At 37.9% G+C, this 72,089-nt stretch overlaps 1 long non-coding RNA gene across 1 annotated transcript; it reads right to left on the reverse strand.

Moving 5' to 3' along the window:
* Positions 1-35,986: 35,986 nt before the first annotated feature.
* LOC125150795 (uncharacterized) lies at positions 35,987-58,529 on the reverse strand. The gene is made up of 4 exons (XR_007146485.1): positions 58,452-58,529; positions 57,714-57,845; positions 47,725-47,767; positions 35,987-36,186 (listed from the first exon to the last, which is right to left on the reverse strand). It is a non-coding gene; the product is annotated as an uncharacterized LOC125150795 (long non-coding RNA).
* Between the last annotated feature and the right edge of the window lie 13,560 nt (positions 58,530-72,089).

Consider the following 72,089-nt stretch of genomic DNA (forward strand, 5'->3'; position numbering starts at 1 on the left):
GGTAATCCATAGCCTGGATGCATCAGAATTTCTGCAGCCACTTTCCCCAGTCAAATAATTTCCAGTTTTTCTTTATTTCAATTTCCAGCAGTTTTTTAATACATACTGTTATACATGAATCCTCATGTGCTGGTGCATTTATTTCAACAAGCTAGAGCCCCAAAGTGGGGTTTCTGGATTAAATGAAATGTGAGGTGGCCCACTTCCCTACACCCTCACCAGGGCTCCTATCATTGCTCCTTTTAATTTTTCAGTCTCATGGATGAAAACGGTCTCACCCTAATTTTCATTATCTTCACTACTAGTAAGGTTAGGCATTTCTTCAGACATTTCTTGGCCATTTGGGCATTGTACCCTCTCTCTAGCCTTTGTACACACTGGCTGTTTTTCTGTTGTGTTTTCTTTTTCATGTAAAACAAGTTATAGTATCTCATTACTAATTAGAGGTCTTTACTCTTTGTCAGGCATATATGTTGCAAATATTCTTTGGCGGTTTACCATTTCTGGTTGGCCCCAAGCTGTATTACGTATTTTAAAAATTTTTATGTCATCAAGTATGTCTATCTTTTACTCTTTTGTTTAGGAAGCTATCCCTCACCCTGAGATTATAAAGTCTCCTAAATTTTCTTCTAATGATATTAGTGTTAAGTTATTTTTATTTACTTTTTTGTCTTATTGAGGTATAATTTACATAGGACAAAATTCACTCATTTTAAGCATATAGCTTGATGAATTTTTATAATGGTATATAGTCACATAACCTTCACCAAAATCAAGCTTTGGGGCACCAGGGTGGTTCAGTGAGTTAAATGTCTGACTCTTGATTTGGGCTCAGGTCATGATCTCACGGTTCCATGAGATCGAGCCTTGCATCTTGGGATTTTCCCTCTCTCCCTCTCTCTCTGCCCCTCCCCCACTTGCACTGTCTCTGTCTCTCTCAAAATAAATAAATAAACTTAAAAAAATTTTTTAAATCAAGCTGTTGAGCAGATCCACCATCCTACAATGTTTTTTCATACCACTTCGCAGCTGATGCCCTCTCTTGATCTTTGGCCACAGGCAACTACTAGTCTGCCTCCTCTTTCTATAGCTTTACCTTTCTAGAATATTGTGCTAATCGACTCATGAAGTATGTAGTCCTTTATGTTTGTCTTCTCTCACTTATATGTTTGAGATGCATCCTTATTTTCACGTATATTAAAGTTTAATTCATTTTTATTGCTGAGTAATATTCCATACTGTGGATAGTTCACAACTTGGTTATCTATCTACCAATTAATGGATATTTGACATTACTACTAATTTGGGGTTATTATGCATAATGTTGTTACTACATTAGTATAGTATTATTATAGACTGTATGATTATTGTTTACTCAAATGTAAAAGTCTTTGAGTAAAAAACTTTGTATGGACATAACCTATTGAATTTCTTTTGTGTAAATATCTAGATGTGAGATTTGTGGGTTATATGGTAAGTGTATGTTTTACTTTATAAAATACTGCCTTAAGGGTCTTCCAAAGTAGCTGTGCCATTTTGCATTCACAACAGAAATGTAGGTTTTGGATTTTCCACATTCTCCCCAGCACTTGGTGTTGTCACACTTTTTAATTTTAGCTATTCAAATGGTGTACAGTGATCTTTCAATGTGGTTTTAATCGAATTTCATGGTAACTAGTGATGCTGAGCATCTGTTTATGTGCTTTTTTATCATTTATAGATGAAGTGTCTAAGTCACTTCCCCTTTTTGAAGAAACTGGGTTATTTTCTTATTAAGTTGTACCTGTTCCTTACATATTCTGGATGCAAGTCCTCTGTCAGAAATATGTTTTACAAATATTTTCTTTCAATCTATGGCCAATCTTTTCATTTTCTTAACTGCACCTTTCAAAAAACAAAAGGTTTTATTTTTTTTTAATTTTTTTTAATGTTTATTTATTTTTCAGAGAGACAGAGACAGAATGGGAGTGGGTTAGGGGCAGAGAGAGAGGGAGACACAGAATCAGAATCAGTCTCCAGGCTCTGAGCCATCAGCACAGAGCCCGATGTGGGACTTGAACTCACAGAACCGTGAGATCATGACCTGAGCCGAAGTCAGACGCTCAACCGACTGAGCCACCCAGGCGCCCCAGATTTTTATTTTTATCAAAACATTTTATCAGTTTTTACACTTTGGCCTTTTGTGACATGTTTAAGAAATATTTTCCTAGTCCAGTGTCATAAAGATTTTATGTTTTCTTCTAAATATTTAATAGTTTAAGATCTCATGGTTAGATCTCTGATCCATTCTGAGTTAATTAGTGTGTATGGCATGAGATAAGAGTTAAAGTTTATTTTTTCTATACAGATAAATTTGGTTGTCCAAGCACTATTTTTTAAACTCTTGATTCATTTGGAATTAATTTTTATGTAATATGAGGCAATACTCTAGCTTAATTTTTTTTTCTACTATATAGCCAATCATATCAAAATTTTGCATTCCCTAAGTCACCCTCTACTTACAGTACGGAAATATTATATTTGTAACTTTTAAATTCCCTATTCATAATTATAATTATTCTGAGACTTTATTCTCTTCCACTGATTTATGATAATAGTCCAAAACAGAATTCTTGGTTATCAACACCTCAACTTGTTTCTCTTTTCATTTTTCCTTATTTCAATAAATGGCACTACCATCTACCCAGTTGGTCAAGCCAATACTGTAAGTACTAGCCTTTATTTCCTTCCTTTCCTCACCCTTGTAACCAATCCATCACTTTTCCCTTTATATTGTAAATGTATCCACTTCATTCCATCTCCATTGCTAACAGATTCATCCAGGTTACCACACCCTTATCTCATACCAGGTTTTTCCTTACTCCCTAACTCTGTCCACATCAACCAGCTTTCCCGTTCTTTGACCATCCAGGTTTGTACCTATTTGACCTTGCCATTTCCTCTGCCTACAATAATCTTCCTTCATCACTACTATCTCGGGTCTTGGGTTAAATGATAACAACTCGGATCTTTTTAAATATCTTACATGCAAGTTCCCCCTGACTATAATTCCCCTATGCTAGTTTGAGTTTCAGGTGGGTACTCACCCAGAAATTTGCATACTTAATAAGATGCATATCTGTAGCATCTCCTGAGATCACTAGATCTTTCCTTTCTTAAATGATTTCTCCCCATCTTTGTAGTCTGAGCCAGAAGCCAGCCCAGGGTTATTGCTTAGGGACAAAGAAGAGCAAAGGATTAGCTTTGGTCAAACTGAATGCTATCCAATATGGTGCTCATAAAAATGTGGTGCCCTGTGCCTTCCAGAATGTCACAAATTTCCAGTAAGAGAACAGCTTTGGGCTCACCCTCAGATGAGGAGTAGAAGGTTCTGGGACCACATGGCATATTTCTAAATAGCAGTCGATTCTAGAGGGACAGTCACTTGGGTCTTGGAAAGCATACCTGGAGAAGTGAATGCTGCTGACAAATAGGACCTTCGCACTTGGAAGGGTCTCTTCTACGGACCTTGAGCATCATCCAAAGAGAAAGATTACACTCGTCTGGCTTGCCCATTCTACAGGTGTGTGTGTATGTGTGTCTGTGTGTGTGTGTGTGTGTGTGTGTGTGTGTGTGTGTGTGTCTTTACTCATTCTGGCTCTACTTCTCCAGGTCCTGTGTATTCAATATATTCAGTGCCACAGCTGCAGCTGCCACTGCTCTTGTTGCTGTGACAACTCACAGCAATTGTTGTTGTTCAATGTGAGATTGAGCCCTGGGGTACACCTTGCCCACCAAACCACTCCCTCAAGCTCCAAACACCATTTGACTCATTTTCCATTACAATCATCAGAGGACCTTTAACAATTCTAAGGGAGTTATCACTTTCTTTCACATCCTTTCCCAAATATCTGATTTTGCAATTCAGCTCTCCAGAGGAAATTCAAGCTGCCTCTTTAATCCTTATGAAGAGAAAGTGTGAATTTTATCCTAGATTCATCATTTTAAAGCTGATGGGGATCTTGAATACAATCTAATTATATCTTCACATTTTACACATGAAAATTAAAGTGTCTGATGTGCCTAGAACAGGATCTGGCATGTGTGGTAATCATTCAAAAGCTTGTTCAAAGAATGAATGAAGTTCAGGGAATCATGACTTCTCCAGCATCACAAAAGTCCGTAGGAGAACAGAGATTAGAATATAGATTTTTCTCATTCCAAAATTGAGTCCATTTATAAAAATAAATTGATCCTATCTATTTATTGAAGTAATCTAAATAAAATACTTTTATATTTTAAAGATTTGCCATAAAGCTGTAAGTCTTATAGTAATACCATTATTGAAAGCTACAAGTAGCCTTGAAAACAAAGTTGTCTATTTCTCAGCCTAGTAAAAATAAAGGCACATGCAATAAGTAAAGTACATGCAATGTGCTTTAAATATCTTTATTAAGGTATAATTGATATTCAAAATACTGAACATATTTCATATATACAATTTGATAAGTTTGGAGATATGCACATACCTGTGAAACCATCACCACAGTCAAGGTAATAAACGTATCCATCACCTCCAAAGTTTTCCTCCTGAGTTGTTTTTGTTTGGTTGTTTGCTTGTTTTGTTTTAAGAATACAACATCAACTCCACTGTCTTGGCAAATGTTTGGTTATACAATACAGTGTTAACTATAGGCACTATATTATACATTAGATCTTTAGGATATATTCATCTTGTATAACTTAAACTTTGTAGCCTTTGACTAATACTTCCCCCATGTCCAGCTGCTGGAAACCACCATTCTAGTCTATGCTTCTATGAGTTTGACTATTTTAGAATCCTCCTACAAGTGATGTCAGGTAGTATTTGTCTTTTGTCTGGTTCATTTCACTTAGCACAACATCCTTGGTGTTTGTCCATGCTATTGTGTTTGGCAGGATTTCATTCATTTTTAAGGCTGAATGATATTTCATTGTATGTTTATACCACATTATCTTCATCCATTCATCTGTTGATGAACATTTATTTAGGTTGCTTCTACAACTTGGCTATTGTGAAAAATACTGCAATGAACATGGAAGTGCAGCGATTTCCTCTCAATCCTGATTTCAATTCTGTTGGATATAATTTTAATTTTTTGAGGAACCTCTACACTGTTTTCCGTGACAGCTACACCATTTTACATTCCCACCAACAGTATACAAAGGTTCCCTTTTCTCCACATTCTTGCTAACACTTACGTTTTTGTTGTTGTTGTGATACCATCCTAATAGATATGAGTTGATATCTCATTGTGGTTTTGATTTGCATTCCCTGATGAGTGACATTGAGCATCTTTTCATATATCCATTGACCATTTGTAGGTCTCCTTTTGTGAACGGACTATTCAAGTCCTTTGTCCATTTTCCTAAGTCAGTTTTGATTAAGTGTTTTCTTCATGACTTATTATTTTAAATGCACATTTCCTGCCTTTCCAATCTCATTAACTTTAATTGGCTAAAACCAGGATAAAATCTTCAAGTTTGACAGATTTTTTAAAAGCCACAACAGAAACAATAATTGAAATGCACATCACACTGATGTTTAAATCAAGTAGTTTCAATAGTAGCATATGTCTAATACCATGTGATGCAAGGAGTGGAAGGAACCACTTTCATCCAAACCGAGCTATCTTTCTTAGTCCATGTAATTGTGAAATGGTTTGCATGAAAGAATTGGAAAGAAGTGGCTAGAAAAGAAATACAGTGACTTTAGAGCCAGAGTCTTGGAAAAAATTTTTAATTTGATAAGGAGTATAAAAGCACCCATCCCCAAAATCAATTCAAAGTTCAAACTAAGAAATTCTCTACTTTGTAAAAGAAAGAGCTTTAAGTTCAGTTTTTTTGCAGCCCAATCATTTGTACTAAGAAAATCCCCAAGAAGTGTCATCAGAAATGGTATGTTTGTGAAGCTGGCTCTGTAGGACAATGTGAAAGACCATCAACTTAGTGTTTGCCAAACTTGACTTGCTTTAGAACCACCTGTGGCCTTTTAAAAAATATGCATATTCTTGAGCTTCAAAGAAAACCCACCAAACCAGACTCTCTATGAGACCCAGAAATTTGTTTCACTGAGCTTTTCTGTGCTCTTCTGCAGCCCAGCAACCTGGGCCACTGTCTATTAACCTATCTTTGGCAAAATAGTTATGTCTTTACTTTATGTTGTGCCTGCAGACAGTTGAATTTTCTCATGAAAATGTAAATTTCCCACACATATGTGGACTATAGACCTGGAATACTGCAGGAAAAACTGTTAGGTCTTACCTCAACCTGTCCCTGAGAAAGAACCATAAAAATGGTGTGCTTGCTTTTAATCTAATAACTCAACATTTGGGTAATATTTTAATAGTTATATTATTGTTTTGCACTGGAATAGTTCTGTGGAGAGGCCACAAATTATTATCATTCCCCATCAGCAGGAAGATAATTTTTCTAAATGTAGTGAATATTCCAAGTATCACCCTAGGGAACAGAAGATCCAAGATCAGAAGATAAGGACTTAGACTGGTAGCAAGATGGGAACCCATCATTCTGCATCTTGTGGTTGATAGAATCTAGATGATAAGGAGTAGCAGCCCTCTCCCAAGGAGCCACTTGGGTTTAAAGAAAAAAAAAAGCAGGCTACTACCACTCATGGGCAGGTTAGGAATTCCGCAGGGATGGATTGTGTGCTTAAAAACAGCTGTGGTGATCCGCAATTACAAAAAACTTAGAATGCCATTTGTAGAATGGGCCATGTCTCTAGACCCATAAATTCATCCTCTCTATGGTGGTTCAGAGAGTGAACTTCTTATCTTGACCCCAAATTTTAAGAGGACTTGTTGATTGAACTTACACTGCCCCTACACTGATTTTGAGGCTGAAACGCTACAATGTATCTTACTCCCTGATTTGAACTGCAGTAAAACCCAATGGCCAGGGCTAGAACCAGTTTACATCGATCCATATCCTGACTCCAGACATAAAACAACTTGAAATAATATAATTTTATACACTGTGTATTGTGGCAAGTCCAGACTATGAATAGATTTCTAATATAATGAAAAGTGATAGGACTTTGTGAAACAAGCAACCTTGTAGTATCAATTACATTTTTTTTTTGGCATTGATTTCAAAAATCCAATTAATGGTCAAAGATGTTTATCATTCATATTTGTCCAGCAAGAAGGCCTACTTTCATCCTGAAAGGATTGCTGGCTTGATTACAAAAATATTGTCCTTTTATTACCTAGGACCAAAGGCTTTTGTACTTGGCATAAATGCCTGACTATAAAAACTACTATCGCATTAAAAAGGTGCCCATTGTCAGAGTATCTTATATATTCACTTTTTTTATTAACATAGCAACAAAACAGCATGATGTACTGTACTCATGTACCTAAAATTACAGTGAAAACAAGCTTCACATTTTCTCCTTTAAATATGTCCTTTAAGATAAATCTATATAAGTCACTTGACAATGACAATTGTATTGCCTCTTAGAAATAGTGTCTTCCAATTTCAGATAGCCTTCAGTTTGTGTTTAGAAATAAAGTAATAAGGACTCAGAAGTTCCTCTTCAATTGTTTCTTGATAGTTAAAAAGTAGGATTTAATAACAAAGTAGCTATTGACCTTGTCAAAGTGTGATGATACAGATGCCCTGATTTTGTGGTGCTCTGAGATCTTATTCAGGGGTTGCTTGTAAAGGTTTGGGTTCATCTGGTTAACTAATGAGATTAATTAATTACCCAGCAAGGGTATGATTCCACTCATGATGCATATGCTATTCAGAAATGTCCTGGAAAGATCACCTCTATTTTGCTTCCAGGATAAAAGAGAGCTAAAGATTGCTAAACAGAAAGAGGTCCCTTTAAATACCCAGGCCGGATGGGAATTCAGGCATCATCCAGAGTCAGTCAGATACAAATAGGACATTGGCAACTTACCAAAAGATATTTAGGATCACCACATTGGCCTTTGTTATCACATCTGTTAGTTAAATTTATGGAAAGACTGCAGTGTGCGATCCTCTTTATTTTAGCTTCTTTCTCATTTCTTTCTTACACCTGAGTGGACAAATTAGATCTGAGTGGTTTGAAGAAGTGTTCATTAAACAACATTATTTCAAAATATATTTTTAATAAATTCTTACAATGGATCACACTTTCAGAAACATTTGTATATATTATCTCATTAATGCTCTTAATAATTCTGCACGTTGTATATGATCATTATTTGCATTTTATAGCTGAAAAAACTGAGTTTCTAATCCAGTTAAGAGAATATCATTTGTACATGTCAGAAACTATGATTTCAAACCAAATGTTCTAGCCACATTTTTTTTGTATTTTTACTGTAATACAAACTTAAAAAAGTTGTTTAAAAAAATGATTATCTAAATCTATTTTTCCCTTGTAAGTCACATGCTCTTTTTTTTTAGGTGGTCCCAAAGCATATTCTCTCTTCTTTTATTATTTTTTTTAAGGTTCAACAATTTTATTAGAATATGCTTTGGTGCTGATCATTAAAAGTCAATATTCCCAGGCACACACACGTATTTTTCTCATTATATAGTTAAATTTTTTTTGTTGTTTAATCTTTGGGATGTTTTACGCCACAGGTTTTAGTATGTATTCTATTTTCTTACTTTGGTTTTCTTCTGTGATTTTGTTTATCTATATTTTTAATTTCTTGTGTCTATTCTCAGCATCTTGACTATTTTCCTCTTAAATCTTTTTTTAAATAAATTTTTATTCATTTTTGAGAGAGTGAGCGAGCTGTGGAGAGGCAGAGAGAGAATGGGACAGAGGATCCCAAGAGGACTCTACACTGATAACAGGAAGCCTGATGCAGGGCTCAAACTCACGAACTGTGAGGTCATGACCTGCACCAAAGTCTGCCGCTCAACCAACTGAGCCACCCAACGCCCCTCCTCTTAAACCTTTTTACCTCTCCCTTCAATTTTTATGGGTATTTTAAATTTTCCTGTGTTTACTTTTTATTTGTCTGAAGGCATTAATTTGTTGTTGCTGTTGTTTTTGTGTTCTCTCAACTTTAGTATTCATTTCTGAAATATTTTTCTATTGTTTCTAATTCTTTCTTGAGTTCTGTGATCTCATTCCTCAGTCTAGTTCCAATTTATGTCATTCTTCCGTGTTTATATTATTTTATTAATGTCTTAGTTCATTTTAACATGGTAGGTTATAGTTTCAATCTATTTTGTGGGCATGTCTTTCTGGCATGCTCTCCTTGTCTGTAGGGATATTATTCTGTACTTTATTCTTTTATTCTTGTAATAACTTTGCATAGGATTTGATATCTATGCCTTTCCTTTTTTTCATTTTTAGGTGAAACTAGTATTTCTGAACTCTATAATAAAGCTAAGTTCAGGAAATCTTTTTTATCTTTCCAGAAGTTCTGCTTCTGATGTTTTTGTACAGTGTTCAGCAATATGATGGCTGGCTTTTCTGTGACATCCTGGTTCTTTCCCTCCCCAACTTTGATCTGGATCTTCTCTCTTGTTCATCTCTGTCCTGCTCAATTTTGGCTTCACTTTGCATCACTGCTCCCCAGAGTGGGACCTTGTCCCAGAAGGAAGCCTTTGCAGATCATTTTTGCGAGTGACTGGCATCTGGATGCTCTGTGTCCTCCAGGTCTTCTTACTGGGTCCCTCCACTGACTACATACTGGAGAGGGCCAACCGCCAGTGTTCGCTGCTGTCTCCAGTCATCTGTGGTGTTCACTGTATGCATGTTGGCTCTTTTGAGGTCTGCTTATCTTTTATCAAACACTGTTGTCATGCCCCCCCCACCCTCCCACCCCCGCCCACGGGACTGTAACCAACTGCTTGAATATGGGGATTGATGGGGATGCCTTTTCACCTAGTTTGGTTGTAAATGTCATCTATAGATATTGTGTTTTGCTATCTATTTGCCCTGTCAGTTTTTCTGGAGAGGTGGAAAAGACATACTATCTTTGTCATTGCCATCTTCCCAGAATCTCTTTATTTAACAAAAATTATAGTATCTAGAGAGAAAAAAATGCACATAATGTATAGCTTTATGCATATATTTACAAAGTGTGTTATCAGTACCCAGATAAAGAAATACGTCATCAGCTGAGGATTGTTAGCGTATTCTCCCATTTTTTTTCTTCTAAATCTTAATTTTTAACAATCTGAAAGCCATATACTGAGAAAACAATATGGATTGAGGCAATTATGGTAAAGTTACATAGTCAATAAATGTATATTTTTATGTTACTATTCCTTTATTTAAAAACGCATATGTATTTGTACTCCTCTGTCCCCAACTATATCACACTTACACATGGAAATACTTGTGCTTGAGCTTATACAAGATGTTGTAAATTAAATTTCAGGCCCCAATTCTTCATCCTCCCATTATTCACATCCTCAACACATAACTTTGCAGTCCATCCTGCTTCATATGTGAAGGACACATATCTCTTCACCTTGACTTTAGCCTTAGCTATTTGACTTACTTTGACCAAAGAGGATGTTAGTTCACAGGCCACAAGCAAGAGTTTAAAATGTCCTCTCACACTTACTTGTATGTTCCTTCTTACACTCTGCCATTGCCCTCTTACTAGTCCACTGGGCTCAGGAGGAGTGTCAAAGACATGTGGAGCAAAACCATCCCCAACGACCTCCAGTGTGAAACAGGCCATACCAGCTGACCTGCAAACTCAGGAGGAGAAAGAAGTGCTTAATGTAGATTACACTGAAGATTTGAGATGATCAGTACTGCAGCATTATTGTAGGAAACACACAATTCACATGCCAATGTGTTGGAGTTCTCAAAGACAGTTTATGGTGGTTGCATGATAGGATTGGTTGTTTTTTAAAAAATTATCGAAATAGGTGCTGCTGTTTATACCCTTATGGTTTCTTCCTAGTTGCTTTAGTTGTTTTCCATTTTTGCTTTAGTTGGATGTTATTTAACTAAGTTCTTTTCTTTTCTTTTTTTCTAATACGTGTTTTAAAGGCCATACATTTCATTCTGAATATTTTGGGGATTGCGTATCACATTTGTACATTCAGCTTTTATTTTTCTCATTTCTAAGTAGTCTGTAACTTTTTAACTTTCCTTTTTAACGTGGAGATTAAGTAGAAAAGTTTGTGTTTAATTTGCAAGTGCTATTTTGCCTTCTTCTTTTATTTTTTTTCTGATTTTTGCCTTTAATGAATTCTTGTCAGATAAGAATGAATGAATGAATGAATGAATGAATGAATATCTAGTTCTAAATGAGAAAACAGCACTGTTCTAGTAGCTCCAACCTCAGTTAAATGTTATTATTCTCTGACTCTGAATCCATGACTCTGAATTCTCAGACACTGATAAAGTAGAACTCTCTTATACTACCCAGTTAGAGTTAGTTAAACAGTCATTTTAAATCATTTTAAAATGCTGTACTCATATTTTAGCTTAACATAAACTACATAAATATTCATCTGTTCCCCTTGATGTTTTTCTAGCTTTATTGAGATATAATTGGCATATAACACTGTGTAAATTTAAGGTGTGAAATGTTTGTCTGATACACTTATATATTGCAAAATGATTAGTACTTCCATCATGTCACACAATTACCTTTTCTTTTTCTGGTGAGAACATTTACGATCTACTGTCCTAGCAGCTTTCAAGTATATGAAGCAGAATTATTAGCTATCATCACCATGCTGTGCATTAGATCCCCAGAATTTATTTGTCTTATAACTGGAGGTTTGTACCTTTTGATCAACCTCTCACCATTTCCCTGAACGCCTAGCTCCTGGTTACTACCATTCTACTCTCTGTTTGTATGAGTTCAGCATTTTTGGACTCCACCTATAAGTAGAACCACACGGTATTTGTCTTTCTCTGACTTATTTCACTTAGTGTAATGCCCTCAAGATCCATTCATATTGTTGCCAATAATAGGATTTCCTTCTTTTTATGGCTGAATAACATTCCATTGTATGTATATACCACATCCTCTATATTCATTCATCTGTAGACAGACACTTAGGTTGTTTCCATGTCTTGGCTGTTATGAACATTGGAGGACAGATATCTCTTCAAAATAATAATTTAATGTCCTTCAGATATACACCCAGACGTGGGGTTGCTGGATCATATTGAAGTTCTATTTTTCATTTTTTGAGAGACCACCATACTGTTTTCTGTAGCAGCTATACCAATGTATATTCCCACCACAGTGCACAGGGGTTCTCTTTTCTCTACATTCTCACCAAATACTTGTGATCACTTGTCTTTTTGATGATAGTCATTCTGACAGGTACAAGGTGATAGTGTGGTTTTGATATGCATTTCCTTGATGATTAGTGATGTTGAGTTCCTTTTCATATATCTGTTGGTCATTTGTATGTCTTCTTTTTTTATTTTTTTTTTTAATTTTTTTTTCAACGTTTATTTATTTTTGGGACAGCGAGAGACAGAGCATGAACAGAGGAGGGGCAGAGAGAGAGGGAGACACAGAATCGGAAACAGGCTCCAGGCTCTGAGCCATCAGCCCAGAGCCTGACGCGGGGCTCAAACTCACGGACCGCAAGATCGTGACCTGGCTGAAGTCGGACGCTTAACCGACTGTGCCACCCAGGCGCCCCTGTATGTCTTCTTTTTTTAAATCAGATTGGGGTTTTTTGCTGTTGAGTTCTAGGAGCTCTTTATATATTCTAGATATTAACCCCTTATCAGACATATGATTTGCAAGTATTTTCTTCTATTCTGTGATTTGCCTTTTCATTTTGTTGTTTATTTTTCGGTGCATAAGCTTTTTAGCTTGATGTAATCACACTTACTAATTTTGCTTTTGCTGCTTGTGTTTTTGGTGTCATATCCAAAATATCATTGCCAAGACTAATGTCAAGGAGACTTTTTGCTATGTTTTACAGTTTCAAGACCATAGTTTTGTTTAAAGTCTGTTTGGTCCAGTGATGAAGTTCCATTGCCATATTTTGCTGAATTGCACAAACAATGCATCATTTACAATTTCTACATTCTTTAAAGTGAACGAAGAACTTAATGATACTTTTGAACTAAAGAAAAGTTTTCTGTAATTTTCCAATATTTACACCCGTATTGTCCACACCCGATTTTTTAGGCAGCTGACTTTATTGAATCTTTCCAAATCTTTAATTTATTTTTTTAAATATTTTAAGGATTTTTAACCTTTATTGAGGTATACTTAACATACCAAAAATTGCTCATATGTTATGTGTACATTTTGATGAGTTTGGACATATGCATATACCCATGATGCCATTACCGTGATAATTTGTTTTTAATAAAACCTGTATTTTCCTTGTGCATTCATATATTGTCCATTAATTATGTTATGGAATTAAAATAAAAAAACAACCAGAGTAAATAGGTTTGTGAACAAACACAATTTATCATGATCAGTCGACAGCCTAAATGGTGGGGGTGGTAGTGGTGAGCATACAGCCTGCTATCTGGAGCATCCATCAGTGCATATTACAGGTGGATGGGATAGTCTAGGTTAATCTAGAAATTCGATTGAGTGGAAGTCAGTTAAGACATCTAGAGGCAGGGATATTTGTCTGCCTTCCCCGCAATTCAGTGCATTTGACCAAGTGGGTCCTTTAGAGAGACGGACATCCATACTAAGAAGTTAAGAAGATTTTCTAAGGAGCTGATATGGAAAAGGAAGACTCTTATTTAGGGCACCTGCTATCAACCAGGCTATTCCTTTGTTTTGTTTTGACCTTTTCGTTTTCCCCATAAGCCTCCAATAAAATGTAAAGCAAATGAAAAAAAAAAACTTAAGAGATAAAATATTAAATATTAAAATGCTCACATAATGAATGTTTCATTGAAGGTCAAGAAAAGCTAGACTTCTAAACTGAAAGCATGAAAAACTTCAAGATAAATGGAACCAGAGAGTGCATGCAACTTGACCTATTTTGCATGAGGGTGCTTAAAAGGATTGTTCAGAAAATAAAATTAAGAAAGGATGCATCCCAGGCAGAAGACCTCAAGTGAAGACTCGGGTTTATCACAAAAGACCCAGGCCAGAGCCTAATAAATAACCTACTTTTTTGAATCGTAAAATATTTTGAACTACTATTATGTATGTTTGGGACATAGTAATAATAAAAAAACAGACATGATGTGTGCCTTCAAGGATTTATAACCTAGTAGAAAGAGAAGGCAAGCTTAAATCATTATGTACAAAGGAGTAGTATAGGACCTGCCTTACAGCAAATGCCAAATTGGCCCCCTTACATTCAAACTCGAATGTCTAATATGGATAACTGATATGCAAAATATTTTAAAAGAATTATCCAAAATCATATACACAGATCTCTTTGAGGAAAGATTAAAAGCCAAAAATAAGAGTATTTTGATTCTGGGTGCCTAAATTGAGCACTCCAGTTCTCCAAAACTAGTGGGTCTTCTGTAAGGGACTTCAGACCTCTAAGTCTTCGTGTGTAGTAAAAAGTGTCCTTGAGCTGTTTTTTTTTTATTTTTTTTAATGTTTATTTATTTTTGAGAGAGAGAGAGAAAGAATAGAGTGCACGCAGGGGAGGGTCAGAGAGAGAGGGAGACACAGAATCCGAAGCAGGCTCCAGGCTCTGAGCTGTCAGCACAGAGCCCAACATGGGGCTCTAACTCATGAACTATGAGATCATGACCTAAGCCAAAGTCTGACGCTTAACCGCTTAACCGACTGAGCCACCCAGGTGCCCTGAGCTGTTTTTTCGTAAAACAAAAGCCTTTTAAAACTAAGTGCTTAGCCTCAGTAATACAAAGACAATGAAAATCCTGCCTTCAATTGGACTTGACTTTATTAAGGATCTGATTCAACCAGAAACTGATTGGTATTGATGGTTTTTATGAACTACAAATAGAAAGATAAGCTTATTAACACTTAATAAGAGCAGTTTGGGGAGAGATAAGCCTTATAAAACATGAGGTTTAAGGAATAAATAATTTTAAAAAACTTGAGAAACACTACAGTAGACTAACTGTAGCTTTACTCAGAATCACAAAATAATCTATATAATCATTTTTTAAAAATTTATCTGAGTGGTAGATTTCTAAAGCACACCCTGTGTACAGTTAATCTTACTTTTAACAACTACAAACTGGTCTCTGAGTCTGTTATATATAATAAAACAGCCCAGAAATGAGAAGGCTTCAAATATTAATGGTGACCCCCACCACTACAAAGAAGATGAAAAAAAAAAAAAAAAAAAAACAGGAAGGAGAGGAAGAAGGAAAGGAAGAAAAGGAATTTTCTGTTCTTTGCCTGGAATGATCTTCCTTTTCCCAACCATGGATCATCCCTTCTCATTTTTCAGGTATTGGCTTAAATTCCTGTCCTCTGAGAGACCTTCCCTGGCCAACCTATCTAAAGATACTTGCTCCACTCTGCCCACCCCTTTCCTTTCTCTCCTATAACCTTCTTTATTAACTTCATGGCTCTTATCGCAGCCTGCAATTATTTGGATTATTTATTAGCTTGTTTGTATATTACCTGATTTTCCCACTATGTAATGTAAGCTCTGCAAGGAGGACATTCTGTAACTTATTCCCCTATTTACTTCCAAAAGCTAGTGGGTGCTCAATAAATATTTATTGAATAAGTAAATAAACAAGAACCAAAATCTCTGCTTGGAGATCTGCTACTCTGCTAGATACTTTTCATCTATATGTCATCTTATAAGAACTCTGCTAAGTGTCAACTACCTTGATTTAAAAATGGTGGGGGGGGCGGGTCTAGGTGGCTCAGTCAGTGAACCCACCTACTTTTGATTTTCGCTCAGGTCATGATCTCAGGGTGCATGGGTGCTGTGCTGTGCGTGGGTTTGGTGCATGGGTTTGAGCCCTGCCTCGGTGTGGAGACTGCTTGAGACTCTCTCCCTTTCTCTCTCTCTGCCCCTCCCCTACTCATTCTCTCTCTCTCTCTCTCAAAATAAATAAATATTTTTTTAAAAAAGGAAACTGAGGCTTAACAGAGTATAAAACTGGATTTGCCAATACCAGTTAATGATGAGCCAGTGATTCAAATAACTTTCTGTCTGCCTCTGAAGTCTATATTTAAATATAGACTTTTAGCGGAGAATCTCAAGGTACAATTACCTCATCTGTATTGTACATGTTTGTGTGACAAGAAAACACAATCTCCCTTAACGATTTGTTCTTCATCTGCTATGGCATTTTCCATGCTGAATTATAATGGGTCTTGTTACCTGGATGCTTCCTCCCACAATCTCAGCTCCTCAAGGACAATGAATTATTCTGTGTACCAAAGAGCTTCCACAATGTTCAATGGCATGAATGAAATGAATGGGTTGAGGATCAAGGTCATATTAGCTTTTCAAAGTAAAAGAGAAAATCAGGCTCTTTTTAACAGGAAGAATTCTGGGAGAAATGGTGGTTTTATGCACTACAATATATATTCAGTGACATACAGACTAGATTATTTAAAACTTTGGTGAATTTGTTATCAAAATTTTAACCGAGGAATAAGAAATTTGAGTTTAAAGAAAAGTTAGGTGGTTTGCCCAAGGTCACACAGCACTTTTGCATTTAACAATGAGCCTAATAGTCACACAATAAGGAGGGACCTTGGGTCAAAACTAAGGGGCATTATGTTTTAATTACTGCCACTTAACAGCAACAAATAAATACTATGGTGGGGGACTTGGGGGAAGAGGTATTATGTGGACCAGCATTATCCCTCAGACTTCCATTTACATTTACTAAGAAATAGAAATAGGAAAAACCCAGTTTGGCTCAAGAGCCTATGTTCTTAATCCCTACTAATGATAGCCAATACTTACATAACATATACAATGAGCCAGGTATTCTAAATGCTTTACATCTACTGACTAATTTAAGCTCGTAACAAACCCAGGAGGTAGGCACTGTTACTATCTGTACTTCATAGTTAAGAAAACAGCAAAGAGAAGTGAAAGCAACCTGCCCTGTAATGCGGTTGGTGGTTGTTAGTGGTTAGGAAGTTGGTGAAGCATCTGGCTCTTTGTTTTGGTTCAGATCATGATCTCCCGGTTCGTGAGTTAGAGCTCCGCATTGGGCTCTGTGCTGATAGCACAGATCCTCTGTCTCCCTGTCTCTCTGCCTCTCTCTCTCTCTCTCTCAAAAATAAATTTTTTTAAGTAAAATAAATAACTGCTGGTGTAAAAATATTCATAAAATCATAAACCTATAACTTGGATATTTACCTGAGTGCTTCTCTAATCCAACTTGCTCTCTGACATTTGTGTATGCTCCACCGTATCCTGACAAGTGGATTTCCAGTCTCTTCTAGGTCAGCCTCTAGTGTTGGCTGATAATTAACATGCACCTTAAGAAACTGTGTAAAGTCTACCCATGAACGGAGAGGTATCATCTCCCCTGTATTCCAATAGAGGATGACTACAACCAAAATCAAGTGACTCATTTTTAAAATAATTTCACACTGTGCAGATGCTGTGAGATAGTGGGAAACTGGGCTTGCTCAAAGCAAATTATTTTTTTTAAATGACCCTTCAGGACTCATTATCCAACCACCTAAAGAAGTGGGTGGAATGAAATATTTTAACCACAATAATTAATATCATTGAAGTGTCGGATGCCTGGGAGGCTCAGCCGGTTAAGCGTCTGACTTTGGCTCACGTCTTGATCTCACAGTTCGTGGGTTGGAGCCCTGCGCTGGGCTCTGTGCAGATAGGATTCTGTGTCTCCCCCTCTCTCTGCCCCTTCTCTGCTCACGCTCTGTATCTCACTCTCTCAAAAATAAATCAACACTAAAAATATATATATTTTAAAAGATAATTGAAGTGTCTGCTTTTTTTCTGACAATGAGGAAAAGGTTTTTGTGTTTTTCTTTTTAAAACTGGTCTTGTGATGGCCCCTTAATTGTCCCTTTCCCTATAGAAATGGTGACTCCTTCCCCATTGCCCCCCAAGTATCCTGTATGTATTTCTGCTACAGCAACTTTAACAATTAATGCTCCTCATTGTTTATCTGCCTGCTCCTCTTTGCTATTCCTATTTTTACTTTGTTTCCCTGGCATCTAACTCACTTTAGGAACATCAGGTTCCTAAAAGAACTTAGAATCTCTGAACCAAAAAGTAATTTTATAATACCTCAAACTCTTTACTTCATCTTTTACTCATTAAAATAGACATACGGGAATAATTCCTTTTTTAAAAAAACTTTCTCCTTTTTTAACACTCTCTTCACTCATCTTGACTACTTTCTTATTTCGCAGACCCCCAAACTACCCTGGAAAAAGCCATCCCTCAGTCCCTTTCCCCAGAGCACCTCTAGGCCTCTCCTTTCCCTTGCATTCTGATACTAAACCACCAAATAACTGATATGGCAGAAAAGGAAGCTTCTTAGAGAGCAGGAGACTGAGGGAGCCAACGCAGAATCTCCTTTCAAGTGCAAAAGGAGGGAGGAAAGGCTGGTAACCATCAAATATAAGTAATTTGATCCCATGATAAATATTTGTTAAGTGGAAGGGAGGGAGGAATGAGGTTTGGAGGGAGGGAGAGAGGAGGAAAGAAGAGAAGGAGAGAAGGAAGGGAGGGAAGGAAGAAAGGCAGGCAGGTAGGCAGTCTAATGTATTTGGAGGGTAACTTTTATCACACCCTAGCCAACTTTTATGTCAAAAGTTTGACGACTTTCTTCTGCAGGTCCCTTTTTCTTTTCCTTTTCCTGTCCCCAAACATTACCTATTAGTTATTTAATGTGGTCTATAGCTACTGTCCTTCCATATCATTGGCTTGAAACAGACTCAAAGACTTTAATGAGAGGTTATCATGGAACTATTTTAAGACTAATTCTAAGTGGAGAATAAAGGTCATAATACCACTGTAGCAGCTAAAAGCACTTTTGCTGACATTATCTAATTTCCACAGAACTCTAGAGACAGAGGCAATTATTTTGATTATGCTTTTACAGGTAAGATGTTTTAGGCACAGTGAGTAGAATAATAGAGGTCAATCATTGCTTGCACCAAAAATAGACTTATATCTACTAATATTCAGGGGAGACCTATTTGGATGATAGAACTTGGCCTTCACAAAAGGATCTTTTATTACCCTTCTCTTGCCAATACAGAAAAAGCGAGACTTAGATGTTTTCATTAATAAGTTGAAATAGTTGCACTGTGTAAGACACACATCCTGGAATTAGAGATTTCCCCACCCCTCCCCCACAAAAAAGAAGTGCTATCTCTGAACATAAATAGTTGATAGCCAACATTTGTATGACAGCTTTATTTAAAAGAAATCCTGTATAATAAAAAAGATGCTTATTCTTATTTAAAAAAGCTCTTTAAATTGCTGATTAACTCAAATTAGTGTAAGATTCTATTACTTAAAATGTTATAAACATATTATTTTACATATTACATTTTATTTAAAAAGTTGATATCTGAATCACATATTCTTTTCAATGTTTTTTTTTAATTTTATTTTTGAGAATGAGAGAGAGAGAGAGTGTCAAAGTGTAAGCAGGGGAGGGGCAGAGAGAGAGGGAGACACAGAATCTGAAGCAGGCTCCGGGCTCTGAGCTGTCAGCGCAGAGCCCAAACTTATGAACTGTGAGATCATGACCTGAGCTGGAAATCAAGAGTGAGATGCTTAACCAACTGAGGCATCCAGGCACCCCTGAATCACATATTCTTATTACAATTCCCACTGGAATACATTCGAGAAGTATAAAAAGGCCTTTATTTAAAATTCATCTAGACCATTTCCCTTGAGTCATACTTCAGAATCTGCTACTCCATTTAACTTCATATATTCATTCTAGTTATTTTCCACATGAATTTCTGCCCTGCTGACCCATTCTGAACATACTCCCCAGTTTAATCTTGAATGAAAAAAGGATTAGGGTGCTAATACTTTACTTGGGAAGTGGAAGCACACGGTGGCATGAATAAGAAAAAAGAGGAAGTGAAGCAAGGAAAAGGGGGTATAATATGATACCATGTGTTTTGCAATGTGTTATCACACCTCTTTCCCTTCACAATACCCTACAAAAGGATCCCACAGATCATTCAACAGACATGTCCACTCAACATCCAGGAATTCTCCAGAAGGGCTTCAAAGACAAAGTCTTAGGGAGTAGCCTACAGAAGAATTTTGCTTAGCTCCTTTTTGTCTCACATTTCACATTGGTCTTACTGTGGAGAACTAACTTCCTGCACTTTTAGGTTCAATTACCCAGTCCCTGAGACATCTCAGGAAGCCAGAACCCCTGCCCCATTGTGTGGTGATTTATCCAAGCTCAGAAATGCGGGGACTATCTAGTGTGGGTGAGAGTGATGATCAAGAAAGAAAGAGACAGTGTGAGGAAGCATACAGCGTTATGATCCTAACAGCGATACCTAGGACATAATTATGATGGACACCTACTTGCTGAAGACACTACAACTCTTGAGCAAGAAACACTCTGGCCTTTCTCAGCTGGGCAATCAATGTTTAGTGATCAAACAGGGATCAGACAAGAATGTGCTGGAGGTCAGATCCTGACTCCTAGCTAAACCTAAGAGAGCCATAAATAGAAACAGAGGCAGAGTACAAAGTCTTTAGAGAGTACTAAAAGTTGAAATTGAGAGAACCAGAAGCAAACACCAAAGCTAGGGTCACAAGTGGACTCAAAGTTTGTTGATGAAGCCCAAGCCCAAGACTAAAAACAGGAAGAAACAAAAGTGCAGCCACAGCAGAACAGAAGGAAAGTAAGCAGAATCCCAAGCAATTGCTTTGAGAGTGCTAAGAAGATGGGACTTACCTTTATATGCCATTAGGCATGTGACAAATGGGTAGGCAGGTCTCTCGTAAGAGTGTGTGCCATCATTGCAAACTGTGGGAATGTACGGGAATATAAGGCTTATAAAAGCTTCTGAAAATAAACTTTATGTAACCTAATTGTCCCTTGGCCATGCCAGTCTGACAACTAAAATGAAGTCACATTTTCATTAGTAAGCACACTATTCACTTAGTCAAAATTTTGTATCAAGAGCCTATACTGATCAAAGAACTGTCATTAGGACCCCATTAGGTGGTGCTTGTTTAAATAGTAGTCATCACCCTGCCTTCATGGATTTTTAGTCTGGTGGGGAATATAGATAACTAATGAACAAATACGTATTTATCATTGTGAGGTACAGTGAATTAAGTGAACAAGATGCTGTGAGGGAGAAAACTACTGTTGTCGGGGAAGACCACTTTTTAGAAGCTGCCAATTACGCTGAGATCTGAAGTGTGAGGAACAGAAAACTGAGCTGGTGAAAGAGCCTTCTGTACAGAGAGAACAGCGTGGCCCACTCCCCAAAGCTAGAATAGGATTGGCTTAATCAAACAAAGGAAAGAATCCAATTTTATTATGAAACATAATAAAAGGAGAAACCTGAAAGGCAGATGTGAAGGGCCTTGTCAACTTTGATTAGGATTTGAATTTTATTTTAACTCCAGTGTGAAGTCATTGATGGGTTTAACTATTTCAGTTGCAATGACTTAAAGCCCCCTCCTGCTTAACTGTGAGAAGCCCCAGGTTGTCCATATATGACCAAGAATCCCTGGAGGGCAATTAAATATTCCACAGATACATCCTGTTGCCTTGACTCCTGTCCTGCTGCAGATCATGGACTGATGGGCTAGGATTACCATCTCCCTTCAGTGTCTACTATTCTCCTTAATACTGTTTGCCCCAAGCATGAATAGCACTGCTAACGCTGGCTGAAATGTTAATGAACTTTACTGAAAGTTTGAGACATGAAAGAGAAGTAGAACCCAAAGAATAACTTATAACCACTACTAGATATATATCTTCCTAAAGCTTCCTAGGACCAGATCTGTCCTTGGGTTTGGACAGCATCACATGGGCCCAGACCATCCCAGACAGTCTCCATGACACAGAGAGGCCAGATTACCCTCATTCTATCCCACCCTCACCCCCATTCTTGTTTTCTATCCCAGGATCAGTCTTTTTTAAGGATTACACAATGAATTACCTTCAAAGAATAAGTTAACCTGGAAGGACTTCCCACCCACGTGGGTGAAAGTCGTCCCTGTGATCCTGAGCTATACTAGCACCCAGTAATCCAACATCAAGAAAGGCTGAATGCACACAGGGATAATGCCCATCGGGATAACATGCCAGTCTAGTTTGAGCTTATATAAACTAAGCCTCATTCTTTTCTATAATTCAAGGTAAAGATTAAGCTTGCTACATATCCTTGTTTTAGGATCTCTGTTCATATGATGAAACAGCAGGTTGCAGGCATAGTTCATTCTAGATCCATATTTAAAGGAGACATAATTCTCTCAAGGATTCAGCCACAGCTATGTAATCCCATCTATCATGTGAACCATCATTATGTTACCACAAAGTAGTTTACTTCCTTCACATCACAAAATCTGCAAGTCTGGATGTCTCCATTCCACTTTTGCGTACCCAAAATATCTCTTTCGTTCCTTTGAAACAAAGGCATAATTTGCACCAAAGGTAAATTCAAGTCTGTACCCTGAACAGTACAGAAAATGCTTTAAACCTGAAAATATCCATATAGTTTTCTTCCTTTCTAGCTTGAAAAGAAACAAAAAACAAAAAAACCCTCTTGCATTTGACTTCTCACCAAGAATGTAAGCTTGTTTAGATAGAAGTCACTGCAGTAACACAGTTCTCTTCAAACTCTGGCTTCAAGGACTCCTTGAAGGGCTCTCAAGGACTACCACTCCTTTTGGCCTGACCCTTGTTGCAGACCCTTCACTTTGATTCAAGTTCTCATTCTTCACCCACCCACTGGAACTATTCTTGCATCTTAAGGAAGACTGCTCTGCCTGGCTCTCACAGCAGCCCCCTTGTCATGGAGCTCTCAGCCTGCTCCCATGATGATGAGATCCAGCTCCTGAGACCCCAGCCTAATTTAGAATTCTGTTCCCTCAACACCCCACCTTCCAGCATCACTTAAGAGATAGACTAGAGCTACTATGCTCGAGAAGTTGAAGATTTCAAGAACTCCCCTTTGAACTAATGCTGTGATGCATACTCAGCAGTGTATCTAAAGCCAACATAGCTCAACTCACCTCCACTAGGGTTCAATGGATTGAAACCTGCACATTTTATTAAGTGTGGGAAGAGAATGTGCTTAAAGCTTCTAATGCCAACCTCCCTAGCCTTACTTACACTAACCTTTGTCTCCTCATCTACTCCATTCTTTGCCCAGTGGCCATTGATGGCTAACGTTTCATTCCAGAGCTACCTTTTTTCCACAGCTATTCTAATAGTGCCCTCCAGTGGCAGATGATTCAAATGACAATTTAAAAAAATCATACCATAAAGGGTCAGCTAATTCAGTATCTACCCAGTGCCTAGGGACTCTCTCTGATATAATCACCTCAGACCTGGATACTTTCTAGTTCTCTGTCTTGCACAGATATATGGATACATGAAATAAGGATAAGACTGCAAAGAATGAGTCAGACTTTTTTCAACTGGGAAATTCACTGATCAAAGACCAATGTATCTGTCAGATAGTACTGAGTAAACCATATCATCAATAATGCCAGTGCCATTAGCCACAGACATTGATAAGGGGAAGAGGGAAGGCCTGTAGCTCCACCTGTCATATAGTTATGACTTCTTATAGAGAATCTGAAAGAAAATGGTCTAGTTCTGTGGTCTCAATTCTGGAATGCATTTAAATATGGGCTCTTAACACCTCTTCCTTTGTTATCTAACCTCTTTGAAGATGAAAAGACACTGAGTTCACACTTTCTAGGCTAAGTTCTATTAACTCCTCTGGGGTGGAGGAAAGAGGCTATATAGAGTAGACAGCCAGTATGACCAACTCTGGCTCTACCCAGGAACCCACTGCCCTCTCATCACCATGTCATAAAGCATAATGAAAGGATTCTCTTCATACTGATGTAGTATAGCAGGGACATGCATTTATGTGAAAATAATTACGGGCTCAAGTGTAGGGAGCAGCCTTATAGACTAAACAAATTATCATTTATGTGCAGTTCCTCACAAAACCTAGAAGGGCAAATATTGCCAATGGCCCCCATTTTTGTTCCCCATCCTATTTGCCACATCTATGCCATGAGTTCCAGATAAATACACCATCTGTGGAGAAGATGTATCAGGCAAGGAAGTTTAAAAAAAAAAAAGGTGTATCAGACAAGGAATGAAGATGTATGAGACCAGGACAGGTGATTATGATACACAGTCAAATTTGGGAAGCAATGCAAGCTATCCTCAAATACCTTCTTACTGTTTGGAGTCCTATGATGCTTATGTGTTATGGTTTAACTATTCTCTTTAAGTGAAATTTGTGTTATTTCCAATTTTTCAATATTAAAAAAAAAACTCTGCAATTCAGTGAATGACTTAGAATTGTATTTCTTTTTTCTTTGGGGTAAATTCTCGGTCAAAGGATATGGACAACTTTAACCCTTTTTGGATAATACTTAATTGTTTTATAGAAAGACTAAATCTTCTAACAGTACCACCAGCAGTAAGTATACTGCCTAATCTCCTATCACTATTGGATTTTATCATGAACATTAAATTTTGTGAGTGTAATGGTTATGTAACAATACAGTCAAACCGTTTTAATTCACATTGCTATGATAGCCCTGCAAGCTTCTATGTGATGGAAGCCTTCTGAATATCCTCAGATATAAACATCTAGGCAAGATACTTCAAGCCAAATATTACCTGGCCTAGTATATACATTTATGTAGTCTTGTGATAATAGAGGTTATTCTTTTCTAGGACAAAGGTATTCAATGAATATGCAATGAATTTGAAGATTCTAAAGGGATTTGTTTTGGGTATTTTGGGAATTTCCTTATGTCAACATTCTTTATTATTATGATAGCAAATTAGGGAAAATCAAACACATTGGTTATCTTTCAACTTTTGTGATCTCTGATGAATAGCTAGAGGGGTTTTTTAAAGTGCAAATTAAGGCATTTTTTAGAGAGCTGAGTGGGTTTAATAAATCTATTTAAAGCTATTTTATGATTCCACCAGTGCAAACAATAAATGAGACCAAGGTAGAGTTATAACATGCAGGAATCTTGTTTATGCCTTTGGCTGCCACTAAAATCTGAAGGAAACACAAGAGTATAGTCCCAAGGTCTTTTCGTAAAGAACAAAATTATGAAAAATTTCAGGGTCATATACCCATGGCTGTGAATCTTTGGTAATGGGCTGGGGCAGGCCTGAAACAGTCCCTAGGAATACAAACACTTTTTCTATTTTCTCTCCTGCTATTTTTACAAAGAAGATGGAATAAGAAATATCCGTTAAACAAATATCCCCAAAGTTTGCATATAAATAAATTTCAATGCAAACCACAAGTACATCCTTGATCTGCTCTCTCCAAAGTTTTATATATAAACAAATGAGAAGGCACATTCATAAATGTGAGTGAGACAAAGAGCTTGAAAGGATACCAGATATATTGGATGACATATTCCAGATCCCAAAAGTTCCCATTTGGACCCTAAATGGGAAAAACGAGGCCAGGGGTCAGGCATCTAGCTCAGGAGGGGGTTTGGGGAAATGGTATATGCAATGAACATTGTGAGGCAAAGGATCCCAAGATACCTTTGTATTGCATGCCAGCCATGCACAGTCTCCTGTTTACTGACTTCAAGTTATCCTTATTGAGAGCAAGCTCATCCTCACACCTTTCTCCTTGCCTTCTCTCAGGCATGTTGGAAGTACCACACACTGTTTTCTGTCTCCCTGAAATATAACAGTATCTTTTCTTATAGGCAAGTATGTACTAAAGAAGTTGACTTTGCCCAAAGGGAGACTGGCTTTTTCCCTTGAGTTCTGGAAGGTAGTTAATATCATACTTGATAGGAGTGTCTATGTTTAGGTAAGGGCTGGCCACACTGTATTTTAGGGTGTGGCCACAACCAATAGTCTTAAAGTGGCGGGGGTGGGGGGGTGGTGTTAGATATGCCAAAAAAACCAACCATATGATATAAAGTAGGGGCTTTGGGTTGTTCTGTATCAGTCAACCTGGAGACTGAGTTCAACCAATCTCCAGGCAATCAATCATGCCTATATAATGACACCCAAATGAAAGCTATGGACTAAAGCTTAAGATAGCTTTCCTGGTTGGCAAAATTTCATGCATATGCCACATATTGAGACAAAGAAGGTGATACTTCCTAACTCCATGGGAGAGGACAATGGAAGCTTCTTCATAACCCTCCCAGACTCTATCCTATGTGTCTCTTCCTATAGCGGAATTTTCCTCCAGCCTCAGTGAGATGTAATTGACATATGACATTGTACAAACTTGAGGGGTACAACATAATAATTTGATATACATATATATTGCAAAATGATCACCACAATGAAGTTAGTTAACACATCCATCACCTCATTTTCATTAGTTTTCATTTTATCTGTATCCCTTCCTGTAATAAACTGTAACCATGACTATAATAGACTTCAGTAAGTTCTGTGAGAACTTCTAGAAGGTTATCTGACCTAAGAGTGTTTGAGAAAACTTCCAAATGTGCAGCTGGTGTCAGAAGTGAGGGCAGTCTTGTGGACTATGCCCCTAAACCTCACAGTTTGGTTGACACTGGGTAGTAACATATACATGTCTGCTATGAAATATGGCCTCCAGCCCATCGACTGTGTGCCGGTCCAAAGTGCTACTTTATACATGGGGGTCAATTTACCCTACTTTTGTGCAAAATCTAAGTTCACTGCATTGATATGAGGGCAATCTTCTTATAGAAAAGAAAACTAAAGGTTTTTGTTTTTTTCTTTTTTGAAGAGATGAAAATTCTTTGTGTTTTATAAATTTCACTCAGATTTTTGAAATTATTCTGTTTAATGATTAGGAATAGAACTGTGAATTCAGGTAAATTCCATCCTAGATGCTAATTGCAGTTGGTCGGTAATCTCTCTCACACAGAAATGTATGAAAAGTATTCTACAGTGATAAAACTCGGGCACTCCACTTCCTAAATGCTGCTTCATTCTCCCAATTTTCTCATCTTCCTGACCTATTAAAATAGTATTTTATCTCTTCCAACCTATGTTCTAGGTACCCCAGAGATTCTTTCATCTATTAAATACTCTTTGATGGGAGATAAGCCTGAGGTCAATTTCATCAGCTCTTATTTTTAAAAAATGAAAACTTGACCTTTTTAAATGAAAGACCTCATTCTGCTCAGCAGAATTTTTATATTTTTAGTTTATGTCTATGGTGGTATTTAATTATTTTTATTTATGTAAAATGATCACCATTCATATCAGTCAGCTTCAGCTGCTACTGCTGCAGTACTGCTAATGTTAAGAAGGGGAACGGGGGGGGGGGGGGGGGGAGGTGGGGCGCCTGGGTGGCTTGGTCGGTTGGGCGTCTGACTTCGGCTCAGGTCATGATCTCACAGTCATGAGTTCGAGCCCCGCGTCGGGTTCTGTGCTGACAGCTCAGAGCCTGGAGCCTGTTTCAGATTCTGTGTCTCCCTCTCTCTCTGCCCCTCCCCTGTTCATGCTCTGTCTCTCTCTGTCTCAAAAATAAATAAACGTTTCAAAAAAAAATTTAAAAAAAAAAAGAAGGAAAAGGGGGAGGGAGAAGAATCATTTAAAATCTCAGAGAGTTTTATTTATTTCTAGCTCTTGTTACATGTCCACTGTGGGATGGCATAATTCTGCTTTTTAACTTCTTTGGATACAGATTAAAAGAGCACACCCCTGCTCAGTTTGGGACTACCAGTTTCATGATAAATGGAAAAGAAAACATTGTGAGACCATGCAATGACTTCTAAAGTTTCTGCTTTGAAATTGCTTACATCACTTCCATTTACATTCAGTGGACCATATCTAGTCACCAGGATAAGCCTATTCAAGGGATCAAAGTCCCAAAGTTCCATTCAATCATAACATCATACTCAGAGTTCAAGATTTCATGATAATCTTTTCATTAGAACTGGTTGTTTCTTCTCTTGATCCAGAGATCTGTGATCTGGAAAAAACAACTTGTTTGTATCCTACACACCCAACATACAATGAAGGTAAAAAGTCCTAGAAACCACAATAAACACTTCCTTTTGGGAAGGAGAAGGCTTAACGTTACTCACTGTTCATAGCAGTTTTGAAACCCTGCCGAACAGATACCAGAAAGTCCCCTACCTGGGTGGGGAATGCTGCTTAACTAGGTCTCAATTCTGCTTCCTACAGTAGCCTGCAATCCATTGTCCTTCCTGACCATTATGAAAAACAGCATGGCAGTTCCTTAAAATTTTTTAAATAAAACTACCACATGATCCAGCAATCTTATTCTCAGTTCTATACCCAAGGAAATAAAATCTGTCTCTCAAAGAGATGTCTTTACCCCCGCATTCACTATGATAGTGATTATGATATGATTATGATAGCCAAAATATCATATGTTAAAATCTTCATCAACAGATAAGTGGTAGAGAAAAACTGTGATATATACATATATAGAATAATAAGAAAGAAAGAAATCTTGTCATTTGCTACAACATGGATGAACATGGATGACCTTATGCAAGTGAAATAAGCCAGACACAGAAAGACAAATACTGCATGATCTGACTTATGTGTAGAATCTAAAAAAGTTGAACTCTTAGAAACAGAGAGTACAGTAGTGGTAACCAGAGGCTGAGGACTGAGGGAAACAGGGAGATACTACTCAAAGGGTACAAAATACCAGATATGCAGGATAAATAATTTCCAGTACAGCATGGTGACTATAATTAAATAATATAGTGTTATGCGTGAAATTTTCTGAGAGTAGGTCATATGTGTGTATATTTATATATGTGGATGTGTGTGTGTCAGGGGTGCCTGGGTGGCTCAGTCAGTTGGGCGTCTGACTTCTGCTCAGGTCATGATCTCACGGTTCATGGGTTCAAGCCCCACATCAGGCTCTGTGCTGATAGCTTAGAGCCTGGAGCCTGCTTCTGATTCTGTGTCTCCTCTCTCTGCCTCTCCTCTGCTCATGCTCTGTCTCTCTCTGTTTCTCAAAAATAAATAAATGTAAAAAAAAATTAAGTGTGTGTGTCATATGTGGATACATGTATACATATATGTGTGTATGTGCGCATAATATACGTTATATATAATAATAAATATGTAGTAAAGGATGGAAAAGCTATATTTATGCCTATGTCCTTATCAAAAGGCTGAGTTTTAATCAGTCTTTTTTATTCACAGTTGATTCTATTTTATAGCCCAGGTTGAAAACCATCATTAATGGTCTGTTAAATTCAGCCATAGTAACCAGGAAGCACTACTGACACACTGTTTCCTACATCTCTGCCTAAGGCCTTGAGGTCATTTGGTATTCTGCCTTCCAAGTTATTGTAGCAAACCTTATATTGAATATCTCACCACTGCAGAACTAGGGCTCCATTTTTCTAGCTTCATTAACAAGTTCTTCATGATCTACTGCTCACCTAAAAGCCAATACCAACTCAGTTTTTGTTACAGCAGGTCTCTACTTGGTCAGTTTAGGCAAGACATATTGTGGGAATAAGTGATCCAAAATTCTCATTGGCTTACAATAACAAACATGATTTCTTGTTCACCCTTCATGTCCATCACAGGTTAGCTTTAGTTCTGCCTCACAACATGTTCACTCCAGGACCCAGGCTGAAGGGGAAGCCCAATCCACACATCCAGGCCTCGTGAAAAGAAGAAGAGAAAGGTGGGCAGAACCATGCAATGGCTTTGAAAGCTTCTGGTGGAAAGAGGTATGTGCCACTTCTGTTCATATTTCATTTTCAAACAGTTACAAGGTCTACTCTTCTATCATATAGATCAAAGAAAGATAACCTTCCTACTGGGAGAAGCAGTAAATACCTTCAACAAAACTAAATCTGACATACCATTATTCATAGATAAGGCATTTTTATTTAATCATTGACTGTGACAGTGACGTATGATGGATGTTTGGAATACAATAAAATATGCAACTATCCCCTTTTAATTACTAAGGACCTTCAAGTCATATCACCCTTGCTAGTAGGTAAACAAGTATAGAGGACATACACAGATAACTTGGTCTCTCTGACTCCAGTCTCATCCTCCTCCAATCTTGCTATAAGCACTTTTTATTGTTGCACAACAAATTACCACAAAGTTAAGCAACTCAGGATAATACCCATTAATTATCTCACAGTTCTGTAGGTCAGAAGTCTTGGTGGGTCCAGCAGGGTCCTCCACTTAGCATTTCACAGGTCAAAATCAAGATGTTGGCCAGCTGAGCTCTTACCAGAAGCCTCCGGAAGTAATCCATTTCCAAGATATTCAAGTTATTAGCAGAATCCACTTCTTTGCAGTTAAAGGACTGAGGTCACCATTTCCTTGCTAGCTGTCAGTCAGGAATTCTCCTTTAGCTCTCTGGAGTTACCCACATTTTCTCACTTCATCCGCTCCATCTTCAAAACAAGCAACAGCACAGTGAGTCCTTCACATGCTTCAGATCTTTCTGACTTCCTCTTCTGACACCAGCTAGAGGAAACTTTGCTTTTAAAGACCCATGTGATTAATCAGCAAAACTAAAAGGCAGACAACAGAATGGGAGAAGATATCTGCAAATGAAGTATCAGATAAAGGGTTAGTATCCAAAATCTATAAAGAACTTATCAAACTCAACACCCAAAAACCAAACAGTCCAGTGAAGAAATGGGCAAAAGACATAAATAGACAATTTCCCAAAGAAGACACCCAGATAGCTAACAGTCACATGAAAAAATTCTCACCATCACTCATCATCAGGGAAATACAAATCAAAACCACAATAAGATACCACCTCACGCTGTCAGAATGACCAAAATTAACAACTCAGGCAACAACAGATGTTGGCGAGGATGCAGAGAAAGAGGAACCCTTTTGCACGGCTGGTGAGATTGCAAACTGGTGCAGCCACTCTGGAAAACAGTATGGAAGTTCTTCAAAAAATTAAAAATAGAACTACCCTATGACAATTGCACTACTAGGTATTTATCCAAAGGATACAGGTATGCTGTTTCAAAGGGGCACATGTACCCCAATGTTTATAGCAGCGCTATTGACAATAGCCAAAGTATGGAAAGAGCCCAAATGTCCATCGGCTGATGAATGGATAAAGAAGATGTGGTATGTGTATAAAAATATATATATAATGGTATATTACTCAGCAATCAAAAAAATGAAATCTTGCCATTTGCAAAAACGTGGATGGAACTGGAGTATATTATGCTAAGTGAAAGTAGTCAGTCAGACAAATATCATATGACTTCACCCAAATGTGGAATTTAAGGTACAAAGCAGATGAACATAAAGGAAGGGAAATAAAACTAATATAAAAACATGGAGGGGGACAAACCATAAGAGACACTTAAATACAGAGAACAAACTGAGGGTTGCAGGATGGGTTGGGGGAAGATAGGCTAAATGGGCAAGGGGCATTAAGGAGCACACTTGTTATGAGCAATGGGTGTCATATGTAGGGGATTAATCACCAGATTCTACTCCTGAAATCATTATTACACTATATGCTAGCTAACTTGGATATAAATTTTAAAAAATAAAAATAAAAAAGACCTGTGTAATAAGCTCAGGCCCACCTGGGTAGTAGTCCTATCTTAAGGTCAATTGTGCCGTATAACATAATGTAATAACAAGGATGATATCTCATTATATTTACAGGTTTCAGGGATTAAGGAAGGAATCTTTGAAGGCCATTTTAGAAACTTTACTTACTATGGCATCCTTTTGCAGACTTAAAATATGCAAAATGAATTGTAAAATGACTGCTTATATTGAATTAGTTTTTTTTCAATGATCTTTAATGTCTCACTAAAGCTAGTGAGATAAAATCCAGATTATTTTCCCTGTTTTAGAAAAACCATCACATACTACTTAGACCAGCTACTGCATAACTTAACCTGTCACTAACTTCCAAAATGAACTCTTGATTCAGGGTGGTAAATTCTCTTTTGCAAATTCACGTTGGTTATTTCTACCTTTATTAGTTTGTTAGGGTGTTATTTTGTACGTGTGATATTCTCCTACCTTCTCTCCATCTGTTCAAGTTGTCTGATTCCTTTAAATGGAAACATAAACTTTATATTACTCATTACTTCAACATAAATTTATTGACTGTATAGCAAATGTCGGGCACTGTTCTAGGCTTAAAGAATTCATGGTAACCAGTGGAGATAAGGCCCATGCCCTTGTGGAGCTTATATTCTAAGGAGGAGAGTCCAAAGTCCTCTCTAATCACAAAACCATGGCAAATCTTTCCTTATCAGACTGAAGTGTTTAACTGTGGCACTTACCTGATGCATTTTATACCATGGATTATATCATGTCCATGTTTCCATGCCTCTACACTGTCTACCCAATGAGATCCTGACCTCCTGCTAGATATGTATAGTATAATATTCTCCATAACTCCTAGGATTCTACATTGAGGATTGAAGTAAGTATTTACTCATTGAATGATCAATTCCTGTACTCGAGTCTGGCCAAAGATTGAAGTATTTTTTCCCCAAGAGCCACAACTTAAATCTCTTTGCAAACATGTTTTTAGGGGGAAAAATTCAAGAAAGTGGAATACTGACTAGAGGACAAGCAGTATCAGGAAGAAAAGTGGAACTAGGATCAGTTTTCTAAAACATCCATACCCTATAGAATCGTCTTCTGAATGGTTTAGAAGTGTATCTGCTCCCTGTGACAAGGAAGTTCAAAACTAAATATTGGAGGTAATTAAATATTACTTCTACCTGGCAGAGCATCTGTAAGAAGACATTCTTACAGGATGGCAAAGTGGAACTATTTAACATGTGAATGAGAAACTTGGCGTATATCACTGAACTTCAGAATATTTTAAAATTGTGCAGTATTGCTCCTCTGTATAGAGTTCAAGATGGTAAACTGAGATCACGCCAAGACCATAAAAGAAAGGGGAGCATTAGCAGAAGGTAGATTTGAACAAATTTCTGGAAGATGGGTGTTGGAACATTAACTAATGAAGCAAAGAATGCTCTAACTTCAAAAAGATTTGAAGAGAATGCAGCAAAGAAGCATTTATTCAACCAACAAAGCCCTAGAAAGATTATCTTGACATTCTCAATACAATGTAGAGCAGGAGTTAGAAGTGGGACTAGGAAGAAAATTAACTTACAGTCCGTATAACATGTATAGAACTTCCTTTCCACCATCTTTAATCCCTGCTCACCAGCATATAGTAGATAATCAGGCATATGGTTCTGGCATTTACCTCAATCAAGATAAAGGGATGGAAGCAGAATTCTTTTCAAAGAAAGAACTTTAAGAAATTAATTAATAAAGTGTCTAGGGAGAACTTTGTTATTGAAAATAAATGTCCATGAGAATCAGCATACTTTTGAGGGAAAACAATGTATGGCATAAAAAAGAAGGACCAAAACAAACAACAGAGGAGGAGATGACCCCAGAGTAAATAGAGATAAATCAAGGAAGAAAAAAGCAATTTAAAATATTATAATTAGTATTCTAAGGAATAGCCCAGACAATATGATATCCATAAATCATGAACAGGCTGCCGTGGAAAAAATAACAGTAAAAGAAACCAGAAAGACCTCTTGGGAAATTATAAAATAATATTAATAAAATAAAAATTTCAATAGTCAAGTTGGGAAATAAGATTAGGAAAACCTCACCAAGAATGGAAAGAAATGAAAAATATAAGAGCCAATTTGAAGACATACCAAACCAAAAATATCAGTATCTCTACCCAAGTAATAGGATTTTCAAAAACAGATTACAGAAAACCTAGAGAAGAAAAACAAATTACTAAGTAAATAATCAGAATTTCTCAATGCTGAATTCCTGTGTCTTCAAGATGAAATGAAGATACCAGCACAGGAAATAAAGATTCCCCATCCAGGTCCATCATTGTGAAATTTGAAAACACAGCAATAAAAAAATCCTAAAAAAAAAAAAAAAGAAGAAGAAGAAGAAGAAGAAGAAGAAGAAGAAGAAGAATGAGGCACAAAGGTATTTTGTTACTTGCTTAAAGTCTTCAGGGTGAAGGGTAGCAGAACGTGCTACCCCAAAAGATGCCACTTTGGCATGTGGAGCTGAAGGCAATTAAGACTCAAGAAAAGCTTTTTACCTCTTAACTGCCTAAAAGAATTTAGAAAGGAGGCCTACATCAGGAAGAGTGTCATTACCAGAAATAACTTTTCATCTAAGAAACTTTTCTGCATGACACTGCAAACATTTGTTTATCAAACGTTTCCTCTTCTCAGCTTCCTGTGAATTGCCTTCCTCCTCTTTGGAGCCCCAGAGCTCTGTAACTTTCCTTAGTTCAGGAGGGTATATAAGCCTCAATTGCCTGGCTGCCTTTGAGTGTCCTATCTTTGTGAGGCTCTCATATGTATAAAATTAATGTTTCTCCTGCTTAAATAATAATATAATTATTAGACCAGTCAGAGAACCTAGAAGAGAAGAAGGGAAAGTTTTTCCTCCCATACAGTCTGGCACCCTTAAAGGGATTTCTAGTGGCTGGATATTACTTGTCGGGACTGACAAATGTCTTATCTTGATTATTGTGGTAAGTTTCACAGGCATATATAAATGTCAGAGCTTATATATCATTATATATACTATTCACATGCAGTCTATTGTATTTCAGTAACACCTCAACAAACCATTTCATACATTCACACCACACATTTTTTAACAGCATGATGTTATGGGCTGAATTTATCTTCCCCAAATTCATTTGTTAAAGTAATAACCCCGGTACCTCAAAATGTGACTGTATTTGGGAATAGGATCATTAAAGAAATAATTAAATTCAATGAAGATCATTATGTTGGGAAAATAAATTATGCACCATAAGATGGCCTTCAGGACTAACATAAGCTCTAGTCCCTAGCTTAGAGACTCCTCTTCCGGGTTCTCCCTGTTCTACATGCTCCGCGCTAAATTGTCACGAATGCAGAAGGGACAACACCATAAATTACCCCTCCCGCTTGCGTTCGGGGCTCAGACCTTGGGAGAGACTATCTTCTCTGAGACCATCCATGTAAATAAACCTCTGATCCACCAAGATCTCTGAGTGCCCCTTGGTTTCTCCGCCAGCGATCCAGCCTGGTTCTGTAATAATTAAGGTGGGGCCTATCTAATAAGACCGGTATTTTTATAAGAAGAAATTAGGACATACTGATAAGAAGAGATTATATTCACAGGGAAGACCATGTAAAGCCACAGGGAAAAAATAGAAGAGGCCTCAAAAGGAAACCTTCTACCTTGCCAACACCTTGATCTTACTCTACTAGTCTCTAGAACTGCAAGAAAATTAATTTTTGTTGTTTAAGCCATGCAGCCCATGGTATTTTGTTAGGGCAGCCCTAGCAAACTAATACATCTGGTTGGACTTTACATAAAAAACACATGCTCTCCATGTGGGAGTGATTTATTTTCTGTCTAAATGAATGATTTCCTTTGCTTTTTTTTTAACAATAATTATGTGTTTCTGTTATAATTATAAAAATAGCCATAAAATGTTATAGGGAACCATTCGTGAAATTCAATCTGAAAATCCTAATAACAAAGAAGCCATGATGGAAAATATCCCATTTTCTTATTGTAAAGGAAGAATGTTTCTAGTATAGGAGAAAACATGGTAATTTTAAAAAGACAACTTAAAGAAAATTGGCAAGTATACTTTTGAAATCTTTCTATAAATATTCAAGAGGAAGCCTGCCGACTCTAAATTGCTGATACTGCTGTTTCAAAGATGCCTGCAACACAGGAAAGACTCAGTGGAACTATAAACGAGCTGTTCATTAAAGATACCTATGTAAATTACAAGACAAAAGGTAATATTCAATATAAAATGCTCCTATTTTTTTCAGAAAGCTTCACAAAATGAGTTTTAAGTTGGCAGTGATTACCAGCAATGTTTTTGTTAGGAACTTCACACAGCTTTCTTTTATTCTTAATTACTTTTGTAACTACCAACACTTATTCAATTAGATATGTTAATAGTCCCTGGATTTCTGTACACCTGTTTCTTCCAGCTGTCTGCAAGGCTGGTTCTTCGACATCTGTATGGAATTGGTAGTTCCATTTCCTACCATTAAAATCACAGGAAAACAAGTCCTAGGATCAGTATGGAGTGAAAGAGCCTAAAATAAAGACAAAAGGCAGTTAAGTATGAATATTCTTGCAATGAAATCGGTGTTATAAGTATAAATTCTGGGATTCACAGGCAGAAAGGAAGTTTCCCTTACTTTGTGTGTGTGTGTGTGTATATATATATATGGTCCAGGTTGTAGAGTTGTTTTGGCTATGAAAATTAAAGCAAAAGTTAAGTACTTAAAAACTGAGTCATTTATAATTGGTTAAGATACCTATCAAAAATGCTTTCCAGAATATGCTTTCCCCCATATTCCTTAAAAAAAAAAATACTTACTGTGTACCTCCTATGCATCATAATTTAGGATATAGTGTCTTTAGAGAAGTAATTCAGTTAAAATGAGGTCACTTTAGTGGGACCTAATCCACATGACTGGTGTCTTTATAAGAGAAGACAGACATCCATATACACAGAGGAAAAACTGTGTGAAGACATGGGGAAAGTTTCCTATATTCAGGGAGTACAGCGGTGAAGACAATGCCCCTGACCTCATGGAGCTTATAAGGGAGTAGGAGGGACTGATAAATTCAGATTAGTTGAATGTTATGAAGATGATATAATAGGGTAAAATTACAGAGAGGAAATGGTTTGCACAAGAGAAATGCTATTTTCTGAAGGTGGTTAGTCTTTTCAAAGGGGTAATATTGAAATGAGATAAGATCTTTAACTTATACAACCAAGAAAGATTAAGGAAATAATTATTTTACCCATTGTTGGAGAGAGTGCTGCATAATAGGCACCATAAATTGAAACAAACCACATTAAGAGAACATAGGCACAACACATTTTAAATGCACATAAATTAACCTACAATTATATTTGTGGGATTTTATCTAAAGTGTTTGCACCAAGAGTTTTTCCTAAGGTTGTTCATTGCACAATTGTCTATAGTAATAAAATTTTGAGGAAAACTGAGTTTCAACTACAGAATACTTACTAAATAAATTTTTTAAATATGATACATCAGCAAAATAGAATATCCTGCCTTCATTAAAATGATGTTATACTGTTCCTGATGCAAGGAGGCAAATCTTCTCTCTCTCAGACTCTTTCATGATACGAAGGGAATGTTTAAAAGGTATAAGCCTACAAGTAGGAAAAGAGAATAGCCAGCAATAAACAATGGGAGGTAAATGGAAGAATCTCAGTAGATGAGGCATATCAAAGGAAGCCACAGTCTGGAACTCATGTGCTATGAACATCAGTAAAGAAAGAAGTTGATCCACCCAGCAAGTACAAGTATGGCAAAAGGAAGAAATAGTAAAAAGAGCTAAAAATGGCAGATGAACTCTGGAGAAGTTTATGCTCCAATTTGTCCCCCTCCCTTGCCTGCCTCTAGTGGCCTGAAACTTTATGCTCAACCCCAAACAACACCTGGAAAAACCTAAGGCAGCTAAGGCTTATGGTTGGCACCATAAGATAAACACTTCCTCATTCTATTATATGGACATACTCTGACCTAATACCCAGTTCTGCCACTTACCCCAAAGAAAGTCTGGCAGTCAATAAACCATAATTAGCAGCATAGATCATGCAGATGGACTTATCATCACCTAATTCTAAACATAAGCAAATGAGACATTTCCAGAAAGGCTACAAGATCCAAGAGAAATACCAAGATTTAAAAACAAAAATAACCTTTGGAAAAAGTAAGAGAAATAAGAAATTACAAAGAAAGAAAGACCTTCAAGTTAGAGTTCTCAACAACGTTTAGGAAGATATCACTTCTCTAAAATAAAACATTACATTAAACAAGTCAGAGAATAAGAAAGAATTCTTGAAAATTAAAGAGTTAGAGTTGGAAAAGAGAACCACTTAAACATACTGCCCTGCCATCCCAGTTCCAATCTAACTATCAGCCTCTTGAGTGCAGAAAATGCCAGAGAAGCCTGGACATTATAAATAAGTTCTTGGGCTCTGCTGGGGTCTGGTTGGAGAAAACAGATCTGCAACCTATGCCCCGCAGGATGGAGATGAGCCGGGGATGTCACCAAAAAGCCCAGGGACATGAAGTGCAACACCTGGTAACATGAAGAGATGTGCATCCCCTGCCAGCCAAGGATCCCTAAAAGGAGAGGAATTCCTGAGGAACTGCATGGAAACTAAATAAGGCAACTGAGTTGACCCTGGCCATGAGGCTGGTAAAATTTTATCCAGCTCAGTGCTTCTCCAAATTAGAAACATCTGGGAAGCTTGTAAAAATCCCATTGCCCAGACCACATGGCCTACCAATTAAATCAGAGTCTCCAGGGGTGGGATAGAATCATTAGTATTTTTGAGGTTCACTATGTGATCTCAAAGCACAGCCAAGTCTGAGAACCAGTGCTCTAGCTATTTGCAGCAGCACCAACAGTGGGAACACCTGGGAATTTGTTAGAAATGGTGAATCTGGTCTTATTCCAGACTTCTGGAGCCAGCATCTACATTTCAGTAAGATGGCCAAAGGATTCACCTTTACATGAAAGAATAAAAAGTTCTGCATCTAGCCCAAGGACTAGAAATCCAGACCAAATAAACCAAGGATGGAGACTCGCCATTACTACCCAATGCCTAACTGGGAATAATACTCCTAAGGTAATTCCCATGTGCACAAAGATTGAAGACCCCTGCCCTAGACATTGCAATTGAGGAGACAAGAGCAGGAGAAAAGTTTTCCCTTTGGGACCCGAATGGGATATTGACAGATTATTTACTGCTTTATCATTGGCCCTCAGGGAAATGCTGCAGTTCCTGTCTCCCCATAAGGGTAGACTCCACATAAGACAGGCAAGGAGCCCCATGCCCAAAAGATGAGACATGAGCAGATGAAGAAAACAAGACACATCTATAAGGTTTCAGCCAAGCAGAACACCCAGAATAGGCAGCTTCTAGAAAAATAAAAATATTTTTGTCAACAAAAACATTTTTTAATGTTAGATTTTAATAGATTAATTAGAGGTGATGTTAGCTGTTGAAATATATGTCCTTGACTTTTTTATTTTTTAGGTAATCTCTGTGCCCAATGTGGGGCTTGAACTCATGACCCTGAGATCAAGAGTGGCATGCTCTACTGACTGAACCAGCCAGGTGCCCCCAAACATGTGTCCATGAATATAAAGTATAAGTATATAAAGTATAAGTATCTCACAAAGAGATGGATATTAGAGACATAGATGTTAGAGACATAGTTAGAGACATAGATGATGTTGTGGGTTGAATTGTGTCCTCCAGAAAGATCTTGAAGTCCCAACCCCATACCTGTGAATGTGACCTTATTTAGAAATAGGGTTTTTATAGATGTAAGCAAGTTGAAATGAAGTCATGCTGGATTACGGTTGACTGTAAATATGGTGACTTGATGTCCTTGAAAGGAATGAGATATTTGAAGACACAGGGAAGGCTCAAGGAAGAAGGCCATGTGAATAAGGAGACAAATTGGAGTTAGGCTACCACAAGCCCAAAACCATCAAGAATTGCCAGGAACCACCAGAAGTTGGAAGAGGTACATGAAATGATACTTTCATTTTGGACTTCTAATTTCCAGATCTATTGTAGAATAATATCTATTGTTCTAAGCCACCCAGTTTGTGGAAATTTCTTACAGAAGCTCTTGGACACTAATGCAGATGACAAATCCAGAAAACCCAACATATAAATGGAAAACTAAAATAGCAACTAACAGACAAAAATTTTATTTCCTTGAGTTTAAGAAATTTTTGAAACTTCAGATTGAAAGGTATCACTGACTTCCAGTACTGACTATAAAAAACATGTGCCTAAACATATATATCCTGGCAACAAATTCTCTTTCCAAAGATAAACCCTCTTTTGCAAAAAGGAGAAATTACTAACAAAGTAAAAAAACAATTGGACTTCTCGTCTGAAAAACCAGAAGCCAGAATTTAGTGAACTAGTATCTACAGACTTTTAAAAGACTGCAATGTAAGAATCTTATACCTAGGCAAGGTGTAAATTTTCTCACCTGCATAAATGCAAAATGTATAAATAAATGAGTACATGTGAGGTACTATATCTGAAGCACATAATGGAGAATGGATTATAACAAAACTGCCAATGAATCAGAATACAAACTTTAAAATAAAGATGAAATCAAGAGACTACAATGGTATACAATTGATCTTATAACTGTATAGTTAAATTTAAATGAATAATGACAGAGTGGGAAATAGATATGTACACAATAGGTTATGATTTTAAATAGCATGCGATGGGTGCCTGGGTGACTCAGTCTGTTGAGCATCTAAGTCTTGGTTTCAGCTCAAGTCATGCTCCCAGGATCATGGGATCCAGCCCCACATGGAGTCTGCTTAAGATTCTCTCTCTCTCTCTCTCTCTCTCTCTCTCTGTCTCAAATAAAAAACAAATAAAATAAATAAAAATAAAATAGCATGTGAACCTGCTGGTATGCAGATCTTTGTACATGTCTGTAAGGCCACATATTTAGATGTAGTTTTTGGCTGCAACGGATTCAAAGCTAATAACTGTTTATTATATTCCCCCCACACACTTATAAATTCATTATTTTTATTTCCCCCTAGGTTAGAGTGTCTTCAGAACGTTTTTTCTTTCCATGCTTGAAGTTATAGTGATAACTTTCTATTGCTTTTACATTGAAGAAAAACTCTCTGAAATAGAAGTTTTTAATTTGCTTTGAAGTCTTGTTCTACTCTTTCTAATATCTTTTGTGACTGAGAAGCAACCATAAGTTTGTTTTCCCTTTTAGAAAATGCATTTCTGCCCCTTCTACATACTTATACAATCCTTTTTAGTTTTTGAAATATAGTAACCTCATCAGAAGAGAGCTCAGTGTTGGTTGCTTTTCATTAATTTTGCCTGACACATGGAGAACCCTGTAGGTAGAGAAATTAAGGTCTACCCTCAATCCAGGATATTTCTTTTATATTTAATTTCTACTGTGTTTTATTATTTTTCATTTCTTCTCTATTCTATTCCCTTTCCTAGGAACACAAAGTATATGCACATTGAATCACCAATATCTCATTCTTCTCTTTAATCTTTTTTTTTTCTTTTGAGAGAGAGAGAGAGAGAGAGAGAGAGAGAGAGAGAGAAATAGAGTGCACACACATGAGCGAGGGGAGGAGCAGGGAGAGGGAGAGAGAGAGAATCCCAAGCAGGCTCAGCACTGTCAGCACAGAAGTCAACATGGGGCTCAATCACACAAACTGCGAGATCATGACCTAAGCCCAAGTCAAGAGTTGGACACTTAGCCAACTGAGCCACCCAGGTGCCCCTCTTTAATCTTTTTTGGTATAACTTTTATAAAAATCTTGTAGCTTTTCTTTGGTTCGTGTTGTATGTAATTTTCTCAACCATGTCTTGATCCCATTTTCTGCAGTGATGATTTTTCTCTTTACTACTTGGAAGGCTTTAATGGTATTATTACTTTTATTAAATCTACTTCTTTAACAAGAATCTCTATGGCTCATTACTTAACATAACACTCATGTTCATTTCAGACCCCATGTTATACTGCATATTAGTCCAAAATAGATAGCACCTAAAATTTGATTTTGTTTTCTTGGGTAAGTCTTTAAATATATGCTCTTCAACTAAATTTTTCACACTGGTTTAGAGTGTGTTAATCCCACTGTATTCATAGAATAAGGGTTGCCAGTTTAGTATAATGGGTTGAGAGCAGGAGGGTTTCTGTTGGCTCAACTTTCTTGGTTGTTTCCTAACATCTTGAAAAGTATACTCCTAGAAAGTAAGCTAGACGATGATCCTGTAGGTTAATGTTGTCACCTTAAATCATTCAGTGATTTTAAGAGCATGGGAAAGAAGTTAATACTATAGGAAGTTGTAGCCAAAATATTATCTTTCCAAAAAGCACTTTCTCTACATCTGTTGAAACCCATTGCATAAAGGCCAACTCAGCTAGGTTTGGAGAATTGTGGGGGGCACTTGGTTCTCTTTCACTTCTAATTCAGCTGGCCATACAGTCAGAGGTGTGGGTGTGGAACCCCATCAGATTTCTTTCTATGTGATAAAACTACATGTTTTCTTCTTAATTAATACTTTTACTATTAATGACATAAAAATGTTAAATGAGGGGTGCCTGGATGGGTCAAGCAATTGAGCAGCCAACTCTTGATTTCTGCTCAGGCCATGATCCTGGGATAGTGATATTAAGCCCTGGATCAGGTTCCACAGTGTGGAGTCTGCTTGGGATTCTCTCTCGCTCTCTCCCTCTCTGTCTCTCTCCCCCACTCATTCTCTCTCTCTCTCTCTCTCTCTCTCTCTCTCTCTCCCTCTCTAAGATAAAAATTAAAATATTAAATGACTATTTAAGTAGATATTCCCCTAACCTTCCAATGACTCATCCTTGTTTCCAGACTTCAATCTGAATTAGTAGATGTGACAGCAAGCAGACTCTAAATAGGGCCCCTAATGGCCCCTATCTCCTGGTATTTTTGCCCAGCATCATCCTCTTCCCTTGACTGTGAGTAGGATCCATGACTTGCTTCTAATAGGATCCATGACTTGCAAAAACGAAGGAGTGTCATGCATGTGATTACATTATATTAGAGTGCAATTTTTCTCTTGTTAACAGACTCCCGCTGCCTTCAATGAAGTGCGCTGTCATCTAGAGAGGCCAATGTGGCAAGGAACTGACAGTGAAGAGCTGAGGGCCTCAGTCTGGGAGTCTGCAAGGAACTGAATATTGTTACAACCACATGAGCTTGGAAATGGATCCTTCTTCAGTCGAGCCGCAGGTGAGACCCTATAGGACTAGACAAAACCTTGATTGATGTTTGTGAAAGACCCGGAAGCAGAAGACCCAGGTGAGCCATGCTCAGATTCCTGGCCCACAGAATGTACATTGTTTAATGTCACTACATTTGTGATGATTCGTTTTGCAACAATAGATAAATACTATGGTAGGTTTCCTTCTCAAATCAGAACACTGCTATTGGAAAAAACATTTCAGACAAAAACAAATTATTTTGACTGAGTCATTGTTACCTTGGAATCTAATAGATGTAGGTCAAGGGGGGAAAACCCCCAAATGGATTTTCTCAATCCTCCCCATAGCCTATTCATATCTCCGATGCCTGTACCGTCCCAATTAGGAGATATTGGTAGAATTTTCCAGAAATTTTTCCACCTGCTTTCCACAATGAACTCATAAGCTATCTTTGAAACATCTAGTTCCCTAGAAGCAGAGACTTACAAGGGGATTATAAAGCGTTTTAGTGTATGTTTTCAGGAGAAAAAAAAATGAGGAAAGCAGGAGAGAGGAAAGGAAGAAAGCTAAGCAAGATATGGTCTCTCAGCTGGAGAGTAACTTTAATTTTGTTCCCTTAGGAATCTTTGGAGCAAAAGCTGCACCTCAGAACTGATTCCAACTTTAGGCAAGAGGCCCAGTCTTTTGCCCCTGTACTGACCAGTCTTTGGTTGCTGGCTATCCTGAAAAGTCTGGAGAGATTTGAATGGACAGGCTGAGTCCATAGCAACCAAGGCTGACGGCAACCGGAGGAAAGTTGCACACACTCAGTGAAGGGCAGGGAGCCAACTGCATTCACCAAGAAAGGTAAGTTGTGCTCTGCATCTAGGCATCATCTTTGAAAGTGTTTTAAACTATTATTTCTGACAAATGGTCTTGAAATGTTTGTAATTGGCAGTATCTTTAGTTTCAGTACTGCAGGCATTTTCTTCCCTATCTCTTTGGTCAATTTATTAAATTAATATGTGAAAGTTTACAAATTTGCTTTTAGCCCACTATCTTTCCAAAAGTTTCAGAGTTTATGAAATGCGGTAAACCCATGTGGTTAATTATTCATGCATTCTGCATTGGTAATACTCTGAATTAGCAAAATCTGTAGTTTACATGAAGGACCTGTCGACCATTTCTTACCCCACCCCACCCCCCAACATACCATCTGTCCCACAGAACTCGTGAGTTAGGGATTCAGTCTTACTGCTTCTGGATAAAAAATAACTACCGTCTCACTCAGATTGCATGTTTGTTGGCCCCATTCCCGCCTGAGTTAGGGGCACAGTGACTTGAAAACAATCCCCACAGCTCAGGTTATCCTCTCACCATGCCGCGGGGGTGGTTGGCAAGGTTTTTCCTGTCACAGCTGGTATGATCCTGAGTTACTCAGCCAGAGGAAAATTGCCTCCTAATGGAACCCTAAGCCCTCCATTCAATTTTCCCTTAAGGTCTGAAGAGAGCAATCCCAAGAACTCATGCTAAGCAAAGCCTCTTCAAAAATTATGGTCTGTGCTCATTTGAGAATCAGAAATTTTCAATTATATAGCCTCCCAGGATACATTTTAAGGAAAAACAAAAGACAATTGTTTTTGCTCACTTGTTAAACACTAACCATTTTGTTCCTAGCTCCATTACTTTTTTTTTACCTTTATCCCTTTTATGCAAATAAGCAGCCCATTTTCAATCTTCCTTGAAATAAGAAATGTAGGCTCTGTGTATGGGAAATGTGTAGTTATGGAGTTTGCTTTAAAAATTGTCTTTGGGAGCAACTTGAAGTTGACACTTCAAAGTTTCAGAAGTGCTCTCACATCCATTGCTTCATTTGACAGGTGTTATAACCCCCAATTTACAGACCAGAATTCAGAGATCACCTAACTTTTAAAATCGTGTTGCTAAGAACAAACAGAACTGAGACAAGAACCAAATTTTCTGACTTAAGTCAGATGCTGTTTCTCTTCTTCCATGCTGCCTTTTAACTGTCAGCAATAGGCATTCTCAATTTCTTTCTTGATCCTAGGGATACTTGCTTTATTATTATTTTTCACTCAGGGATTCCACAAACACACAACAGGACTTAGTAACGCCCCATTTAGTGTCATTCAATATTAGCACTCCCTTTATGTATTTCCACATTCTCTAATGAGGACCCTGCCTTAATTGTCTAATCCAGACATGTTATTTTACCAGTGCGACTCCAAGATGTACTGGTGAGTCCCGAAACTGGCATATTATTGCAGTTTATTTGAATTTTATTGTATCACCCTTATGCTTTATTTCTACTGCATTTCAAAGCAGTCCTTAGCATGCGTAATATCACTTAAATAAGACATAGTGCTGCAAAATGAGAGTTCTCTAGATATCCCCTGTGCAACCACAGGAGGCCCCTTCCAAACCAAAAAGCTGTGAATCTTATCTGTGGTTCTGTTGTAAATTTTGATCCGGAGGCATGTTTAATAGCTTTTCAGTGACTATTGTAAAGGGAGTATTTACTTGAAATGATGTCTGCTTATATTATTTCTTTCCCAAATTGCTCCCAGCAACTAGAAAATCTGCTTGTACCTCTCCATCAGTAGCCTCCCTGGAAAGGAGACATTTTCTGTTTGTATACTGCCTGAAGTATTTGATTTTTCTTGATGATCTTTAAAGTTCAGCCAAAAGGACAAACAGCACATCCAATGATTCTCAATCTTTTCACCACTAAGGATACTTTTATTACTTTGCTCCTTGATTTGAAATATTTCACCTGCCAAACTTCACATTTACCAAGGAATTCATTATTTTCCCATTTTTAGTACCATATGTATATAAATATATATATATATATATGTGGTACTAAAATGATAGCAAATGCACAGAGCACTTGATATGCTGGGTGCTGTTCTAATGATTTGCATAATTAACTTCTTTAACTTTCCTGACTCTATGGGAGATGAATACTATTATCTTCATTTTGCATGTGCTGCACAGAAAAGTTAGACAACTGGCAGGAGCTGAGAGAGCTGAGATTTGAGCACAGGCATTTTAGCTCCGGAATCGATGCTCTTAACCTCTGCATGTGCTGTTTCCCATTTGTAGTGTCTAATTAGCAGAGATCTGTGAAAAGGTGTACCTCTTTTACTTTCAGAAAAATGGAATCAGGAAAAGACATGACTTCCTCCAATGGGCAAACACCCCAGGTGGAAAAACCATTCTCCTTGGAGTCAGGTTACTAGAATCCAAGTTCTCACTCCTCCCTTTGTCAGCTTTATACCTGTGTGGACATCTTTTATGTTGCCACGTCTCCAATTCTTAATGTGAAAGTAAGGATGTGAAGATTTATCCTGTCTATCTCATACATTACTTCAAAAAAAAATCCTTCATGATACAATCTACCATGTGCCAGGCACTGTTGCTGGATATTGGCATGCAGATATGAATGAGGTGAAACTATTTCCCTGAAGGAATCCAGTGTCTAGAGTGGAGATACAGAAAAGTAAACACGTGCACACCCAGTGTGACGGGTTGATGCCATAGGAGTTATTGAATACTAGGGGAGAGAAAAGGAAGAAATGTGTCCCATTTCTCCAGAGTGGGCAGGTAGGGAAGGCAAGGTCAGGAAAACATCATGGAAAAGATGATTCCTGAAATGAGTCTTGAAAGATCAGAAATAGTTCACATGGCACATAATTGATGGGGAAACAGGATATGTGAAAACATGAAGATACCAAAGGAAAAGATATGCTCTAATTTGGAACACTTCTAAAAGTATAGAAGACACAGCTCCTGGGCAGTTATCAGGAGGGGAGATTGAAATCACATACAGAGCTGGAAGATAGGTGTGACTAACAGGACAAAGCGTTTTATATATTCCAAAGCATGATATAAATAGACAATAGTATTTGGGATCAGAGTCTATACTGACCGTTCAGCGTTTTTCCTGAGTTGCATGATACCAGCTCATGCACAGCCCTGGATCCTAGAATTCAAGAACCCTTTAAAGAGCTCTGAAAAGTTTATTCCTGAGCAGTAATCCAGAAACACACAAGGTGTTGAAACCAAGACCTTTTCACCCCTTCTCATCCAGAATTTCAAATGAAATACTGTAGTTCTCAGTTAGAGGCTTTGCATCTAGAGAAGTCAAAACCGTGCTTCTGACAGAGCTTAGAGAAATCACAGAAGCCTAAAGGATTCTAAACAAAGAATTCTGGTCGTATCATTTTGGGAAGACATGAGGGCCCGAGACAGAGAGCCTCAATCATAATTGCTTCAATTTTCTATTTCGCTTTGCTTTTGTAAATGAGGAAGGAAATGATGAGCAGAATAATTTAACTTAGGTCTCCTGAAAACACATTTATTCTCCCTTCTCCCATTTACTCTTCATTTTGCTTTTGGAGAATTTCAGTAAAAAAATAGGAATGTGCATTGTCTAGGGGAAATTGCACTGGTATAATAAGTCCATGAAATTTTCAATGGGGCACAGGTGGGACGAAGACAGCTGTTGCCCATTTAGGCAAACGTGCATGTTTTTTAAGAGGAAATTATGTATAAATTGACCAAAATAACAGCTTTTCTGAATAATCGAGGTAACTGACACCATTCTACTCATTACTTTGTTGGTATAAGCAAAAGTTTTGTAGACTTTAAAGATGCTACCATATTTCTTTCACCTTCAGTCTCTCAGGTGTACAGGGAAGATGTTGGTAACCATAACTGCACAAAGCTCATATGAACCTGATCATTCCATTTGCAAGCAAATGAATAAGACCTTCAGGAAATATTAGGTTGTTTTGTTACATGTATAGTCTGTGTTACCTGATGTCGAATATCAAATCCGTGTTCACGGAGCAGAAATTACCTGTAAGGCACCAAATTACGTTTTAGATAGCAAAAGAGAAGCCCTACATCATTGTAACAGCTTTCAATTAAATTAAGGATAAATGCGCAACAAGTTTACAAAATTCACTGATACCCTAAGTTGGATTTGGAGAGATATATAATTTTTTAGCTAAGTTGATGTTTATCTAAAGCCCCAAGCTGTTAGTAAAAAGTATAATGCTAATAACTTTTATGCCTATCCAATTTAAACTTTAGTCTAAACTAATATTATAAAGAGCCTGTTTAGGTAATTTTAAGTATATTCTAAGTAAATATATTTGATTTCTCAGACAGTTTCCACTTCCCAGTTTCTTTCCCCCAGGATGACAGGCAGTCTACAGGAGGAGGTTTGGTATGACCAGGCTGGCAGGGCTGGAGAGACGTAGTAAAAGGGACCACTGGCCTCATGCTTGTCCTCGGGCTTGCGCTGGCGCTCACACTCTGACGGGGGCTCATCTTCTTGCCTCTGCAACTGCTGGTAGAACTCTCGATCTGGATTCTTTCAGTTTGGTGGGGCCTGCTCTCTATCACTGAGCGAGCCAGCCTCACAGGGCCTCCTTCCACCCAGCCCTCACTGCAGCCCATACCAGCCTTCTCCAGGGCCTCCCTTGTCCTGCCACACAGGCCTATTGCTCCCCCAGCTTCGCATCAGTTCCACGCAAAACCTCAGAGGTCTGTGAGGCTCCCACTCACACCCCACCAGCTCACCTCCTGACCACACTGTGCTCTTTGCTCGATGTCACTCTGAACTATCTCAAACATTTCCCTGTGCCTGAGCCTTAACGGGAAAAGAGAAAATCAAGAGACCTCTCATTCCCAACATTTATGTATTAAACATGGAAAGATGCTAAACAGTAGCTAAAGAGTTTTTTGTTATGATCTGTTACCATAACAAAAACAACAACAAAAATGTTCCAGAACTCAAAGGTGCAGCCCTAACTCTGTTCCTTCCTCTCTTCTAAGATCAAGAGGTCATTTGCCCACATTCATTGAATCCACTCAAATCATGCATGACAGACGCTGGTCCAGGCCTGGCATCTCAGAGATGAAAAGCAGCCAGACCATCATAACAGAAGGGCCTCTCTAACAGAAAGGTAACAGATGCCATCATAGGACACAGAAATCTGCTGCGATGGAGGAAGCACAGGGCACTGGAGAGCCCAGAGGAGGACTCCTAGCCAGACTGGGGAGGCCAGGAAAAACTTCCGGTAAACCAATGCCTGAGATGAGTCTTGGAAAAAAGCAGGAATTGTCTATAAAACAACAGCAAAAACACATAGTGCATGAGAGGAAGCAGCCCATAGAAAGACAGGGAGGTGTAAGAGCGTGTGGCTCATTAACGGAACCACCAAGTTTCTTGGTGTGACTGTCCTGCACATATCACACGTTCATCTTTCCTGTCCTCTCCTGAGAGCCTTTGATTTTGACTTGATTTTCCACAGCTATGAACAAAGGCTTAAATGCAAAGTAGAAATGAACAGGGTCATATGCAGTGAAAAACTTGTAGATGGATACCTTTTGGAGATGAAAGCAAAAACATTTTACAATATTTCTTAAAAGCATATGATTTCGCTTCTAAAGATTTCAGACTTCCTCTTGGTTTCAAACAGCAGAATAACTGGCTATTGTTACTGGTTTCTTCGTCTTTTTTTCTTTTTTCTTTTTTTCCCTGCCTATCTAAAAGAATTTCTTCTAATATTCTCCACCCATTACAGAGTAGTGGGAAGGTACATCACACAGGAAAATTCCAGAATTTACAAATGCCATAGTAACAAGGCAGTCTACCTAAAGAATGCATTGTTTAAACTATACAAGAACTAGAAAGGAATAGCCCTGAATATTTTTGTCTTTTTCCCATTTTTATGAAAATGAGTATTCTTTAAATAAATGTGCACATCCCGCATTTATTTAGGCCATGTAGAAATAAATAAAATAAGTTAAAGACAATGATGCCAGCATGGGGGAGCACTCCCAGTACAACACAAAAATATGTTGAGAGGTTGATAAATCAGTAAAGGTGGAGTATATTCCTGAGGCGAAATTTCTAGGACATTATGCTAATTGGAATGATTTTCTTTATAATGGATGAAGTTTACCTCTAAACTCAGAACTGCAAATGTTTATGCAGCTCACTAGAACTACCAAGATTGTCTATCTGTTCAATCTGAGAGAAAATATTTAAAGGAAAGGTAAACATATCCATCCTAAAATACGTTAAATGTCATGTCGGTCAAGGTAATTGCCCCTGCTAGAATGGCATATAAAAAAGTTTAATTTGAAATCTTGAATCTTTCCCTGCCTGCTAAAAAAAATAATAAATATTTATCCCCAGCATTTCTACATTTTAGAGAAAAGAACTCTATGCTTCCCCTTCAGTGTCCTCATCAACCTCTTTCTTCAAACCAGTAGATTTACTAAGTACTACTCATTCTTCTTACCATGTAATTAGCTGTGATTTCCTTTCAGGGCTAAAGTTCTTAAGACATCCCTTCTAACAGAATTAGCTTGGGGTATATATAGAGGGGAGAGAGAGCAGGCTGAGAGAGTGTTTATGGAGTCAGAGAGCTCCTTACTAAATTGACATGATTGTTTCAACACCACTGGTGTAGAATTTGCAAAGGTCCCAGTGTAGAATTTGCTCCATGTTTCTTTTTTCTTTTTTAACTTTTTAAATGTTTATTTATTTTTGAGAGAGAGAGAGAGAGAGAGAGAGAATGTGTAGGGGAGGGGCAGACAGAGAGGGAGACACAGAATCTGAAGCAGGCTTTAGGCTCCAAGCTGTCAGCACAGAGCCCGATGTGGGCCTTGAACTCATGAACCATGAGATCATGACCTGAGCCAAAGTTGGATGCTCAACCAACAGAGCCACCCAGGCACCCCTTCACCCAATGTTTCTAAAGGATTGCTGGAGCTAGTGTCAAAAGATCAGTTTACAAGAACTTTGAAGTCTCCCTTACAAGGCTTTCTCCTCAGAATAGAGCTGCAATGCCACACAGGCTGGATCCAGGAGTAAGAGGCCAGTGATAGAAACTGGACAAAGAGGGGAGAGGATTTTAGGCCCAGAACAGTGCCTGTCCCTGAGATTATTTTCTGACCCAGCCTTGATAGCCCAAAACATGAGTTTGGGGCTGAGAGCCAAACAGAAGACCCAGAATCACCATGCTCCCTAAAACACTGAAAATGGGGCACCTGAAAATAGTCAGCTGGGCCTCCGACTTCGGCTAAGGTCATGATCTCATGGTTTGTGACTCCAAGACCCCCATCAGGCTCGCTGCTGTCAGTGCAGAGCCTGCTTCAGATACTCTGTCTCCCTCTCTCTCTGCCCCTACTTTGCTCGTGCTCACACGCTCTCTCTCTCTCTCTCTCTCTCTCTCTCTCTCTCTCTCAAAAATAAATAACATTTAAAGCATTTAAAATGAAAGTTACTTCCTGCAGGATTGTGCTAAAGTTTTCATTCGTTTGACAGGAAGCTTACAGATGCTTCCCTTGCACTGACAGGCTCCACATGGCATCAGCACCCAATGGTGTCACCAGCAGCTGCCACCGTGGGCCTGTGGCAGAAATGAGGAGTTGTCATTTCTACTCCTAGACTTAGCCTTTGCCTGAGTGCCAGGGCTGGGGTTCTCTTAGTGGAAGTGACCTCGGTTTTCTCACTTCCAGTCCTTCATGTTTCTTTAAGGATATAACAGACATTTAGGGTGACTGAAGACATCATGACCACATTATTCCTTTCAGCATGTCATTCCTTACTAAGATACATGGGAAATTTTTGCTTTGTAACTGGAGAATGTAGGAGTTTGCTTCAGAGAGAAGCAGTGAGAGGAGAATGACAAGGGAAAGAAGAAGTCCCCAGGGGGCTCCTAGGCCTGAGTTTACTGTCTATTATTGGAAGGGTGGAAGACTGACTGTCACAGACCTGTCTTCATGAGGTTTTAGTCAAGAGGGTTGGCCAGAATTGTATTCATCCATTCAGATGAGACCTAGAAACAAGGAGAGCTGCTTTAAAGGCACTGATTATTCAGGGAGGTCATAGTCAAGGAGCAAATAGATCTTCCTCCTTCATCAGTTTGCATGGGACTCAGAACAAGTCTGGTCCCCTCAGGACTGGATGATCTTAAAAACAACTGGAATGGACATCCTTAGCAAGTACACTGGGGTTCCCAGGTGAGGCAACTGGCAACATTGTAGGTTCTCTGGGCCACAATATTAGTGGGTGACAGCTGTGAGGAAACAGAATACAGAACAAGAAAGGACAGCCAGCATGTTTGCTGGATGCAGGTGGCTGCAACTAATTCATGATGGGCACAAACAAGTCCACTTTCAGAAACTCTCGAAATAACTCCTGTCTGAATGAAAACTCTGTGTAAGAAATCGGATTTTCTCAGGGTGTCTGGGTGGCTCAGTCAGTTAAACGTCCAGCTCTTGGTTTTGGCTCAGGTCACGATCTCACAGTTCATTGGTTCAAGCCTCATGCTGGGCTTTGCACTGACAGCAGAGAGCTCCCTCTCTCTGTGCCCCTCCCTGACTCATGCTCTCTCTCTCTCTCAATAAATAAATAAACAAACCAATAAATAAATAAGAAATTGGATTTTTTTTTCTCTCTCTCAGTCCCCCATGTCTGGCACTCCATAAATATTTGTTTGTTGTGGAACACATTCAGGATGCTTTCAGGAAACTGATTTCCAGTAATCGGTTCTTAAGCTAGCATCCTTTGATCATTTAAATATTTGTGACATAACTTTGTAGACACGAAGGAGTGGGTGATATTTATTTTGTGGACAGAGCAATTTAGTTTGGGTCACTCTGTGCAAGAGGCTTTTCTCTTGGGGATAGGGAAGGGGGAGAGAGGCAATTAGGGCAAAAAGGGTGGGTATGATTTCTGCAGTGGCAAATCCAGGAAGTCTGGGCAGTAGTTCGTTTTTACGTGTTAGAAGGATGCTCTCTTGTCTCCCTTCAGCTTTGTTGATCAGACCAGAAATGGCTGTGGGCAGCCTCAGGGCCCTGCAGAATTGAGCTGTCCTTGGTGCGATTCTCAAATACCATGACTTGGTGACTGCAGCAGTGCCCAAACTTTCCTTTGAATCAAAAATTTCCTCACATCAGCCTGTGCCAAGGCTCTGATATTCCGGCATCAGGCAGCCTCGGCGTAAGGTGTCTGTTTAAATTCAAATATGTTACCTTGGAGGAGTAACATATTAATCCATCAGTAGCCATTAATACGACAACACAAATTAGTTTATCAGTCAGCCACTGGGTAAGCAGTGCCTCAGGGAATGGTATGTAGGGCAGATTTGTTACTTTTTCCCCATCTTAGATTATGATTTATTATATAAACAAAAATTGCAGCAGCAATAAAAAAAGTCTAAAACAAGGACCAAATTCTCCCCATGTTCCTACTGTAGTAACGTACTAATTGTTTTATCTGGGTTCCCTTTCAGCTCCTATTCAAATTCAAAAATCAGCTTTAATTCAAGCGTTTCCCATTCTTTGCTGAATAATAATAGTTAACATTTATTAAGTGCTTACTGTGTGCCAGGCACTGTCCCAAAAACACTTAAACAAATTAAATCATGTCATCTAAACAACAGCTCATGAAGTAGATACTGTTGTATCCTTATTTACACATGAGGGGACAGAGGCCCAGAGAAGTTAAGTAACTCACAGAAGGCAGTAAATAATCAATTCAAACTCAAGCATTTGGCTCCAACACCCATGCTTTTCACCCCAGAACCAAGCATCCCATTTACCAGTAAGGAAACTGGGGCATCATGTAATTAACTTGCCAGTAGTTCTTTAAACAATATGTGGTGGCACCAGAGTTTGAGCAGACCGCCTGGTCCTGAGCCCACCCTCTTAACTGCACTGCACAGATGATTGACACTTTACCCTAGCTGATTCAGCCTGTGAACGAGGTTGACATCATTATGCCCATTTACAATTTGGGGGTTCAAGATGACTGATTAGTTTGTCCAAGGGCAGTTCGTAAATGACAAATCCAGGTGATAACTCCAGATTTTCTGACTTTAAGTTCAGTACTTCTTTGTTTACATTCCTTTTTATCTGCCTCTTATTGGCAATCAACTTTTTCAACATAGTTTAAAAAAAACATATGATCTGTATATTCCTATTTTATTCATATAATGTAATTCAACAGCACTTTCCCTTGTTACTAGGTGGTTCTTATAATTATCATTGTGTTGGCAGCCCAGGAGTACCCTGAGGTTATGAATCATAATGTACTAAAACACCCTGGCTGAATTTTGGGTTTTTTTTTTTAACAATATATTTCTGCTGTTACAAGTAAATGTCACAATAAAACAATCTGTACAATATAATTTTTTTTAGACTCTTCTTTCAGGAATGGCAATGTAACAGCATCTCTCATTTTGTTTGATTTTCCAACAATGATTCAACCTTATGCAGAAAACAGCATCATCTCCTTACAGACAGCAAGAGCAATAGACACTTTCCCAGTAGCCCCTGTAAAGTGAGCTGCCTGGAGAGATTTGGATTTTTCTGCTCTGTAGCTGCTTCAGAGGCATTCAGCAAATCAAACTGTGCCACCCATTTGGTGGCAGAGTTACGATTAGCTGGAACATGGCCTTCTCCTTTTTGGTGTGCCAGCTTTCCTGTGGCTTCTTTGTGCAAGGACCCAAGCCTGAATCTCAAGAATAATTGTCAAGGCTGGGCTTTGGATTGATACTACCTCTGGGAATAGGAACATACTCCTTGGAATTGCCCGAAGCCCCCAGCACCTGCCCTAACTGTGCCTGCCCGGTTGGGCTCAAAAGCACATATGCCCAGTAATTAGTTGGGCATCTCTCTTAATATTGTCACCAAGACAAAGTAAATTCTTATAAGTCTTGCCTCATCTATCTTCTAGAATATAAATCCCTTAGGAACAGAAACTATATCTTGGTTGGGTCTTATTGTGGGCCTTTTACATAGCTGATATGCAAGTATTAATTGATGTCTTCATATGTTGCTCAGGGGGTGTGCCTTATGCTTTACAGTTAGTTAACTCAAACAACCACTTTCCCTAAAATGAAGGATTGATGATTATGGGGAGATTTTGTGTACTTTGGATTGCATTGCAGAAGTAATCTATTTATGCTAATTATCCTTTCTCATTCCATAACATTTTCACTAAGTGAAATATTGATTTTTAAAAATAAAAATAACCTTGAAAAAGTGATAGGTAACATATTCTGCACAGCGTTGATAAAGAATTATTTTTGATTAATCTCACTACATAAATAGGTTGAAAAATACATATTTTGCAAAGGTCTATTTTTTATACATTCTTCTCAGGGTTATATTTTTCTGGAAGCACTCTGACTTAGAAAAAATAAGGTCATCATAATGTCTTATTCCAAAATAAATTATTAAGTTAAAAAAAATTGGAGTTAAAGTGTCGATGCCAGGATAGAGGTAAATATTCATCCATCTCAGCCACAGCCAGGAGCTTTCATTATTTGATGCAAAATATGAGCCGAGTTCTTGAGAAAACCTATGTCTTAGGGCTATTTGTGTCTTTGCCACTTTGAACATTTTCAATATTTAATTATGAACTTTAAATTTGCTTATCTCACAACTGTATTTTGTGTAGCAACTAAACATGAATTGTAACCAGCTGGGAGGTAAGAAATAGAAATATACTGTGAAAACCTCTGAATATAAAAATATCAATACATCAATGTTGATGGTCAATAACAAGTGAGTTAGAAGCTATTAAATATTACTGTTAGATAATTTCTCAAGTTCTATAGCTTTCATAATCTGTAGAGCAAAATACTCTATCATAGTATCATGCTGTAGAGCATGATACTTCTGTCATGACCTAAATTTCAAATTCTATTTTCTAGAAAATAGAAAAGAGGGGATCAGTTACAGAAATAGTTAAATCATCTCTGAGGCTTGCCTCTGGAATAAAATCCCTGGAAGTCTTCTGTTCTTTTCCAACTCTACAGTATATTGGGCTCCCCATGATAAGCCCATAGTGCATCTGAATAGCTGATCAGTGATAAAATGCAATGGTTTTCAAACTGTTGAGAGAAAGTGTAGGGTTCTGTGGAAGTACATCACCAACTATGACGACAGCAGAGGAAGGTCAGAGGCTCAAGGATCCGAGCTCTCCCACTACTTTCCACCCAAGTGGTGCCATGTTTGTCTGTTTTATAGGTTGTCTTTCCATCTGAAAGTTCTTTCTTGGGGGTTCACAGGGGATAAAACTGAGTTCCACTGATAAAACTATTGTTACAATTTAATGACGATTTCATAGTCAAAGTAAATAATAGGTCAAGTCAGTCATTTATCTTTTTAACTTCTTTTGACATTCTAGCCAAAACGTAATTTTAGTATAGACTTAACTGGCTACTTAAGTCAACCCTCAAAATGAAAAAGGGACTAATAAAGACCAAAAAAAAATACATTTGTATCTTTAAGTAATTTAATATACTAAGAAACAGAGATAAAATTGAAGAAGACTAGCAAAGTAAATCAAGCTGTAGGGAAAGGGAAAAGAACATAAAAGCTAAAAGTCCAGGCCTCGCTCAAAGCTGTTCAGGCTAGCGCATCAGGGAAAGACTAAAAAACTATATAGGAAAAGCAAAGAGAAGCTGTGTTTCAAAGACATGTATTCATCAGTTTGTAAGACATGAATCTAAAATAGCTAGCAGTTTGGTTCTCAAAGATCTCTGAATCATTCACAGCTACTTGGGTGAGTGAGTCAGGATCTCATCATGAGACAGGTGGAAGGGAAAAACCCAGCCAATGTTTTCTCTAGTAATGAATGAGATGTGGCAATCGAGGGAAAGTGAAACATACCAAGTGGGTGATGTCGGTTAAGACACAGAATTGGCACAGAATTTCAGTACTCTGACCAGGTCTCAGAGATTTGGCGTTATCAGTCTGTGAAAAGGGAGCCCCAAATTTACACAGAAGGGAAAGTAGACTATGGTGAATACACAGATAAAAATAATGTGAGAGGACAAGCAACCACAATCGTAGCTGATGACATTATATTTCTAAGTGACCAGACCAAAGACAAGGCATAGAGTGGCCTTCTTTGGCCATTGTTTGGTACAGTCTCATTTCCAAATCATGTGTAGTCTTTATAGTTCCTAAGGACAAGAATTAAAATATTCATATATATTATATACACATATATTATATATATTATATACATGCATACATATATATTATATTTATTTACATATATTATACATATATATATAAAGAGCTAAAAGTCTAAAGGAAAAAAATGCAAAAATATGCTTTCACTTTAAGCTTTGATTTAGATATTTAAAGTGGAAAATGTTATTTTTTCAACATTGATTTTGGCTCATGACACCAAGATTTTTCATAGATCTTGTTCAGCTGAGATGATAAACTAAAAAAGAAGAAAAGAGGCTTAACTGGGAAACAAGACTCAAAGGAGTATAGACTGTAATAAAGTGTGAGATTTCCACAGGAACCAATGTTTCCCTCTGTCTGGTAGAAACTCCAGTTTATTCTTTCCTCACATTATTCCTTCAACAAATATTTACTAAGGCTTTGCAATGTGCCAAGCTATTCTAGGTCGAGGAAAATATGATGAATGGCTTTATTGTCTCCACTAGAGAAGAGGAAAGTAATATAGTTGGAAACCTTTCAACCCCCACTCCTATCCCACCTTCTTTTAGGTTTCTACAGTTGTTTCTGATATTTTTACTAGTATTTATCACATACTATTCTTTTAAGATAGTTATTTTTGCATGTGTTATTTCCTGTATTAGTTCACAGACACCTTAAAGATACAAACCTTGTCATGCTACTTGGGCCCTGATATGTTGCCTTCTACACAGCAGGTATTCAATGTGTATTTAGAGAGTTAAATGTTTAAAAACCATAAGGGTAGATATTATTTAAATTTTCATAAAACATACCTTCAATAGTGAATGTAGAGCAGGCAGAGGATGAACTTTCATTTACTTGCTATTACACTAGGACACGCTTAATGTTACACAGTGCCTTTCCTCAAAGAGCCATCATATATTTCAGTTATTTTCACCAGTGGCCTCAAAGATGAGTAGAGACAGGTATTAATAACTCTACTTTAAATATGGAACCGATCAGTAGCTGAAATCATACTAAATATCATTTATTTTATAGAAAAGAAAACCAGGTCAAGAATGCAGTTTTCACACCACATACTTCCGTACTTTTTTTTTTCATAAGTGTCCATATCTAATGTACTTGGCCAGCCTCTCTCTCTATTTTGGTCATTAGGCTGGTTATATAGGGAGACAAAACCTCACATTACTGTTCACACACCAGATAATTCTTGCCAAACATCTATTCAAACAATCAGATCTGTATGTCAGTGAAGATCACTTGAGAGTTACTTAATGCTGTGTTCAGAAAAGAGATGCTTACACTGCATACACATGTGCCAGATGGTGAAAACATCACCTATTCATCTGTTTATACAATACATATTTTAGAATATTTAAAATACTTATTATCTGCGAGACACTGAGCAAAACTTAATGGAGTTTACAATGTAGTGGGGAGATAAAATAATAAGCAAGCAAACCCCACTAATACATTAAAATTATTAAATACAAAATGCAATGAAAGAATCAAATGCAAAACTATGATAGAGAATAAGGTGGAGAAGGAACCTGTTTAGAAAGTGTAATTAATCTTCATATCACTCTTAGGAAGTGATAATTAAGGAGCCAGCCACTGAGAAGGAGCCAGCCATGTGAAATTCCAGAGAAAGAGCATTTCATAAAGAATAGAATGAAAAAATATTCTGAAGTGGGTGAACTTTAGAACTTAGAACTTTAAAGAAGAAAATGGGAGTGAAAGTAAAAGGCAATATCACCATGGGAATGCAAGCTGGTGCAGCCACTCTGGAAAACAGTGTGGAGGTTGCTCAAAAAACTAAAAATAGAACTACCCTAAGATCCAGCAATTGCACTACTAGGCATTTATCCATAGGATACAGATGTGCTGTTTCGAAGGGACACATGAACCCCCATGTTTATAGCAGCACTATCAACAATAGCCAAAGTATGGAAAGAGCCCAAATGTCCATCACAAATGTCCACACAATGGAGTACTTCTTGGCAATCAAAAAGAATGAAATCTTGCCATCTGCAACTACGTGGATGGAGCTGGAGTGCATTATGCTAAGTGAAATTAGTCAGTCAGAGAAAGACAAAAATCATATGACTTCACTCATATGAGGACTTTAAGAGACAAAACAGATGAACATAAGGGAAGGAAAACATAAATAATGTAAAAACAGGGCAGGGGACAAAACAGAAGAGACTCATAAATATGGAGAACAAACTGAGGGTTACTGGAGGGGTTGTGGGAGGTGGGATGGGCTAAATGGGTAAGGGGCAGTAAGGAATCTACTCCTGAAATCATTGTTGCACTATATGCTAACTAATTTGGATATAAATTTTTAAAAATAAAAAATAAAATTTAAAAAAAAGGCAATATCACCAGAACATAAAGATGTAAATTGAAATTCTAGAAATAAGCAGGGATCATTCCATACCAGGCCTTTTAGGCCAATATATGAAGTTTGGATTTAAGTCAAAGTGCAACGGAAATCTATTGAAATATTTTCAAGCAGACAAGTAGCAAAATTTATTTTTGAAAGATCATGCTGGAGGCTACAAGAACAATAGATTGCAGGGAAGGGGTCAGTAAACAGAGTATTACAAAAGGGAAACTTGGGAGACTCTTGAAGTAGTTCCAAGTAAGAATATATTTATATGGCTTAAATTGAAGTGCTTGTAGTGCATGTGGAGAGTGGAAAAATAGGAGATGTAATTTGTGAGTAAAGTATGCAGGACTTATTAATAGATTGGAAGTGAGGGGGTTGCAAGAAGAAAGAACTAAGAATTTTTCCTAGGTCTCAAGAATAAGCAGCTGAGGAGAAAGGATGTACCATTTACTGACATGAAGAAGACTATGGATAGAACAGAATCCCAAGATAATGCTAAATATGGGATGTTTCTAAAACATCCAAATGGAGATGTCCAATGGGCAGTCATGTATGTATTGGAGGTCTAAGAAAAGGTTGGACTCAGAGGTATAAATCATAAGTCACCAGTGTATGGATGGTGGACATATATAAGATCTACTACTGAATAAGGCCTTTGGGAGGCGGGGCTGGGGGTGGGGGCAGGGTCTATTACCAAACACTGAAAAGCTCAAACACTTAAAGCTCAGTACAGACAGGAGGAATCAATAAGAAAGGCTGAAAAGAACAAAGGGATAGGAAGAAAACTACGAAAGACAGATATTACCAAATGAGAGAAGGATGTTCTAGGAGGATCCTCAGTGTCAAAGTAAAAGGAAGCATAGACTAGATTTCACAACATGGAGATGTCAGAGGTCCTAACAAGAATGCTTTGGAAGAAATGTTGGAGGCAGAAACCAGATTGGAGCAGATTTGACAAATGAAGAGCTCCTGACACAGCACTTAGAGAACTCTTTGGAAACGCTTAGCAGTAGAAGGGCCATTCATGCATTTGATTCCTTTATTCGTGTTGCTCATTAAATTTATTAAGCAAAGAATATCTAATTTTAGCAATGAAATTTTCTGATGATCCCTTCAAGATATATGAGTTGCAAAATGTACTTTTAAGTAATGGAATCACTTGATCTGACATACAGAATTGTTGCCATTTAGCCAAATAATTGTAAAAGAATATCCAAAAAATGATCATTTTGGTTTCAAAACAGTTGATCTTAGGTCATTTTTCTGTCAGTAGTTAAAAGAAAGGACTCATTGTCTACTGAGAAAATTGCTAGCCTATACTAATAAAACCTTATGAAAAGATAAAATATATGTACCCCTTTTTATGTCAGTAACAGAAAGCATATATACAATTCAACTAAGAGTTTCTTGGAATCACTGAGGAGCACAGTAAGTGCTAAGCTAAAATACTTGTTCTCAAGATGCTTAAATTGAGACATGACATAAGCACTTTTCAATTATAAAGCAGAATCAGCATGAATGATCGTTTAAGATCTGTGAGAGTTTGAGGAAGCATGAAGGTACATTCCTTATGTGTTTTAATTAAACGTATATGTTAAGCACCAAAATTTTATGGATCTGAGCTTTTATATAAGCTTGACAAAATTATGGAATATGAGTAATATAGATGCTTTGTTGAGCCAGGGATGTATTGTGAATGTTATAATGAAACCTCACTCTCTTATAAAAAGATATGATTTTCCTGCCAAGTTGTGCCTTTCAGAAGCATATTGATACAGTATTTTCCAACATTTCCTTTTTATCCAGATATGTAAGTATAAATATAAGGGAATATCACCTATTACCACAAAAGGAACAAAATTAAGTCTTATTAACAGTTAGTCTTTCAGTTGCAAGTGACAGAAGACATAACTCAGAATGGCCAGCAGTAGAGGTAATCCCCCTGAATCACGTGACAAAAATGAGAGATGGGGTCTTTGCAAAGTGGACAATGGATAGTATGACATAAATAAGAAAGGTTCATTCCAACAAGCATGATCAAAGCCACATTATTTCTCAAAGCTTTCATGGATTGTAAAGACTAGAGAATAAAAATTATCTTTTCATTAGTGTAAATTACTATGCTAAAATGCCTTATCTAGGTCAATTCCTTTTGGAATGTAAAATTTTCATTTTTCTCTTTTAAAATTATTTTAAATATGTTTACTGAAATAAAGAGATTTCCTACTATTCTAATTAGCTTCTCATGCGCCTCCCCAGAGACTTTTTCTGATGTATAAACAAGTGTAATACATGAAAGGTTTACCTATATATTTAGAAATAATCACCATAAATCTGAATTTCTATCAGGGAACTAAAACTATATGTAAGTTACTCTGACCTATCTTTCTTATATATGTAGTGCGTTATCTACTAGTTAGTATCTTTCCTTCTTTTGTTGTTTTTGTTTTGCTTTTGTTTAGAGAGAGAGAGTGTATGAGTAGGGGAGAGGGGCAGAGAGAGAGGAGTAAGAGAATCCCAAGCAGGCTCCATGTTCAGCATAGAGGCTGACATGGGACTCAATCCCACAACCCTGAAATCAAGAGTCAGATGCTCAACCAACTGAGCCAACCAGACACCCCTAGTTAGTATCTTTCTAATTAAATGATCTTTCAAGTTCTTCACACTGTTAAAGGTAGAATTCCTAAGTCTAGGAATACAGGTAGAATACAACACAGCTTATATTTTTATCTTTATCTAAGAAGGCTTGTATTAGGTAATCCAAGGAAATGAAAATCTGTGTGAGATGTATACCATATTGACTTTACAATGTATATAAGAAAATCCTTATGTGTGTGTACATATAATGTCTTCTCAATTTGAAAAATATCTCTGTATGGCAATCTTTGTACTAAATGATGAATGAAGAAGATACTTTTTAATTTCAACATATACCATCTTTAGATTTTTTTATTTTAATTCCAGTACTTAACATACAGTGTTATAATAGTTTCAGGTGTACAATGCAGTGATTCAACAATTCTATACATTACCCAGTGCTTATCATGACAAGTGTACTCTTAATCCCCTTTACCTACTTCACCCTTCTCCCCAGCTACCTCCCCTCTGATAACCATTAGTTTGTTCTCTATAGTTAAGAGTCTGATTTTTAGTTTGTTTCTTTTTTTCTGTGTTGTTCTGTTTCTTAAATTCACATGTAGGGGAAATCATATGGTATTTGTCTTTCTCTGACTTATTTCACTTAGCATTATACCCTCTAGATCCATCCATGTTGCTGCAAATAGCAAGCTTTCCTTCTTTTTATGGCTGAATAATATTCCATTGTGTGTATATATATATATATATATATATATATATATACCATATCTTCCTTATCCATTCATCTATTGATGGGCGCATGGATTGCTTCCATAATTTGGCTATTGTAAATAATGCTGCAATAAACATAGGGGTGCATATATTTTTTAATTAGTATTTTTTTATTCTTTGGGTAAATACCCAGTAGTGGAATTAATGGATCATATGGTAATTCTATTTTTAATTTTTTGAGGAAGTTCCATATTGTTTTCCACAGTGGCTGTACCAGTTTGCATTCCCACCAAAGTGTGAAAGCATTCCTTTTTCTCCATATCCTTCCCAACATTTCTTGTTTCTTCTGTTTTTGAATATAAATATTCTAACAGGTGTGACGCAATACCTCATTGTGGTTTTGATTTGCATTTTCCCGATGATTAGTGATGTTGAGCATCTTTTCAACTGTCTGTTGACCATCTATATGTCTTCTTTAGAGAAATGTGTGTTTTTGTCTGTCCATTTTTAATTGGATTATTTGTGATTTGGTGTTGAGTTATATAAGTTCTTTATATATTTTAGATACTATCACTTTATGGGATATATCACTTGCAAATAATTCTCCAATTTAGTAGGCTGTCTTTAGTTAAGTTGTTTTTCCTTTACTGTGCAGAAGCTTTTTATTTTGATGTGGTCCCAATAGTTTATTTTTGGTTTTGTTTCTCTTGCCTCAGGAGATATATCTAGAAAAATGTCAGAAATCACTGACTCTCTAGGCTCCCTTCTAGGATTTTGATGGTTTCAGGTCTCACATTTAGGTCTTTAAACCTTTTCAAGTTTATTTTTGTATATGGTATGAGAAAATGGTCCAGTTTCATTCCTTTGTATATACCTGTCCAATTTTCCCAACAACATATGTTAAAAAGACTGTCTTTTTCCTGTTGCATATTTTGCAACCTTTGTCAAAGATTAATTGGACATATAATCTTTGTGGGCTGTCTGTTCTATTAATCTACGTTTCTATTTTTGTTCCAGTACCTACTGTTTTGATTACTACAACTTTATAGTAAATCTTGATATCTGAGATTATGATACCTCCACTTGTGTTCTTTTTCAACAATGCTTTGGCTCTTTGGGTTCCTTTGTGACTCCATACAAATTTTAGGATTTTAGTTTGTTCCAGGTCTATGAAAAATGCTGTTGGTATCTTGATAGAGATTGTATTAATTATGTAGATTGCTTTGGGTAGTATAAACATTTTAAACAATGTTTTTCCAATCCATGAGTATGAATATCTTTCCATTTGTTTGTGTCATCTTCAATTTCTTTCATTAGTGTTTTATAGCTTTCAGAGTACAGATCTTTCACCTCCTTGGTTAAGTTTATTCCTAGGCATTTCATTACTTTTGGTGCAATTGTAAATGGGATTGTTTCCTTAATTTATCTTACTACTACTTCATTATTAATGTATAGAAATGCAGTGGATTTCTGTACATTGATTTTGTATCCTACAAATTTTGTATCCTGCTGAATTCATTATCAGTTCTTTCAGTTTTTTGGTGGAGTCTTCCTGGTTTTCTATATAGAGTATCATGTCAACTGCAAATAGTGAAAGTTTTACTTCCTCTTTACCTGTTTAGATGCCTTTTATTTCTTTTTGCTGTCTGATTAGTGTAGCTAGGACTTCTGGGACTATGGTAAATAAAAGTGGTGAGAATAGGCATCCTTGTCTTGTTCCTGACCATAGAGGAAAAGCTCTGTTTTTCCCCATTGAAGATGACATTAGCTGTGAGTTTTTCATATATGGCCTTTATTATGTTGACATATGTTCCCTCTAGATCTACCTTGTTGAGGGTTTTATCATGAATGGATGTTGTACTTTGTCAGATACTTTTTCTGCATCTGTTGAAATGATCATATGGTTTTTATACTCTCTCTTGTTGATGTGATGTATCACATTGATTGATTTGCAACTATTGAACCACACTTGCATCCTGGGAATAAATCCCACTTGATCATGATGAATGATTTTTTTAATATATTGTTGGATTCGGTTTGCTAGTATCTTGTTGAGGATTTTTGCATCTATGTTCATCAGAGATATTGGACTGTAGTTCTCTTTTTTTGTCATTTCTTTATGTGGCTTTGGTATCAGGGTAATGTTGACCTCATAGGATAAATTTGGAAACTTTCCTTCCTCTTCAATTTTTTGGAATAGTTTGAAAAGAATAGGTATTAACTCTTCTTTAAATGTTTGGTAGAGGGAGCCTGGGTGGCTCAGTCATGACTGACTTTGCTCACCTGACTTCGGCTCAGGTCATGATCTCACAGTTCATGAGTTTGAGGCCCATGTCAGGCTCTGTGCTGACAGCTCAGAACCTGGATCCTGCTTCAGATTCTGTCTCTCTCTATATATATCTCTCTCTGCCCCTCCTCTGCTCTCTCCCTCTCTTTCCCTCTCAAAACCAAATAAACATTTAAAAATAATAATAAACAAATAAATATTTAGTAGAGTTCACCTACAAAGCTGTCTGCTCCTAGACTTTTGTTTGTCAGGAGTTTTTTTATTACTGATTCCACTTCTTTGCTGGTTATCAGTCTATTCAGGTTTTCTATTTCTTCTTGTTTCAGTTTTGGTAGTTTGTATGTCTGCAGGATTTTGTCCATTTCTTGTAGGTTGTCCAGTTTGTTGACATATAGTTTTTCATAATATTCTCTTATAATGGTGTGTATTCGGTGGTGTTGGTTGTTATTTCTCTTCTCATTTGTGATTTTATTGATTTGAGTCTTCTTTCTTTTTTTCTTGGTAAGTCTGGCTAGAGGTTTATTAATCTTATTGATTTTTTTTCAAAGAATCAGTTCCTGGTTTCACTGATCAGTTCTATTGGGTTTTTTTAGTTTCTATTTTGCTTATTTCCACTCTAATATTTATTACTTTCTTCACTGGTTTGGGGTTTTGTTTGTTTTTTCTAGCTCCTTTACGTGTAATCTGATGGTTGTTGGAGATCTTTCTTACTTCTTGATGTAGGTCTGTGTTGTTATAAACTTCCCTTTTAGAACTGCTTTTGCTGCATCCCAAAGATTTTGGACTGATGTGCTTTCACTTTCATTTGTATTCATGTATTTTTTTATTTCCAATTTGATTCCTTGGTTGACCCATTCATTGTTTAGAGCATGTTATTTAACCTTCACATATTTCTGCGTTTTCCAGATTTTTTCTTGTGGTTCATTTCTAGTTTCATAGTGTTGTGGTCAGAAAAGATGCATGGTTTTACTTCAATCTTTTTCAATTTATTGAGACTTGCTTGTGGCCTAATATGTGATCTATTCTGGAAAATATTCCCTGTACATTTGAAAAGAATGTGTATTCTGCTATTTTAAGCTGTTCTGAACTTATCTGCTAAATCCATCTGCTCCAATGTGTCATTCAAAGCCACCATTTCCTTGTTGATTTTCTGTTTGGATGATCTATCCAGTGATGTAAGTAGGGTGTTAAGGTCCCTTACTATTTATGTATTACTATTGATTACTTTTTTTAGGTTTGTTATTAGCTCCTTTATGTATTTGGGTGCTTCTGTGATGGATGCATAAATATTTACAATTGTCCCCTTTATGACTGTTTCTTTGTCTCTTGTTACAGTCTTTCTTTTAAAGTCTATTTTGTCCATTGTAAGTATTGCTACCCCAACTTTTTTTACATTTCCATTTGCATGATAAATGCTTTTCTCTCCCTTCACTTTCAATCTGCAGGTGTCTTTAAATCTGAAATTAGTCTGTTGTAGGCAGCATATAGATGGGCCATTCTGTCACCCTATCTTTTGATTGGAGCATTTAGTACATTTACATTCAGGTAATTATTGATAAGAATATACTTATTATCATTTTGTTACTTGTTTTATGGTTGTTTTTGTAGTTCTTCTCTGTTCCTTTCTTCTCTTGTTCTCTTCTCATTGTTTGATGGCTTTCTTTAGTGATATACTTGAATTACTTTTTCTATTTTTTGCATTTGTATTTACAATTTTTGATGGTGGTTATTGTTAGGCTTATACATAATGTCTTTCTTATACAGGGAGCAGTCTATATTAAGTTGATGGTTGTTTAAGTTTGAATCAATTCTTTACTACACTTCCCGCCATGTTTTAGGTATATGGTGTCATACTTAACATCCTTCTTTTTGTGAATCCCTTGGCTGATATTTATAGATATAACTTAATTTTACTGCTTTCATGCTTCCTACTTTTCTTACTATTATGGTCTTTCCTTTCTACTCAAAGAACCCCCTTTACATTTCTTATAGGGCTGGTGTCATGGTGATGAATTCCTTTAACTTTTTTTTTTTTTTGGTCTGGAAAACTTTTTCTCTCCTTCTGATCTGAATGCTAGCCTTCCTGCAGATTTTTTTTTCTTTCAGCACTTGAATATATCATGCCACTCCCTTCTGCCCTACAAAGTTTTAGCTGAAAAATTCCCTGATAACCTTATGGGATTTCTCTTGTACATAACTGTTTTCTTTTCTCTTTCTGCTTTAAAATTCTTTCGTTATCACTACTTTTTCACATTTTAATTACTAGATGTCTTGGTGTGTACCTCCTTGGGTTGACTTTCTTGAGGGCTCTCTATGCCCCCTAGATCTGGATTTCTGTTTCTTTTCCCAGATTTGACAAGTTTTCAGCTATTATTTCCCCAGGTACATTTTCTGCCTCCTCTTCTCTCTGCTCTCCTTCTGAGATCCCTATAATGTGAATGTTGTTATGCTTGATGGTGCCACTAAGTCCCCTTAGTCTATTTTCATTTACTATTTTTTTTTCTCTCCTGTTCAGTTTGGTCACTTTCCATTACTCTGTCCTCCAGGTCGCTAATTGTTCTTCTGCTTCCTCTAGTCTATCTTTATTCCATCTAGTGTATTTTTAATCTCAGTTATTGAGTTCTTCATCTCTGATTGGTTCTTTTTTTATGTTTCTGTATCTTTGTTGAGGATCTCACTGAGGTCCTCTACTCTTTTCTTGTCTGGTGAGTATACTTATGGCTGTAACTTTAAATTCCCTATCAAGCATATTACTTATCTTGATTTTGTTTAGCTCTCTTGCTGTGATTTTGTCCTATTCTTTCATTTGGGGCTATTTCCTCTGTCTCCTCATTTTGTCTACCATCTGTATCTATTTCTGTGTATTGGGAAAGTCAGCTATGTCTCCTGCCCTTGAAAGTAGTGACCTTTTAAAGAAGCGTCATGTAGTGCCCCTGCATTGCAATGTCCTCTGTTCACCAGAACCTGGCACTTCGTAGGTGTCTCCTATGTATATTGCATGTGCCATACTGTTATGGCTGAGCTATGTTCTCCTTCAATCCAGTTGTATGCAATGACTCTCTTTGCCTGTTGTGGGCAGGGTTCGGTCCCCATGTTGTTAGTGGGCCAGTCAAGGGCCACCTTGGGCTTGAGTTGAGTCATATCAGGTGTGCCAGAGATGCAGTAGCATCAAACTGCAAGATGTTTTCCCTGTGTCATCCCTTGAGAAGCTTTCATTGGTGGACGGGGCTTGCAGTCACACCAGATCCCTGCCCTGAGCCCATTGCTAGGTCCAGTCAAACAAGCATGTGTGATTACCTTCCCCTGTCCTTGGGGCAAGGATCACTTTGGAGTGTTCCGGCCCTGCCAAAGTTTATTGCACACTGCCACGCTTGTGGCATGGCTTTGGATATGCTCAGGCCAAGGGTGTATTGGAGGGGGCAAGTCCTCAGGAGAGCACAACAGGGCAGCACTGGTCTGCTGTGGGAAGGGAGCTGTAGCTTCCCAGGAAAACTCCTGCCCAGGCTGGGATGCAGGGGACGTTTCCACAGGAGAACATGAGGGCAGGGTTTGTGGTGCCAGCGAGGTGGGAGGAGACCTGCAGCTGCTGGAGAAAACTCCTATGGAGAAGAGGGCATTTCTGCAGAAGAGTGCAGATTGGGGCATACAGTTGTAGCAAGGTTTGCAGAGGTCTGTGGTGGAAGGAGACTTGGATCCAAGGCCATGATGTAGAGGGCAACCTGCAGAAGTGCAAGGAGGTGAGGCACACTGTTAGCAAGTTAGCTGGAGAGTGTGGGTGCAACACTGCTTTTGGCAGGTGGGTGTGTGTTTATGCTGGGGATGGGGAATGGGAAATGGTAGCTCCTTTGTTCCTGTGAAAGTCTCCCAATAATCCCTGCCCCTCCAATACCTGATCCTAGATTAGTAAACAAATCTCCCTTCCATATACCCCAGGTGTTTTCCCAACTGCCACTTTTATGCTGTATCTCTTTGGGACCGTTGGTTTTGCTATCTCTTTAAAGGTGGGGACTCAGTTTCCTATTGTAGTCCCAGCTCTCCCAGAGCCAAGCATGCTGATTTTTAAAGTTCCAGGTATTAAGCCTGGATTAAGCAATACTAATTGCTGGTATTAAGCCCCACTGATTGTTGCATCTCTCCGGTTTTCAAAGCCAAACGTTGTGGGCATTTGTCTTCCCCATGTCCATGTAGGATACCCTTGCTTGGGGTATGTGGCTTGAGGATCTGCTTCTCTTCTCTCTCTACATCCACTGTGTCCCTCCCTTCCTTTGACAGCCCCTCAGGTCTGTTGGACTTTCAACCCCATCTCTGCTCTACCTACCCTCTTCAGTGTGGCCTCTCTCCACATTTACCTGTGGAGAGTTTGTTCTGGCAGTCCTCCTGTCATTTTCTGGCTTATTTACACTGATGTGTGTACTATCTAGCTGTATCTGTGGGAAGAGGTGAGCTTAGGATTTTCTTACTCTATGTCTTCCCACTTTCTCCCACCATTTTAGGGTTTTAATCCCAGAGATTATATCCAATTATTTTTTTTTAAGTTTATATATTTATTTTGAGAGAGAGACAGAATGAGAGAGGGGAGGACAGAGGGAGAGAGGGAGAAAGAGAATCCCAAGCAGGCTTTGTGCTGTCAGCACAGAGCCTGCTGTGGGGCTCGAACCCATGGACAGTGAGATCATGACCTGAGCTGAAACCAAGAGTCAGATGCTTAACCGACTGAGCCACTCAGGTGCCCCTCAATTTCTTAAATCAACTAAGTTTGAATAACTAGCTCATTTCACAAATAGGTATCAAAAAGATATGCCATAATAACTTAGTATTTGTAAAGGAGTGTTTGCCAGGATGTACAATCTCTGTTTTTAAAATACATACTGTTTTAATTAAAATACTCTGTGGGCTCCAACATAATTTCTTTTACTTTTAAGATCTGTGGGTCCCAGAAATTGTGGGACCTTTTCTGAGACGTCTGGACTCTCAGAGATCAACATGAAGAAGTCAAATCAGAGAATAAATTCATCAGGCAAGGCTAGACACCCATGGGTGACAGCTTAATGTCTGCCTGGATTGCTATTATAAAGAGAAATCAGAAGCTGAATATGGTTATTTGGGAGAAGGAGATGGCTAAAAATGGTATGTAAAAAATCCAGAAAAATTAATTGATCTTTTGAGTCAGGGAAGTTTAAGATTCAGGATGTGGCCAGGGGGTGGCCTCCACAAAAATGGCAAGTAGTAAAGGCAGACATCCTTGGTCAGAAGAAGCTGATATACTATGAAGCGAATGCAATCAAAGGGCTGAAGGGCTCTTTTTTGCACAAAAACCATCCAAAGCCTAGGCAAATCCCCAGCACAGTATTCACATGCTCCTCTATTTTTGTAAAATTTTCGCAAGTTAGACATTTTAAAAGTAGTCATTAAGACTCTCTCTGCTCTGACTTTCCCCCTACTTTGCCTTTTATCTGGTGATATTAGATCAGCTGTGGCCACTTTGGAGCTCCAACTAAAGGGATATTTAGTGGTTACATTTAGCTCTTATATAAAGGAGACTTGATGTAGAATTTTCCCAAATTTGACAGCTACTAAAAATGTACATAACATAACCAATAACAAGTTGTGAAACTGATAGAAACTTTTCTACGTTATCAATAAAAACAAAAACCCTTGGGGCGCCTGGGTTGGCGCAGTCGGTTAAGCGTCCGACTTCAGCCAGGTCACGATCTCGCGGTCCGTGAGTTCGAGCCCCGCGTCAGGCTCTGGGCTGATGGCTCAGAGCCTGGAGCCTGTTTCCGATTCTGTGTCTCCCTCTCTCTCTGCCCCTTCCCCGTTCATGCTCTGTCTCTCTCTGTCCCAAAAATAAATAAACGTTGAAAAAAAAAAAAACAAAAACCCAAATTCTGTGCTTCTGGTCATGGCAGAGTAACTGGCTTCAGACTCACCTTGTCATAAAAAACAACCATATAGCTGGACAACTATGTGACACAACTGCTTTCAAGCATTAGACTACCATGAGGATTGTAATTCTTGAGAGAAGGAAAGCACTAGGGGTGAATCCCCCTTTTGCCCTGGCTTTCTATCAGAGAGCATTTTCCTTTCCTGAAGCAGGGAGTTGGGGCCCAAGCAGAAAGCAATGGTCTCGTTGACCTGAAGAGACAGATTGGAAAGTGGAGTGCTAAAGATGGGTAGACTTTGCCGAGCAGGCCACAAGAAGGGCCGGAGCTAGAAGAGGCAGGTCTGGCGTCCCCATAGATCCTTGGAGGGGGCTGGGCTGCACATGTGCAGAACAAAATTCCGCACTAACGGAAAATAGTGGCTCCGGGGTAAAACTGAACTGAGAGGTCAGAATATTGTACAGTGGTGGGAAATGTTGAGTTCTCACCCAAACAGAGTTGACAGACCTTGCTAAGCATCAAGGGCATTCACTTGAGACCTTAAAAAGCTACACATAAGAGCCATGCTATAAGACAAGAAAATACTCAAGAAGAGCAAAGTATACTATAATGCCAGGCCCTAATCCATATGTGCATTAAACAAAAAAGCTTGAAAGTGAAAAAGGAGTGTATCTCAGTAGGTTAGCAAAGCACAGATACCTGGCATCAGTTAGTGTCAGGAAAGTCAGGGTTCAGCTACCCGCAGAATAGGGTCTGACCTTGAGAAAAGCCTGAGAGAGAGCATGCTAGCATCCCAGGACCTGAGGAACATAACATCAAAACAGGACCCCAATTAAGAAACTTGGACACATGTAAGGAACAGACCAACAGCAAGACGGACACTTCTGGAGATAGAATGACGTACTTCCTGTCTCTAAGCAGAGTTAGTTGTAGGAATTATTGGGCAGGACCAACGCTGCAGATTAGAAGCTTAAGTGGTTCCAAACACGAGGACCTGAATAGTGGGGGGAAATGGGGAAATCATACAATCGATGAAGGGAGAAAGCTTGGTGACCATAGTAAGTCTGGGTTTGGAGGAGACAACAACAGCCATCTCTGGACGGAAGAGGCCTAAATGCCATGAATGCAGAAGAGGCACAGTGTAAGCCCAGCTGGGCAGAGGCTGTGAGATCCTCTGATCAGAGAGGACAGGCTGGAACTAGGAAGGCAGCTTGCCTCCAATGCAAAATTGCCTTGAGGGAACCATCCTGAGTTTTCTTTCTGCTGTTTTGAATGCACAGTCCGGTTCCTAATTAGGACCATGTGTCACTCACAGACC

Source organism: Prionailurus viverrinus, chromosome D4, assembly GCF_022837055.1.
Source record: "Prionailurus viverrinus isolate Anna chromosome D4, UM_Priviv_1.0, whole genome shotgun sequence".
Classification (NCBI taxonomy): Eukaryota; Metazoa; Chordata; class Mammalia; order Carnivora; family Felidae; genus Prionailurus; species Prionailurus viverrinus.